This window comes from Lepidochelys kempii, chromosome 6 (genome assembly GCF_965140265.1).
Source record: "Lepidochelys kempii isolate rLepKem1 chromosome 6, rLepKem1.hap2, whole genome shotgun sequence".
Classification (NCBI taxonomy): domain Eukaryota; kingdom Metazoa; phylum Chordata; order Testudines; family Cheloniidae; genus Lepidochelys; species Lepidochelys kempii.
The window spans coordinates 65598073-65665011 of record NC_133261.1 but is presented as its reverse complement, the minus strand read 5'-3'; the positions used below and the strand labels follow the sequence as shown (position 1 = coordinate 65665011).

General features: G+C 47.0%; 1 protein-coding gene across 6 annotated transcripts; it reads right to left on the bottom strand.

Moving 5' to 3' along the window:
- Nucleotides 1–43269: 43269 nt before the first annotated feature.
- Nucleotides 43270–66361, bottom strand: EXD2 (exonuclease 3'-5' domain containing 2). Of its 6 annotated transcripts, XM_073348455.1 has the most exons (10): nt 66277–66293; nt 65507–65704; nt 64500–64895; nt 62409–62665; nt 60383–60509; nt 58675–59000; nt 56363–56469; nt 55981–56116; nt 46257–46613; nt 43270–45662 (listed from the first exon to the last, which is right to left on the bottom strand). In XM_073348455.1, exons 3-10 carry the CDS (start codon nt 64836–64838, stop codon nt 45446–45448), a joined length of 1866 nt encoding a protein of 621 aa, XP_073204556.1. In that variant the 5' UTR covers nt 64839–64895; nt 65507–65704; nt 66277–66293; the 3' UTR covers nt 43270–45445. The 6 variants fall into 6 exon arrangements, with proteins under 6 accessions (XP_073204556.1, XP_073204553.1, XP_073204557.1 ...); XM_073348452.1 differs by lacking the exon at nt 65507–65704 and having other exon boundaries at nt 66281–66361; XM_073348456.1 differs by lacking the exons at nt 65507–65704; nt 66277–66293 and adding an exon at nt 66335–66358.
- Between the last annotated feature and the right edge of the window lie 578 nt (nt 66362–66939).

The window sequence follows — 66939 nt, the reverse complement described above, 5'->3', positions numbered from 1 at the left end:
CCAAGTTCCATTTCCCCCTCACCCAGACGCCCAAGAACGCAGGGGTTGGGGGGAGGCTCCAGGCACCCAGCCACTCCACTCCAGAGGATGGCCCAAGCAACAGAAGGCTGTCATTCAAACAGCTTTGATTTGTAGTGTGGCTACAATAAGCAATGTGGCCTCGTCCTTCCCTCCTCCCCCACCCCACCCGGGCTACCTTGTCAGTTATCTCACTTTTTTTTTAAATTAATAAAGAAAGAATGCATGGTTTCAAAACAATAGTGACTTTATTTCTTTTGCCAGCTGTGATCGAAGCAGGGAGGGTGGCTGGCTTACAGGGAATTAAAATCAACGAAGGGGGCAGGTTTGCGTCAAGGAGAAACACACACAACTGTCACACCGCAGTCTGGCCAGTCATGAAACTGGTTTTCAAAGCCTCTCTGATGCACAGGGTGCCCGGCTGTGCTCTTCTAATCGCCCTGGTGTCTGGTTGCTCAAAATCAGCTGCCAGGTGATTTGCCTCAACCTCCCACCCCGGCATAAACGTCTCCCCCTTACTCTCATAGATATTGTGGAGCACTCAGCAAGCAGCAATAACAATGGGAATATTGGTTGTGCTGAGGTCTAACCTAGTCAGCAAACAGCACCAGTGAGCTTTTAAACATCCAAAGGCACATTCTACCACCATTCTGCACTTGCTTAGCCTATAGTCAAACTGCTCCTTACTACTGTCCAGGCTGCCTGTGTATGGCTTCCTGAGGCATGGGATTAAGGGGTAGGCTGGGTCCCCAAGGATAACTATTGGCATTTCAACATCCCCAGTGGTAATTTTCTGGTCTGGGAAGTAAGTCTCTTCTTGCAGCTGTTTGAACAGCCCTGAGTTCCTAAAGATGGAAGCGTCATGCACCTTTCCCAGCCATCCCACTTTGATGTCGGTGAAATATTCCTTGTGATCCACCAGTGCTTGCAGCACCATTGAGAAGTACCCCTTGCAGTTTATGTACTGGTTGGCAAGGTGGTCCGGTGCCAAGATAGGGATATACATTCTGTCTATCGCCCCACCACAGTTAGGGAACCCCATTGCAGCAAAGCCATCCACTATGACCTGCACATTTCCCAGAGTCACTGCCCTTGATAACAGAATGTTAGGGATTGCATTGGCTACTTAGATCACAGCAGCCCCCACAGTTGATTTGCCCACTCCAAATTGATTCCCGACTGACCGGTAGCAGTCAGGCATTGCAAGCTTCCACAGGGCTTTCACCACTCACTTCTCAACTGTCAGGGCAGCTCGCATCTTGGTATTCCTGCGCTTCAGGGCAGGGGAAAGCAACTAACAAAGTTCAAGGAAAGTGGCCTTATGCATGTGAAAGTTTCGCAGCCACTGGGAATCATCCCATACCTGCAACACTGTGCGGTCCCACCAGTCTGTGCTTCTTTGCCAGGCCCAGAATCGGCGTTCCACTGTATCAACTTGCCCCAATGCTGCCATGATGTCCCAATTGTCACAGCCCGTGCTTTCAGGAATGTCTGTGTCCATGTCCTCCTCACAATCGTCCTCGTGCTGGCAACTCCTAGCTAGGTTCTACACATACTGCAGGATAATGTGCGAGGTGTTTACAATGCTCACAACAGTAGCGGTGAGCTGAGCGGGCTCCATGCTTGCCGTGCTATGGTGTCTGCAAGGGTAACCCAGTAAAAAAGGCGCAAAACAATTGGCTGCCGTTGCTTTCATGGAGGGAAGGAGGGGAGACTGAAGACATGTACCCAAAACCACCGTGACAATGTTTTTGCCTCATCAGGCATTGGGAGCTTAACCCAGAATTCCAGTGGGCAGCAGAGACTGTGGGAACTGTGGGATAGCTACCCACAGTGCACCGCTCCGTGAGTCGATGCTAGCCATGGTATTGAGGATGCACTCCGCCGACTTAATGCGCTTAGTGGGGACATACACAATCAACTGTATAAAATCGCTTTCTAAAGATCAACTTCTATAAAATCGACCTAATTTCATAGTGTAGACATACCCTAAGGTAACCATTCAGTAAACAATCTAGTCACAGCGAGAGAATGGATGGCTATGACCAGCTGTATGGAGGAAAATGTGTAGGAGCTTTTTAAAGCACCATCTTCTTGATTGTCACTGGGGTCTCAAGCAGCATCACCACTAATGGTGACAGATTTCCTAGAATGGTTAACTACAGGACAGTGCACTTTGGGGGCCAGTTGTGTCTTGTTGGCTGGCAGTGGCAGTACAACATAGGCACTGGTGTGGCTGGAAGTGCAAATCAGATGTCCAGAGCTGTCCATGTGGCATTAAGGAGAGCAAGAAAGGAATGGCATCCTGTGCCTTTGCTTTCTCCATGACAAAAGATTGGGCCTCACCGCCTTTAGTCATGGACAGACAGTTTAAGTGTTGTTGCCGTATTCTGGAATAAAATGGCTGAGTCTCTGACTGTCAAACATTTGGAGGGATCCAGGAGTTTTTTCCTAACACTCTTCTGATGTGAAAAATCAGGGCCAGCAGTATTCATGGCTTCTGGGGATGGAAGTACCATCCACACTAGCGGAGGAGGATCTGTCTAGAGCTCTGGAAACAGTTTGAACTAAGTCCTGCAGAGTTTACTCAAAAAATTTTAAAGCACTATTATCCTTAAGACAAAGGGGCTGGAGCTGTCCTAATCTTGACAGGCAGGGCTGGCAGTGGCTTAACGGGCCTCTTTCTTGTTCCCATTCAGCTGGGGTGGGGTTTTTTATTATGTTATTATTATTAATTATTATTATTTTAGCTGGCAGGAGTGACTTGTTAGACTCCACAGGGGTGCATGACTCAGTGAGCACCTTGTCAATGAGGGAGCACAGAAGGAGGACAAGGACAGTGGAATGATTGAGAGATTGAAACAGAAGACAGTGACATGTCAATCTACCTGGGCCAGAGATATATGCACCACTGGGACTGCTCCATTTGTGTTCAGCAGACTGATATAGCTGCAAACATGGTTTGAAGCCCTGTGACCAAGGAACAGAGCTGGGGTGCCAAGACTACCATAAAAGGAGGAACTTGCAGAATCTATTCTTCTGCTTCTCTGATTTACTTTTCTTGTATTGAAAAGAAACATAAAACAAAATGAGCTGCCTGAGAACTAGCTGGGTAAATAGAGAGAACCCTCAGAGGGGAAGAGGTGGCAAGGGAACTCCTGCTGGTATTCTCCCTGGGACAGCTGAGGAGCACGGCTTCAATTTGTGTCAGAGACCTTTGCAGTGATAGTGATGTGCCTGCCTGTTCACTATGTGCAACAAAGACTAACGCCCGGTCCATATATGTGGTCTGAGCAGACTCCAGGTTTGTTTTGACTAGGAAAAATGGTTGAGTTTCGATCAGGTTTATCTAATACGTGTTAGCTAAGCCCAGCCTAGACTCAACCCCTTTTCCTAGTCAAGGCAAAGTCTCAAAAAAAGGTCCACACTGCCCCCCATGATGCTGGAATCACACACAGTGCCACTGCAGTGTGAACTGTACTACAGGGATAAATAGAGATCTTAGTTGGTAATGATGGGATGCTTTCCTCTGAGGATGCTGCCACCATGTGGTTCCTTCCTTCTCCTCCACTTATGCTCAGTAATTGACATGCTCCTTCTGATAAGTGAAATTCTTGATCGCTTCCTGAACTGTGGCTTGTTTCCAGGCATGCTTATAAGATTAAGGAGAGGATCAAGGTGCTGCTGAGGGAGAATTACAAATGTCACAGGGAGAAGATTCTGTGCATGATTCTGATCTCGTATCAGTGAGACTCCAGTGAAATCAGTGAGGTACACTAGCGTAAAAGGGATCAGCCCCCCGAATTCATTCCAATGAGTAACAAGGCTAATGGGCAAAAAGAAAAGGAGTACTTGTGGCACCTTAGAGACTAACCAATTAGCTCAAATAAATTGGTTAGTCTCTAAGGTGCCACAAGTACTCCTTTTCTTTTTGCGAATACAGACTAACACGGCTGTTACTCTGAAGACTAATGGGAGTCCTCTGCTTTCTTAAAAAGAAAAGGAATACAGACTAACACGGCTGTTACTCTGAAACTCTGCTTTCTTGACACTAACATCAACTGCATTTCCCTCTCTCTCCTCCCCCTCAAACAGTCAGTCCTTGACCTGTTTCTGCACCCCACAACATACACTATCAGTGTCCCGAAGGATGTGCTGGAAACAGAGAGAGGAGTCAGCTATCATGAACAGCATCTGCTCTGGTGGCAGTGACCAAAAGAGCTTGCCTTCCTTCCATGCTGGGTTCTTTAATCAGTTCTAAACTACACAAGTGGAAATGTTCCTAAACATTGGTTACTACATTATAATATTGGTTTGGCAAGATATATATAATTTCCCCCTGAGTGTGTCTTAGTTGCTTCATAAGGAAAAATAGGGGATTTTTTAAAAAAATCACGCAGATTCTACACTGGCTTCAACACCTTCATTAGCTAAAAGCACCCTCTCACACTGTTCTCGTGTGTGTGTGCATACATGTGTTCTTTTCATATGCCATTATGTATGAGCCTGTGCAAGCATCTGTATGGAAGTTACTCCAACCAATACCAGGGTTTGGGGTGTTTTTTAAATTCCGTCTTGTAAATTGCTTGTGTAAGCTCCCTGCTGGTGAAAATGTCAGGTGGATATCCACGGCCATGAAGTCCTTTATTTATTCACAGAACAGGTGCTACACCCAATGCAGTGGCAGATTAGCCAACGGCCAACAGGGCCCATGCCCAGGAGCCCCGGCCAGTGGGGCAGGCCCCGGAAAAATGGGCACCCCCAAGCCCTGACCCATTCCGCTTGTCCAGTGCTCCTTTTGTGGAGCATGGGACGCCCCCATGCCCTGCACCCCAACCCCGCTCCATGGCAGGAGCGCCGGGTGGGCGGAGCAGGGCAAGCCCCTGTGCCCTGACCCTGCTCCCTGGCAGAAGCGCCAGGGGGTGAGGCAGGGGGACTGCAGGCAGAAGGGGTAGGGAGGGGCCCCCACTTGCTCTGGCCAAGGGCCCCACAAAACCATAGTCCGCTTCTGATTGATGTGCCTCAACCCTAACCCGGAGGAACCCAACTGTAGGATTGAGAGGCCAGATTAGTCTTCATGGATGAGATTTTCAAAAGCACCTTGTTTTGACCTAACTCTGCTCCCATTGAAGTCAATATTCCCGTCTAAGGAGTTCACACTCTTCTGGTTTATCACAGATTTAATCAAAAATTCATCTTTACTTCATTCACTGCATGAAGTGACACCAAACGTCTTCAGCCAAGTGGATGGGTGCTCTAATTCAGCCCACGGCATAATCTAGGCTCAAGTGTCCTGTCTCCTTATAATAGACAGACTATGTGTGTGAGTGTGTGTGTGTGTGTGTGTGTGTGTGTGTGTGTGTGTGAGAGAGAGCGAGAGAATATGAGAGCGGTTAGGCACTCACCTAGGAGGTGGGAGGGTGAGTCAGGTTCCCTGCTCTAATGATGATTTAAGTATTTCATACAGCTTCAACAGAACCCCCATGAGAAAGACTAGTCCATGTCCCAGTGGTTAGGGGCACTCACCTGGGAGCTGAGAAACTGGGGTTTAAATCCCCAATCTGCCTGAGGTGGGGCAGGGATTTGAATGTACACAAGTAGTTTACAAGATGGAATTTAAAAAACACACCAAGCTCTGGGGTTGGTTAGTATAACTTCCATAAAGGTGTTTGCAGAGACTCCTACAAAATGGCATGTTAAAGGAACAGCTGCATGCCCACACACTTGTGTCTCCCACCTCCTGGGTGAGTGCTCCAACCAATGGGTAACAGGGGCACCCCTCGTCTGCTTTTCTTGAAACAGGGTTGACCTGGCTTAGGTCCTTAGAGAGCGTTCACAGCTGTGAATCCCAAGTGGAGGGCAGAATCCTTCTCTGGCATGGATTTAGGGACCTAACTCCCTTTGAGGGGCAGTTCAGGACACAACCTTCTCCTCAGCACTTCCTATTGGCTAGCTTAGGCACTCACTGGTGCAACGGCCTCTGGCATAGTATGTCCAGTTCTGGTGCCTACAACTCAAGAAGGATGTTGATAAATTGGAGAGGGTTCAGAGAAAAGCCACAAAAATTATAAAAGGATTAGAAAACCTACCTTATAGTGATAAGCTAATCAGAGTGAGCTCTTTGAGTCTAACAAAGAAAAGGTTACAGGATGACTTCATTACATTCCATAAGTATCTATGTGGGGAACAAATATTTAATAATGGGCTCTTCAATTTAGTAGAGAAAGGTATAACACGATACAATGGCTGTGTCAAGGTTCCTCCCCCACTCTGAACTCTAGGGTACAGATGTGGGGACCTGCATGAAAAACCTCCTAAGCTTATCTTTACCAGCTTAGGTCAAAACTTCCCCAAGGTACAAAATATTCCACCCGATGTCCTTGGACAGGCCGCTACCACCACCAAACTAATACTGGTTACTGGGGAAGAGCTGTTTGGACGCATCCTTCCCCCCAAAATACTTCCCAAAACCTTGCACCCCACTTCCTGGACAAGGTTTGGTAAAAAGCCTCACCAATTTGCCTAGGTGACTACAGACCCAGACCCTTGGATCTTAAGAACAATGAACAATCCTCCCAACACTTGCACCCCCCCTTTCCTGGGAAATGTTGGATAAAAAGCCTCACCAATTTGCATAGGTGACCACAGACCCAAACCCTTGGATCTGAGAACAATGAAAAAGCATTCAGTTTTTTACAAGAAGACTTTTAATAAAAATAGAGGTAAATAGAAATAAAGAAATCCCCCCTGTAAAATCAGGATGGTAGATATCTTACAGGGTAATTAGATTCAAAAACATAGAGAACCCCTCTAGGCAAAACCTTAAGTTACAAAAAAGATACACAGACAGAAATAGTTATTCTATTCAGCACAATTCTTTTCTCAGCCATTTAAAGAAATCATAATCTAACACATACCTAGCTAGATTACTTACTAAAAGTTCTAAGACTCCATTCCTGGTCTATCCCCGGCAAAGACCCAGCATACAGACAGACACAGACCCTTTGTTTCTCTCCCTCCTCCCAGCTTTTGAAAGTATCTTGTCTCCTCATTGGTCATTTTGGTCAGGTGCCAGCGAGGTTACCTTTAGCTTCTTAACCCTTTACAGGTGAGAGGAGCTTTCCCCTGGCCAGGAGGGATTTCAAAGGGGTTTACCCTTCCCTTTATATTTATGACAGGCTGGAAGTTGAAGCTAGACAAATTCAGACTGGAAATAAAATGTACATTTTTAACAGTCAGAGTAATTCACCATTGGCCAGGTAGATTCTCCATCCCTGGCAATTTTTAAATCAAGATTGGATGTTTCTCTAAAAGCTATGCTCTAGGGCAGCATTTCTCGCCCCTGAGGCCCATGGGCGTGGAGGTGCAGGGGGTCTCCGGGCGCTGCCCCCATCCCAAGCACTGACTCCGCTGCTCCCATTGGCCAGGAACTGCAGCCAATGGGAAGTGTGGGGATGATGCCTGCAGACAGGGGCAGTGCGCAGAGACCTCCTGTCCCCCACTGCCTGGGAGTCGCTGCCAGAATAACGTGCCAGTCACTTACGGGAGCCGCCCGAGGTAAGTGTCACCTGGCCAGAGCCCTCACTCCCTCCCGTACCCCAACCCCCTGCCCCAGCCCAGAGCCCACACCAAAACTCCCTCCCAGAGACTGCACCCCTCACTCACTTTGGATCCGGCCCGTGGATTTGCCACCCCCTGTGGCCCCTGGGGGAGGGGGAGCAGAGAGCTCTGTATACTGCTCTTGCCTGTGGGTACCTCCCCCGCAGCTCCCATTGGCCGGGAACAGGGAACCGCAGCCAATGGGAGCTTTGGGGGAGGTACCCACAGGCACGTGGAGCCCTCTGCGCCCCCTCCCCCAGGGGCCACAGGGACGTGGTGCTGGCCGCTTCTCGGAGCGGTGCGGCGCCGGGGCCGGGGCCAGGGCCAGGGCAGGGCAGGGCAGGGCAGGGCAGGCAGGGGGCCTGCCCTGGCCTCGGTGCGCACTGCTGCCACCCCGGAGCTGCTCCAGGTAAGTGCCGCCAGGCCGGAACCCACACCCCGAACTCCTACTGCCCCCTGCTGCACCGCAACCCCCTGCCCTGAGCCCCCTGCTGCACCCTGCACCCCTACTGCACCCCACCCCCCTGCCCTAAGCCCCCTGCTGCACCCCGCACCCCTCCTGCACCCCAACCCCCTGCCCTGAGCTCCCTCCCGCACTCTGCACCCCTTCCTGCACCACTGCCCTGAGCCCCCTCCTGCACTGTGCACCCCCTCCTGCACTCCAAACCCCTTCCCTGAGCCCCCTTGTATACCCCGAATCCCTCCTGTGCCCCAACCCCTTGCCCTGAGCCCCTTCCTGCACATCGCACCCCCTCCCACACCCCGCACTCCCTCCCACACCCCCACCCCCTGCCCCAGCCCTACATTCATGGCCCTGCAAGCAATCTCCCCACCCCGATGTGGCCCTCGGGCCAAAAAGTTTGCGCACCCCTGGCCTAGATGATCACAATGGTCCCTCCTGGCCTTGGAATCTGTGAATTTCAATGTGCGGGCTTCTGCAACTCCCTTTTTAGGTGCCTCTCTCTTCTTTGTATAGGGAGCCTTGGTGCCTAACTTGGTTGTGAATTCCAGTTGGCAGCACAGCTCCTAAAAGTTGGGTGCTGCAACATGCACTCTAAGTTTCGCCCTGTGAATCCCACCTCTAGTGCCTATCTTGCTCCTCCTGCTACCTTAGTCTGGGTCTGCATGCTGTACTGGCAGCAATCTGCTGAGACCCACCTACTGCCAGAGCTCAGATACTAGTCATGGACATTTTAAAAATGCCAATAGACAGAAAAATTCGGGGGCCTCCCCACACTGGATCCTTGCTGTCTGCATGTAATCCAGCTGGACACCCTCCAGATGCATGATGGAGTCACTTTGTAAGGGATGTCAGTTAGGAGGGAGGATGCTGGTTATATCCACATGCAATGGGAGATAAGCTATCGTAGTAAAAAGAAAAGGAGGACTTGTGGCACCTTAGAGACTAACCAATTTATTTGAGCATAAGCTTTCGTGAGCTACAGCTCACAGTAGTGTGGTGTGTATGTACTCAACAGGCTGGACATACCATAAGCTTTGTGTGGCAACTGGTTTAGGTCTCTAGCCTGTTTGTGGACAGTGACTGAGGACAGAGGAGAGAGTTAAGGTGAGTGTTGGATTCTTAACTGTGGAATTCCTGGCTTTTCAAAGGTTAAGATTACTTTTTTCATTAAAGTATAGTGTTCTATTGATAATTTTAGGGCTAAAAATATAAATTTTCATGAACATTTTTCTCTGGAAATTATTCAAAAGGAAAGAACATTGCCCAAATAAACAATAATTAACAGTTCCACACTATGCTTCTGATCTCAAAGTATGAAAAGAAAACCAGCTGCTGAAAAGCTAAAAGTGGCAAGATGCTCCTCCTTTAACAGTCTGTAGGAGCCAGAAGAGGGTTACCAGAAATAATTAGCAGTGATTCAGAATAATTCCCTCCATAAGGCAGTACCATTAATCTCTGCGAGCCGTACACTCAATCCAACATTACTCCATTGTACTGAGCCTGAAATGGATGCAGTGTTAACTAAGATAACGTTGTTACATATCTATTGTCAATCTTTTCTGAATTTCTTCTCTCGTCCCTTGGTGAATTATCTTTTCAGTTCCCCCTTTGAAAGCTGTAGTTTTCATGCTATTTCTTGACATGAATCTTTTCTGATTGTTTGGCTGGTAGTGTCATGTGTACATGAACAACAGAAATGAACAAAGAGATACAGAGATTGGACAGCCCAGGGGACTGGGCTATAGAGCCTTTCACTTCTGAGTAACGTTGCCAACTTTGGTTGGATGAATTCCTGGAGATGTCATCACATGACATGATCTTTAATTAAAGATTAATCTTTAATTCCTGGAGACTCCAGGGCAGTCCTGGATTAGAAATTCTAAGATGCTAGTTCAAATCAAGAACAGGCCAGCAGCAACCAGAAGTAGCAGGGGATTAACTAGCTGAGTCCCCTGCAGATTTAGGATTTGGGGAGAACAACTGCCTCCCTCCCACCCAGGAGCTGCACTGTAGCAGCTCCCAGGGGAGTGACTCTGTAAAACAGCCCTTATTTCTTCTCAGAGGAGAGACCTCAGTAGTTGTAACTGCCAGGAGCAGCAAGGGAGGGGATTAGTCTAGTCCCTACACTCAGAACTTTGTGATCAATTCCTTTATACAGGAGAAGGACTGCACTTTTGGACCTGAGAGCTGTTGTGGGAGAAGGCATTAGCTAATGGGTTGCATTTAGCAAGGGCTGAAGCAGTGAGTGAATGGTTGAGAAATGGAAGGAAAACATGAGATAGAACCTGGAGTGGGAAAAGTTGGAGGTGAAAGAGCAGCAGTATAAAAAAAACCCACTCTAACAATGGTGGTCCCAACATGACAGATGATTTTTTAAAATGGAAATAGAACAGGGATTTATTTTTTTTTAATTGTGTGAATATAAATGGTTAAACTTCCAAGACTTCTTCACAACCAACCCAAGTAATCACACGATCCGTACTGTAACTTTCAGCTTCCTTTCTTCCCTACTTGGGGTCCTAGACTGCCAGTCCACCACAGCTCTTACAGTTGCAAGAATCCCATTTTATTCTTCACAGAAGTTATAAGCTTCTGGGGAGCATAGCTACAGTTTTGCGCTTACCAGAGTTCTCATCCACACAGCAGTTACAGCTTGAAAGTTTCATCAGGCAATCTGATGGAGCTCCTTCCAATAAGGAAGTCCACCCCGAAAATCCTAAAATCTGGAAGCTAATTTGCTTTGAAACTTATCCTATTCATGTCTTCATTCATACTGTAAGATTGGCATACTGACTCTGTAGTTGAGTGCATTTCAAAAAGGTTGGTTTAACTTTTCTAAAAGTAAAAGCAATTTTTTTGAAATTCTGTAGCTCAAAGCAGCATATACAACTAACTGCAAACTTTTCAAAAACATCCCTTCTCTGGGCTGGCATGAAGCAGGAGAAGTCCCAGGGTGAAACGAGGCCAAAACTAGGACTTGCATACGGAACCGTCAACTTTAACTATAGAGTCTTTGCTGTGACTTCATAATAAGATTAATCACATAACCTTTTGCTTGCTGGGATCTAGATCCATCTGTGGGTGACAGCTGCAGAATTAAAAACCATCTGAAAAAGAAAACAGACAAAACCTGTAACACCTGGTACCAAAACACAAACCAAGTTAAACTAGTGAGAATATGGAGAAAGCTACAGAGAGCTGGGCTTTAGAGATTCTGGGGGGTTTCCTGGTGCAGTAGAGTGGGAAAAAAAACTTCTCGCAAAAATCCCAAAGACCCTTATCAAGGACAGAACAGTCTCCATTACTGCAGAGTGCTGCATCAGTGGAATTGAAAGCTTCCTTCCAAGTGTCATAATATTCAATTACTGTATTTGTTCAGGTTTCAGAATAACAGCCGTGTTAGTCTGTATTCACAAAAAGAAAAGGAGTACTTGTGGCACCTTAGAGACTAACCAATTTATTTGAGCATGAGCTTTCGTGAGCTACAGCTCACTTCATCAGATGCATACCGTGGAAACTGCAGAAGACATTATATACACACAGAGACCATGAAACAATACCTCCTCATACCCCACTCTCCTGATGGTAATAGTTTATCAAAAGTGATCATCAAGTTGGGCCATTTCCAGCACAAATCCAGGTTTTCTCACCCTCCGCCCCCCCCCCCCCCCCAAACTCACTCTCCTGCTGGTAATAGCCCATCCAAAGTGACCACTCTCTTCACAATGTGTATGATAATCAAGGTGGGCCATTTCCTGCACAAATCCAGGTTTTCTCACCCCCCCACCCCCATACACACACAAACTCAGTCTCCTGCTGCTAATAGCTCATCCAAAGTGACCACTCTCCCTACAGTGTGCATGGTAATCAAGGTGGGCCATTTCTAGCACAAATCCAGGTTTTCTCACCCCCCACCCCCATACACACACAAACTCAGTCTCCTGCTGGTAATAGCTCATCCAAAGTGACCACTCTCCCTACAGTGTGCATGGTAATCAAGGTGGGCCATTTCCAGCACAAATCCAGGCTTTCTCACCCCCCCCCCTTTCCGGGGACACACACACACACAAACTCACTCTCCTGCTGGCAATAGCTCATCCAAACTGACCACTCTCCAAGTTTAAATCCAAGTTTAACCAGAACGTCTGGGGGGGGGGGGGGGAGAAAAAACAAGAGGGGAAATAGGCTACCTTGCATAATGACTTAGCCACTCCCAGTCTCTATTTAAGCCTAAATTAATACTATCCAATTTGCAAATGAATTCCAATTCAGCAGTTTCTCGCTGGAGTCTGGATTTGAAGTTTTTTTGTTTTAAGATAGCAACCTTCATGTCTGTGATTGCGTGACCAGAGAGATTGAAGTGTTCTCCAACTGGTTTATGAATGTTACAATTCTTGACATCTGATTTGTGTCCATTTATTCTTTTACGTAGAGACTGTCCAGTTTGACCAATGTAAATGGCAGAGGCGCATTGCTGGCACATGATGGCATATATCACATTGGTGGATGTGCAGGTGAACGAGCCTCTGATAGTGTGGCTGATGTTATTAGGCCCTGTGATGGTGTCCCCTGAATAGATATGTGGGCACAGTTGGCAACGGGCTTTGTTGCAAGAATAAGTTCCTGGGTTAGTGGTTCTATTGTGTGGTATGTGGTTGTTGGTGAGTATTTGCTTCAGGTTGCGGGGCTGTCTGTAGGCAAGGACTGTCCTGTCTCCCAAGATTTGTGAGAGTGTTGGGTCATCCTTCAGGATAGGTTGTAGATCCTTAATAATGCTTTAGAGGGGTTTTAGTTGGGGGCTGAAGGTGATGGCTAGTGGCGTTCTGTTATTTTCTTTGTTAGGCCTGTCCTGTAGTAGGTGTGTGTGTGTGTGGGGGGAGAAAACCTGGATTTGTGCTGGAAATGGCCCACCTTGATTATCATGCACATTGTAGGGAGGGTGGTCACTTTGGATAAGCTATTACCAGCAGGAGAGTGAGTTTGTGTGTGTGGTTTTTGGAGGGGGGTGAGGGAGTGAGAGAACCTGGATTTGTGCAGGAAATGGCCCACCTTGATTATCATACACACTGTGAAGAGAGTTATCACTTTGGATGGGCTATTACCAGCAGGAGAGTGAGTTTGGGGGGGGGGGCGAGGGTGAGAAAACCTGAATTTGTGCTGGAAATGGCCCAACTTGATGATCACTTTAGATAAGCTATTACCATCAGGAGAGTGGCGTGGGAGGAGGTATTGTTTCATGGTCTCTGTGTGTATATAATGTCTTCTGCAGTTTCCACGGTATGCATCCGATGAAGTGAGCTGTAGCTCACGAAAGCTCATGCTCAGATAAATTGGTTAGTCTCTAAGGTGCCACAAGTACTCCTTTTCTTTTTGTATTTGTTCACCTACATTTGCCTAACAATAGTGTAAGGGTTGCATTTAAAATTGTCTTCATGGTGTTTATAGTTTATGAGACCTCTGCTCTTTCCTGTTTACAGCAACCAATCCCTGGTCATATCCTGACTAGATCTACTTGGTATTAACAATGTATTAGTCTCTCTCTCTCTCCCCTTTGAGTTATGTATCAACAGCTTTTCTCCCAGTGAGGTGCTGGAGGGGCTTACTAGGGGCTTACAAGAACCCTTGTTAAAGTTATAAACTCAGCGGGGCTAGGCCCAACAAAAATACTTTTTATGATCAGGACAGTTGAAAATGCCTCAGCACAGGGACCGTAAAGGGCCATCAATCTGTATGTTTGTCTGTAAAATCCCTGAACAGCTATGGGGCTATGTACAAACAATATGTAGTCAGTAAACACCTTTTTTATTTAACAAAATCTAAACATGGGGCCTAAACTGGTGTCCCTTTTAATTTTGGTAGGCCCAATTTTAAAGAAAGATTCAAAGGTCCCTAACCATCACCAAGTTGTGTTTCTAACATTCATTGGGAGTAAGGGGTGAGGGTGGGGAATGGGATACACAGAAAGCCATGCTGATGTCCACTCACCACTGTCCTTTGTGAAACACATTTAAAGTAGGAAACTTGCATCCATGTCACACTTGCTCTGTCACTTTATGTGCGAAAAATCTAAATAACTAAAGCTCTCAGCCTATGAGATCTCACAATAAATTCCAGACTGAGTTTTATGTCTCCTGGTCCTGAGCCACTGCAATGGCCCCTGCCAACACCTCATGCATCAAAGGGACACAAGGCTGAGCAGTTTAGGCCTAACATTGAAGACTGTGTGGAGAACGGTGCAGAAACACACACTCTGTCATGCACAGAAATGGTTTCATTAGGTTTTTTAATTGGATTTAAACGTTCCTCTGCTGAGTTGTGAATTCATCCCAAATCTTACAGCACTGGGCTAGTGCATGGGAACAAGAAAGCGAGATTGACCTGTCTAGAGCCACTGTCTCAGATAAGGAGCAAAATGGAACCCAACAGCCTCATGTCTGGTCTACACTAGGACTTTAGGTCGAATTTAGCAGCGTTAAATCGATGTAAACCTGCACCCGTCCACACAATGAAGCCTTTTATTTCGACTTAAAGGGCTCTTAAAATCGATTTCCTTACTCCACCCCTGACAAGTGGATTAGCGCTTAAATCGACCTTGCCGGCTCGAATTTGGGGTACTGTGGACACAATTCGATGGTATTAGCCTCCGGGAGCTATCCCAGAGTGCTCCATTGTGACCGCTCTGGACAGCACTCTCAACTCAGATGCACTGGCCAGGTAGACAGGAAAAGAACCGCGAACTTTTAAATCTCATTTCCTGTTTGGCCAGCGGGGCAAGCTGCAGGTGACCATGCAGAGCTCGTCAGCACAGGTGAGCATGATGGAGTCCCAGAATCGCAAAAGAGCTCCAGCATGGACCGAACGGGAGGTACGGGATCTGATCGCTGTTTGGGGAGAGGAATCTGTGCTATCAGAACTCCGTTCCAGTTTTCGAAATGCCAAAACCTTTGTCAAAATCTCCCAGGGCATGAAGGACAGAGGCCATAACAGGGACCCGAAGCAGTGCCGCGTGAAACTGAAGGAGCTGAGGCAAGCCTACCAGAAAACCAGAGAGGCGAACGGCCGCTCCGGGTCAGAGCCCCAAACATGCCGCTTCTATGATGAGCTGCATGCCATTTTAGGGGGTTCAGCCACCATTACCCCAGCCATGTTGTTTGACTTCTTCAATGGAGATGGAGGCAATATGGAAGCAGGTTTTGGGGACGAAGAAGATGATGATGAGGAGGAGGAGGTTGTAGATAGCTCACAGCAAGCAAGCGGAGAAACCAACAGCCAGGAACTGTTTCTCACCTTGGACCTGGAGCCAGTACCCCCCGAACCCACCCAAGGCTGCCTCGTGGACCCAGCAGGCGGAGAAGGGACCTCTGGTGAGTGTACCTTTTAAAATACTATACATGGTTTAAAAGCAAGCATGTGAAAGGATTACTTTGCCCTGGCATTCGCGGTTCTCCTAGATGTACTCCTAAAGCCTTTGCAAAAGGTTTCTGGGGAGGGCAGCCTTATTGCGTCCTTCATGGTAGGACACTTTACCACTCCAGGCCAGTAACACGTACTCGGGAATCATTGTAGAACAAAGCATTGCAGTGTATGTTTGCTGGCATTCAAACAGCATCCGTTCTTTATCTCTCTGTGTTATCCTCAGGAGAGTGAGATATAATTCATGGTCACCTGGTTGAAAATAGAGTGCTTTCCTTCAGGGGACACTCAGAGGAGCCCATTCCTGCTGGGCTGTTTGCCTGTGGCTAAACAGAAATGTTCCCCGCTGTTAGCCACAGGGAGGGGGGAAGGTTGAGGGGCTAGCCACGCGGTGGGGGGAGGCAAAATGCGATCTTGTAACGAAAGCACATGTGCAATGTATGTAATGTTAACAGCAAGGTTTACCCTGAAAGAGTGTGGCCACTGTTTTATAAAATGTGTCTTTTTAAATACCGCTGTCCCTTTTTTTTTTCTCCACCAGCTGCATGTGTTTCAATGATCACAGGATCTTCTCCTTCCCAGAGGCTAGTGAAGCTTAGAAAGAAAAAAAAAATGCACTCGCGATGAAATGTTCTCCGAGCTCATGCTGTCCTCCCACACTGACAGAGCACAGACGAATGCGTGGAGGCAAATAATGTCAGAGTGCAGGAAAGCACAAAATGACCGGGAGGAGAGGTGGCGGGCTGAAGAGAGGGCTGAAGCTCAAATGTGGCGGCAGCGTGATGAGAGGAGGCAGGATTCAATGCTGAGGCTGCTGGAAGACCAAACCAGTATGCTCCAGTGTATGGTTGAACTGCAGCAAAGGCAGCTGGAGCACAGACTGCCACTGCAGCCCCTCTGTAACCAACCGCCCTCCTCCCCAAGTTCCATAGCCTCCACACCGAGACGCCCAAGAACGCGGTGGGGGGGCCTCCGGCCAACCAGCCACTCCACCACAGAGGATTGCCCAAAAAAAAGAAGGCTGTCATTCAATAAATTTTAAAGTTGTAAACTTTTAAAGTGCTGTGCTTAAAGTGCTGTGTGGCATTTTCCTTCCCTCTTCCTCCACCCCTCCTGGGCTACCTTGGTAGTCATCCCCCTATTTGTGTGATGAACGAATAAAGAATGCATGAATGTGAAGCAACAATGACATTATTGCCTCTGCAAGCGGTGATTGAAGGGAGGAGGGGCGGGTGGTTAGCTTACAGGGAAGTAGAGTGAACCAAGGGGCGGGGGGTTTCATCAAGGAGAAACAAACAGAACTTTCACACCGTAGCCTGGCCAGTCATGAAACTGGTTTTCAAAGCTTCTCTGATGCGTACCGTGCCCTCCTGTGCTCTTCTAACCGCCCTGATGTCTGGCTGCGCATAACCAGCAGCCAGACGATTTGCCTCAACCTCTCACCGCCCCATAAACATCTCCCCCTTACTCTCACAGATATTGTGGAGCACACAGCAAGCAGTAATAACAGTGGGAATATTGGTTTCGCTGAGGTCTAAGCGAGTCAGTAAACTGCGCCAGCGCGCCTTTAAACATCCAAATGCACATTCTACCACCATTCTGCACTTGCTCAGCCTGTAGTTGAACAGCTCCTGACTACTGTCCAGGCTGCCTGTGTACGGCTTCATGAGCTATGGCATTAAGGGGTAGGCTGGGTCCCCAAGGATAACTTCAATGTTATGGATGTCCCATTTCAACATCCCCAACAGTTATTTTCTGGTCTGGGAATAAAGTCCCTTCTTGCAGCTTTTGAAACAGACCAGAGTTCCTGAAGATGCGAGCGTCATGTACCTTTCCCGGCCATCCCACGTTGATGTTGGTGAAACGTCCCTTGTGATCCACCAGAGCTTGCAGCACTATCGAAAAGTACCCCTTGCGGTTTATGTACTCGGCGGCTTGGTGCTCCGGTGCCAAGATAGGGATATGGGTTCCGTCTATGGCCCCACCACAGTTAGGGAATCCCATTGCAGCAAAGCCATTCACTATGACCTGCACATTTCCCAGGGTCACTACCCTTGATATCAGCAGATCTTTGATTGCGTGGGCTACTTGCATCACAGCAGCCCCCACAGTAGATTTGCCCACTCCAAATTGATTCCCAACTGACCGGTAGCTGTCTGGCGTTGCAAGCTTCCACAGGGCTATCGCCACTCGCTTCTCAACTGTGAGGGCTGCTCTCATCTTGGTGTTCATGCATCTCAGGGCAGGGGAAAGCAAGTCACAAAGTTCCATGAAAGTGCCCTTACGCATGCGAAAGTTTCGCAGCCACTGGGAATCGTCCCAGACCTGCAACACTATGCGGTCCCACCAGTCTGTGCTTGTTTCCCGAGCCCAGAATCGGCGTTCCACAGCATGAACCTGCCCCATTAGCACCATGATGCATGCATTGGCAGGGCCCATGCTTTCAGAGAAATCTGTGTCCATGTCCTGATCACTCACGTGACCACGCTGACGTTGCCTCCTCGCCCGGTATCGCTTTGCCAGGTTCCAGTGCTGCATATACTGCTGGATAATGCGTGTGGTGTTTAATGTGCTCCTAATTGCCAAAGTGAGCTGAGCAGCCTCCATGCTTGCCTTGGTATGGCGTCCGCACAGAAAATAGGCGCGGAACGATTGTCTGCCGTTGCTCTGACGGAGGAAGGCGCGACTGATGACACGGCTTAAAGGGTTGGCTTCAGGGAGCTAAAATCAACAAAGGGGGTGTCTTTACATCAAGGAGTATTTCAGGCAGGACTTCATGGAGGGGTCCAATAAGAAATGGTGCACCTAAGTTATTGTTCTTATTGGAACAATTAGGTTAGCCTGGCCTCTGATTGATACATGGCTAGATTTACCTCGCTGCACCTTCTCTGTGAGTGACTGCAGTGTGACCTAGAGGAATGAGTCCCCTAGACAGGGGAGGAGGCAAATGAGTACAAAACAAATCTGGTCTATTTCTTGTTTTGATCCGCTCCATCTATCTTTTACATCTTTGGCTGGCAGCAGACGGTGCAGAAGGACTGCATGCCATCCACATCTCATGACTGCTCGGCAGAAGATGGTACAATACGACTGCTAGCAATCCTCATCTCTTGCCTGCCCGGCAGAAGATGGTACAGTACGACTGCTAGCAATCCGTATCGCCTGCCTGCTCACCATAAGACGGTTCAATAGGACTGACTGCAGGACTAAAGAGAATGACCTGGTCAAGTCACTCTAAATTAGAATTAGTGGGGGAAGCAAAAGTGGATGGGAATCTGGGAGGCAGTGACCATGAGTTGGTTGAGTTCAGGATCCTGACGCAGGGAACAAAGGTAAGCAGCAGGATACGGACCCTGGACTTCAGGAAAGCAGACTTCGACTCCCTCAGGGAACGGATGGCCAGGATCCCCTGGGGGACTAACTTGAAGGGGAAAGGAGTCCAGGAGAGCTGGCTGTATTTCAAGGAATCCCTGTTGAGGTTACAGGGACAAACCATCCCGATGAGTCGAAAGAATAGTAAATATGGCAGGCGACCAACTTGGCTTAATGGTGAAATCCTAGCGGATCTTAAACATAAAAAAGAAGCTTACAAGAAGTGGAAGGTTGGACATATGACCAGGGAAGAGTAGAAAAATATTGCTCGGGCATGTAGGAATGTTATCAGGAGGGCCAAATCGCACCTGGAGCTGCAGCTAGCCAGAGATGTCAAGAGTAACAAGAAGGGTTTCTTCAGGTATGTTGGCAACAAGAAGAAAGCCAAGGAATGTGTGGGCCCCTTACTGAATGAGGGAGGCAACCTAGTGACAGAGGATGTGGAAAAAGCTAATGTACTCAATGCTTTTTTTGCCTCTGTTTTCACTAACAAGGTCAGCTCCCAGACTGCTGCGCTGGGCATCACAAAATGCGGAAGAGATGGCCAGCCCTCTGTGGAGATAGAGGCGGTTAGGGACTATTTAGAAAAGCTGGACATGCACAAGTCCATGGGGCCGGACGAGTTGCATCCGAGAGTGCTGAAGGAATTGGCGGCTGTGATTGCAGAGCCACTGGCCATTATCTTTGAAAACTCGTGGCGAACCGGGGAAGTCCCGGATGACTGGAAAAAGGCTAATGTAGTGCCAATCTTTAAAAAAGGGAAGAAGGAAGATCCTGGGAACTACAGGCCAGTCAGCCTCACCTCAGTTCCTGGAAAAATCATGGAGCAGGTCCTCAAAGAATCAATCCTGAAGCACTTGCATGAGAGGAAAGTGATCAGGAACAGCCAGCATGGATTCACCAAGGGAAGGTCATGCCTGACTAATCTAATCACCTTTTATGATGAGAGTACTGGTTCTGTGGATGAAGGGAAAGCAGTGGATGTATTGTTTCTTGACTTTAGCAAAGCTTTTGACACGGTCTCCCATAGTATTCTTGTCACCAAGTTAAGGAAGTATGGGCTGGATGAATGCACTATAAGATGGGTAGAAAGCTGGCTAGATTGTCGGGCTCAACGGGTAGTGATCAATGGCTCCATGTCTAGTTGGCAGCCGGTATCAAGTGGAGTGCCCCAAGGGTCGGTCCTGGGGCCGGTTTTATTCAATATCTTCATAAATGATCTGGAGGATGGTGTGGATTGCACTCTCAGCAAATTTGCAGATGATACTAAACTGGGAGGAGTGGTAGATACGCTGGAGGGGAGGGATAGGATACAGAAGGACCTAGACCAATTGGAGGATTGGGCCAAAAGAAATCTGATGAGGTTCAATAAGGATAAGTGCAGGGTCCTGCACTTAGGACGGAAGAACCCAATGCACAGCTACAGACTAGGGACCGAATGGCTAGGCAGCAGTTCTGCGGAAAAGGACCTAGGGGTGACAGTGGACGAGAAGCTGGATATGAGTCAGCAGTGTGCCCTTGTTGCCAAGAAGGCCAATGGCATTTTGGGATGTATAAGTAGGGGCATAGCGAGCAGATCGAGGGACGTGATCGTTCCCCTCTATTCGACATTGGTGAGGCCTCATCTGGAGTACTGTGTCCAGTTTTGGGCCCCACACTTCAAGAAGGATGTGGATAAATTGGAGAGAGTCCAGCGAAGGGCAACAAAAATGATTAGGGGACTGGAACACATGAGTTATGAGGAGAGGCTGAGGGAGCTGGGATTGTTTAGCCTGCAGAAGAGAAGAATGAGGGGGGATTTGATAGCTGCTTTCAACTACCTGAAAGGGGGTTCCAAAGAGGATGGCTCTAGACTGTTCTCAATGGTAGCAGATGACAGAACGAGGAGTAATGGTCTCAAGTTGCAGTGGGGGAGGTTTAGATTGGATATTAGGAAAAACTTTTTCACTAAGAGGGTGGTGAAACACTGGAATGCGTTACCTAGGGAGGTGGTAGAATCTCCTTCCTTAGAGGTTTTTAAGGTCAGGCTTGACAAAGCCCTGGCTGGGATGATTTAACTGGGAATTGGTCCTGCTTTGAGCAGGGGGTTGGACTAGATGACCTTCTGGGGTCCCTTCCAACCCTGATATTCTATGATTCTAAATTAAGTCCCTGCGCCCATGTCTGTCCAGGCACTCGCAGCCGACGTGGCCAGGAGCACCTCGGACATGACAATGACGGCTACCAGTCGTATTGCACTGTCTGCTGCCACAAGGCAATGGGTTGCTGCTACTGTGTAGCAAAGCCATACCCCGTCTGCGAGCACCCAGGAGACATAGGGTGACGGTTATCTGAGCGGGCTCCATGCTTGCCGTGGTATGTCGTCTGCACAGGTAACTCAGGAAAAAAGGCACGAAACGATTGTCTGCCCTTGCTTTCACGGAGGGAGGGAGGGAACGGGGGCCTGACGATATGTACCCAGAACCACCCGCGACAATGTTTTAGCCCCATCAGGCATTGGGATCTCAACCCAGAATTCCAATGGGCAGCGGAGACTGCGGGAACTGTGGGATAGCTATCCACAATGCAACGCTCCGGAAGTCGACTCTAGCCTCGGTACTGTGGAAGCACTCCGCCGAGTTAATGCACTTAATGCACTTAGAGCATTTTCTGTGGGGACACACACACTCGAATATATAAAACCGATTTCTAAAAAACCGACTTCTATAAATTTGACCTTATTCCGTAGTGTAGACATACCCTCAGTGGTGAACAGCATTTACTAACTGACGGTAGCGTTCTCCTTTGAGACAGCTGGGATTGGAACACATGCCCAACTAGGCAAAGCCACTTCTGTCTTCAAAGGGCCTAATCCTGTGAAGTGCTGAGAGCCCTCAGCTCCATTTGAAAGCCAGGGGAGTAGAGGATAGTCAGCACCTTGCAGGACTGGGCCCTTAAAGGGCAAAGGGAAGGCAGCAGGATCTGACAGCCAGGCATCAGTACAAACACTATGCAAGGCTGGTGTAGAGCAGTTTAAAATTGAAGTGAAAGGAGCGTTGCCGGCACCCAGTGCCGAGAGGCTAAACAACAGCTGAAGTTGGTTTGCTATCCGGTATGCTATACCCAATAATCACAACGGGGTGGAGAAGCAGAAAAGTTTATTTGCAGCTGCAAAAAGGTACAGGGAGAATAAGATCTCAAATCCTGCACACAGAGCAGGAAGTTACACAGGCTTTTATACATCCTTTTTCCCAGCATACTTATCCAATAGCAAGCTGCCCTAAGTATTCAGATAGTCAGCCAATCCAGTTCCCAGCTAGTGCCCTTGTTCTCTGTATCATTTCTTAAACCATACATAAAGCTGCTTTATTCAGCATTGTTCTTCCATATCTGCCCTATTTGGCCTTGCTTAGTTTCAGGCAGTCTGACTCTGCAACGTATTGTTGCAGATTCTCAGCATAACTGCTGTGAGTGCCTCCAGACCGAGGGGCCAAGGACACTTGGGCCTAGTACGCAGAGCTGCTGCGAGTGCCTCCAGGCGGGAGGGGGGGCCAAGGACACTTGGGCCTAGTGCGAGGGGGCTTCATCAACACTCGTGGTCTTCCATCCCCTCGAGTTACCTAGTGGCCATGCCTCAGTGTCCCCAACAGGAGGAATGGTGGGAATTCAGAAAGCTAGTTAACTGCTGATGAACCAAAAGGGAACTGGGACCCACAATGTCTCCTTTGTGTATATTATCTACAGGGCCGGCTCCAGGCACCAGCGAAGGAAGCAGGTGCCTGGGGCGGCCAATAGAAAAGGGTGGCACTCCGTCAGTTATTGGGGCGGCATGTCTGGGTCTTCAGCGGCACTTTGGCGGCAGCTTCATCGGGTTTGTCTTTTTTTTTTTCTTCTTCGCTGCTTGGGGCAGCAAAAAAGCTGGAGCCGGCCCTGATTATCTACATGCTGACAACAGGCTGAGCTTTCAGGGCAAAATTCTGCACTCGGATACACAGCTCAATTCTCATTGAGGTAAGTGGAATCTGTGGCTGTGCATCTGAGGGCAACATTTCCCTCTGGGTCTTCCCAGTGCTAGGGATCAGGGCAGCCCCACCATCACAAAATGTCTGAGCTCTGGGGATATTTTTTCCAGTCTGTCCCAAATCCTACAGTCCTTCCTCAGAAAAACACCAATTGGCTTAAATGGGAGGTTTGCGTATGAAACGACAAACAACTACTTCAGGATCTAAGCTTTCATTTTATAGCAGAAGTTCACAAAATTTGGCATAGTGTGGGCTACAGTTTAACAGAGTGTCCCATGGACACCTCCCCTACCATTAGCAATCTTATAACATCCTTGTTGCAACTATGGCCATTGCTCATGTAGAAAAAGCAACGCTCAAAAAATACGTGGGCACTTTTAGTTTCTTTGAATACAGTGTAGTAGCTGGAAGTGAGAAGCCAGTAAGTGCTTTAAAGTGCACCAGTGGTCTGTGGACCATCGTTTGGGAACCTGTAACATTCGTTTAGCAGTGATTATAATAGCAACAGCCACAAAACTGGTTCATCTATAAACCATATTCACATACTCAATTGTCTGAACTATTCACATTTTTAGATGAACATTTTCCCAAAAGGTGAATGTTTTGGAAAAGCTGAACAAAATCAACTCAGCCATTTGAGTGGCAGGGGGAAGGGAGGTTTGAAGGAATTAATTTTTCCACTCTAAAATCTTGAGTAATTCTTTTCCCCATAGATATCTCAAAAACATCTCAATGTAGATTTGGCAGGTAAAGAGCTTTCAGTGAGGAGTATGATATCCACAACTAATAGTCTGAAATTGGGGAAACTGCCTGATACTTCAGCATGACCATCTAAGTGGCATAGGGGAGTAGTAGATCATGTCACACTGGCTGAGAATTTGCATTTCTACCAACCTGGTCTGCACACCATGCAGTGTTTTCAGAAGCACAGACACTTCAGTATATATAATATAAGCAGGCTTCAGTGAGCCTAAGGCTTAATTTGGCTCCAGGAGACAGAGCTTTCTTGGGGTGGCCCAAGACTGTAGATTGAACTCCCCTAGGAACGAAGGACCATCACAAACCTCACCACCTTCTGCTCTAAGTCCAAGAAGCATTTCTTTGAGCTGGCCTTCTCTAACACAGACATAACTGTATGTGGATATACAATAGAAAATTCCAAAACACTCCACTGTACACACTTCTCCCCCTGGGGAAAGGATGAGAGAACATGTGACAGAGGTGGAGTCATGTTACTTAATACACTACTGGAAGGTGTTCAAATACTACAGTTATGAGCATGGTATAAAAACTTACACAGAATAGCCTCCTAGTCATGTCCATAGCTGTGCTTGGCCCAGGTTTTATAACCCTAGCTAGTCCCAGTTCCAGCCATTGGAGTGTTATATCTGCTAGCTGAGGGGCAAAGGGCTGGAATGAGGTCCTCCTAAAGGTAGAGGCTGCTGTGCTGAGTAGGTGTGGGGCTGGCAAGTACCTGTTTTCCCTCTATTTGTCTCAGCTACTTCTTGGTTCTGCTCTCCCTGGAGTTCAGTGCAGAGTGGGTGGAGTGGTACTTCTCCTTAGCAGTTTTCAGAGTAACAGCCGTGTTAGTCTGTATTCGCAAAAAGAAAAGGAGTACTTGTGGCACCTTAGAGACTAACCAATTTATTTGAGCATGAGCTTTCGTGAGCTACAGCTCACTTCATCGGATGCACACTGAAGTGAAGTGAAGTGAGCTGTAGCTCACGAAAGCTTATGCTCAAATAAATTGGTTAGTCTCTAAGGTGCCACAAGTCCTCCTGTTCTTTTTCTCCTTAGCAGTGTCTCAGTCATTCACCCAGCCACTCCTGAATTCAGAGGTGAGGGACAGAGAGGGAGATTTCTTTCCTCAACCCTTCCAGGATTGGAGGAGTAATGGGGAAAGTATGGAATCAGCTGGGGCTAGAGAAGAGAGATAAGCAACACCCAGCTGGGAAAGAAAGTAATGGAGGGGCTCTGGAATTACTAGAGGGAGTGAAAACAGGCTTGATGTTTTCTGTGCACAGTGGGGGTGGGGGGGAAGGACAGCAGGTCAACCATTCCATGTAAAGGGGACCATAGTTGGGGAGAACAGCTGTGTCCAGAGGAGGTGGTAGTGCCTGGCCCATCCTTTGTTGGTTCCTGTCAGTATCAAACTCTGGATGCTTATCTACCATTGGCCTCTCTTTGAGGGTTTCCATCACTAGTATTCAGGTATTCTTGCAGTACCACAAGGCCAGTTAGTAGTTGGCATTTGTTTTGATCCCTATGCTACCAGCACTCCCAGCTACCTTCGAGACACCACTGACTTCCTGAGGAAACTACAATCCATCGGTGATCTTCCTGATAACACCATCCTGGCCACTATGGATGTAGAAGCCCTCTACACCAACATTCCACACAAAGATGGACTACAAGCCGTCAAGAACACTATCCCCGATAATGTCACGGCTAACCTGGTGGCTGAACTTTGTGACTTTGTCCTTACCCATAACTACTTCACATTTGGGGACAATGTATACCTTCAGATCAGCGGCACTCCTATGGGTACCCGCATGGCCCCACAGTATGCCAACATTTTTATGGCTGATTTAGAACAACGCTTCCTCAGCTCTCGTCCCCTAAAGCCCCTACTCTACTTGCGCTATATTGATGACATCTTCATCATCTGGACCCATGGAAAAGAAGCCCTTGAGGAATTCCACCATGATTTCAACAATTTCCATCCCACCACCAACCTCAGCCTGGTCCAGTCCACACAAGAGATCCACTTCCTGGACACTACAGTGCTAATAAACAATGGTCACATAAACACCACCCTATACCGGAAACCTACTGACCGCTATTCCTACCTGCATGCCTCCAGCTTTCACCCTGACCACACCACACGATCCATCGTCTACAGCCAAGCTCTGCGATACAACCGCATTTGCTCCAACCCCTCAGACAGAGACAAACACCTACAAGATCTCTGTCAAGCTTTCTTACAACTACAATACCCACCTGCAGAAGTAAAGAAACAGATTGATAGAGCCAGAAGAGTTCCCAGAAGTTACCTACTACAGGACAGGCCTAACAAAGAAAATAACAGAACGCCACTAGCCGTCACCTTCAGCCCCCAACTAAAACCCCTCCAACGCATTATTAAGGATCTACAACCTATCCTAAAGGATGACCCAACACTCTCACAAATCTTGGGAGACAGGCCAGTCCTTGCCTACAGACAGCCCCGCAACCTGAAGCAAATACTCACCAACAACCACATACCACACAACAGAACCACTAACCCAGGAACTTATCCTTGCAACAAAGCCCGTTGCCAACTGTGCCCACATATCTATTCAGGGGACACCATCACAGGGCCTAATAACATCAGCCACACTATCAGAGGCTCATTCACCTGCACATCCACCAATGTGATATATGCCATCATGTGCCAGCAATGCCCCTCTGCCATGTACATTGGTCAAACTGGACAGTCTCTACGTAAAAGAATAAATGGACACAAATCAGATGTCAAGAATTGTAACATTCATAAACCAGTCGGAGAACACTTCAATCTCTCTGGTCACGCGATCACAGACATGAAGGTCGCTATCTTAAAACAAAAAAACTTCAAATCCAGACTCCAGCGAGAAACTGCTGAATTGGAATTCATTTGCAAATTGGATACTATTAATTTAGGCTTAAATAGAGACTTGGAGTGGCTAAGTCATTATGCAAGGTAGCCTGTTTCCTCTTGTTTTTTCCTCCCCCCCCCCCCCAGATGTTCTGGTTTAACTTGGATTTTAACTTGAAGAGTGGTCAGTTTGGATGAGCTATTACCAGCAGGAGAGTGAGTTTGTGTGTGTATGGGGGTGGGGGGGATGTGAGAACCTGGATTTATGCAGGAAATAGCCCAGCTTGATTGTCATGCACATTGTGTAAAGAGTTGTCACTTTGGATGGGCTATCACCAGCAGGAGAGTGAATTTGTGTGGGGGGGTGGAGGGTGAGAAAACCTGGATTTGTGCTGGAAATCACTTTAGATAAGCTATTACCAGCAGGACAGTGGGGTGGGAATAGGTATTGTTTCATATTCTCTGTGTATATATAAAGCCTGCTGCAGTTTCCACGATATGCATCTGAGGAAGTGAGCTGTAGCTCACGAAAGCTTATGCTCTAATAAATTGGTTAGTCTCTAAGGTGCCACAAGTCCTCCTTTTCTTTTTGCGAATACAGACTAACACGGCTGCTACTCTGAAACCTGTCATTATGCAAGGCACTGCATTTAGCCGTATGGAGTGGAAATCTATCAACTGCATGAAAAAACTTGTACAGATACAGACAGACATCATCTTCCTTTCCAAATGCAAACAGATGGACATCGTACCAAAAGGACTGAAGGTAAAAAATCCATTACAATCTACATACCACACAGACTATGCTGACAGCTTGTGCCACACGCTCTCAAAGAAACTGCGGAATCACCTGATCAACATCCTCTACAGCAAACAGGGAAAGATTAAGAATGAGCTCTCAAAAATGGATACTCTCATAAAAAACCAACCTTCCACACAAACTTCCTCGTGGCTGGATTTTACTAAAACTAGTCAAGCCATTTACAACGCACACTTTGCTTCTCTACAAAGGAAAAAGGACACTAAACTTTCTAAACTACTACATGCTACAAGGGGCCACAGCAATGGTTCCCTCAACCCACCTAGCAATATTGTTAACCTATCCAACTATACTCTCAGCCCAGCAGAAGCAGCTGTTCTATCTCGGGGCCTCTCCTTCTGCCCCTCCACCCCCACGAACATGATACAGTTCTGTGGTGACCTAGAATCCTATTTTCGACGTCTCCGACTCAAGGAATATTTCCAAAATACCTCTGAACAGCATACTAATCCACAGAGGTCTCCCTACCAACACTACAGAAAGAGGGATTCTAGGTGGACTCCTCCTGAAGGTCGAAACAGCAGACTGGACTTCTACATAGAGTGCTTCCGCCGACGTGCACGGGCTGAAATTGTGGAAAAGCAGCATCACTTGCCCCATAACCTCAGCCATGCGGAACGCAATGCCATCCACAGCCTCAGAAACAACTCTGACATCATAATCAAAAAGGCTGACAAAGGAGGTGCTGTTGTCGTCATGAATAGGTCGGAATATGAACAAGAGGCTGCTCGGCAGCTCTCCAACACGAGTTTCTACAAGCCATTACCCTCTGATCCCACTGAGAGTTACCAAAAGCAACTACAGCATTTGCTCAAGAAACTTCCTGAAAAAGCACAAGATCAAATCCGCACAGACACACCCCTGGAACCCCGACCTGGGATATTCTATCTACTACCCAAGATCCATAAACCTGGAAATCCTGGGCGCCCCATCATCTCAGGCATTGGCACCCTGACAGCAGGATTGTCTGGCTATGTAGACTCCCTCCTCAGGCCCTATGCTACCAGCACTCCCAGCTACCTTCGAGACACCACTGACTTCCTGAGGAAACTACAATCCATCGGTGATCTTCCTGATAACACCATCCTGGCCACTATGGATGTAGAAGCCCTCTACACCAACATTCCACACAAAGATGGACTACAAGCCGTCAAGAACACTATCCCCGATAATGTCACGGCTAACCTGGTGGCTGAACTTTGTGACTTTGTCCTTACCCATAACTACTTCACATTTGGGGACAATGTATACCTTCAGATCAGCGGCACTGCTATGGGTACCCGCATGGCCCCACAGTATGCCAACATTTTTATGGCTGATTTAGAACAACGCTTCCTCAGCTCTCGTCCCCTAAAGCCCCTACTCTACTTGCGCTATATTGATGACATCTTCATCATCTGGACCCATGGAAAAGAAGCCCTTGAGGAATTCCACCATGATTTCAACAATTTCCATCCCACCACGAACCTCAGCCTGGTCCAGTCCACACAAGAGATCCACTTCCTGGACACTACAGTGCTAATAAACAATGGTCACATAAACACCACCCTATACCGGAAACCTACTGACCGCTATTCCTACCTGCATGCCTCCAGCTTTCACCCTGACCACACCACACGATCCATCGTCTACAGCCAAGCTCTGCGATACAACCGCATTTGCTCCAACCCCTCAGACAGAGACAAACACCTACAAGATCTCTGTCAAGCTTTCTTACAACTACAATACCCACCTGCAGAAGTAAAGAAACAGATTGATAGAGCCAGAGGAGTTCCCAGAAGTTACCTACTACAGGACAGGCCTAACAAAGAAAATAACAGAACGCCACTAGCCGTCACCTTCAGCCCCCAACTAAAACCCCTCCAACGCATTATTAAGGATCTACAACCTATCCTAAAGGATGACCCAACACTCTCACAAATCTTGGGAGACAGGCCAGTCCTTGCCTACAGACAGCCCCGCAACCTGAAGCAAATACTCACCAACAACCACATACCACACAACAGAACCACTAACCCAGGAACTTATCCTTGCAACAAAGCCCGTTGCCAACTGTGCCCACATATCTATTCAGGGGACACCATCACAGGGCCTAATAACATCAGCCACACTATCAGAGGCTCATTCACCTGCACATCCACCAATGTGATATATGCCATCATGTGCCAGCAATGCCCCTCTGCCATGTACATTGGTCAAACTGGACAGTCTCTACGTAAAAGAATAAATGGACACAAATCAGATGTCAAGAATTGTAACATTCATAAACCAGTCGGAGAACACTTCAATCTCTCTGGTCACGCGATCACAGACATGAAGGTCGCTATCTTAAAACAAAAAAACTTCAAATCCAGACTCCAGCGAGAAACTGCTGAATTGGAATTCATTTGCAAATTGGATACTATTAATTTAGGCTTAAATAGAGACTTGGAGTGGCTAAGTCATTATGCAAGGTAGCCTGTTTCCTCTTGTTTTTTCCTACCCCCCCCCCCCCAGATGTTCTGGTTTAACTTGGATTTTAACTTGAAGAGTGGTCAGTTTGGATGAGCTATTACCAGCAGGAGAGTGAGTTTGTGTGTGTATGGGGGTGGGGGGGATGTGAGAACCTGGATTTATGCAGGAAATAGCCCAGCTTGATTGTCATGCACATTGTGTAAAGAGTTGTCACTTTGGATGGGCTATCACCAGCAGGAGAGTGAATTTGTGTGGGGGGGTGGAGGGTGAGAAAACCTGGATTTGTGCTGGAAATCACTTTAGATAAGCTATTACCAGCAGGACAGTGGGGTGGGAATAGGTATTGTTTCATATTCTCTGTGTATATATAAAGCCTGCTGCAGTTTCCACGATATGCATCTGAGGAAGTGAGCTGTAGCTCACGAAAGCTTATGCTCTAATAAATTGGTTAGTCTCTAAGGTGCCACAAGTCCTCCTTTTCTTTTTGCGAATACAGACTAACACGGCTGCTACTCTGAAACCAACAATTATTTCAGAATCTGAAACCCACCAGAATTCATGCACAACACTCCAAGGGCTGGGGTTCTGGCTTATTAAATTCCCCCCCAACATTGGCAGCCATGCCAGATCTCCAGTCCCTTTTAAGTCAATGGGAATTCAGGCATCTAAATATGGATTTTGGAGCCAGTTTTAGCCATCAGTTGTTTTTTTTAAGATCTTGGTCTATCTCTCTGCTATCAGCAGGGCAGTTGCTATCTCTGCCTGGAGCCAGAGGGGGATTAAGAGAGAAATTCAACCGTGTTTAAAAAAAAAAATCCCCATGAGGGTCTAGTGGTAGCACTTACCTCTGCTTCTCTGAAGAGTGCTATTGGCATAAGAGCAACACTTCACACCTCACTCAGCTGTAGTAGAAGATGTTGCTGCTGCTAATTATCTCCAAATGATAGTAGGAGATTAAGCCCTACTTACACTTCCAGGTGACAGAGCAGCAGCCGTGTTAGTCTGTATCCACAAAAAGAAAAGGAGGACTTGTGGCACCTTAGAGACTAACCAATTTAATAGAGCATGTATGCATCCAATGAAGTGAGCTGTAGCTCACGAAAGCTTATGCTCTATTAAATTGGTTAGTCTCTAAGGTGCCGCAAGTACTCCTTTTCTACTTACAGGTGACAGGCTGCTTTTAATCTGCACAGTAGTATAAATACAAGAGCTGGTCAAAAAGGAAAATTGGAGGGAATTGTGAATGTTTGTATTGACATTTCTGATTTTTCAAGAACATCTAACCAGCTACAAACTGGTTGTCAAATGGGGACTGAGTCATTAAAAATTGCATCAGAATTATTTCTAAACACTCAAAAAATTTTAAGTCAGCTCTAGAAAATCAGGCAGACTGGTGCTGTAGCTGGATACCCTTCCCTTGCTAGCTCTGCTTCCTCTTGCAAGGTAACAGCTAATATTCAAAAGCTGAGCTTCTTGCTGCTTTAATGGATGAGTGTGTATGTGAGCTGCAGCATTCACATCTGAACTTCCCCAGAGTTTGTGGGGGGTGGATCTGGGGCTCTGTTTTTTCCTTCTAGGGAGATCGGGATCTCACATAGGCAGGATCCAGATTTCAAAAGCTGAACAGCCCTGAGCCCAGGAAGGTGAGTGGGTAGAACTGGCTGGAGTTTTGATTCAGTCCATTTGTCTGGTTAATTTCCACAAACCTGCACTCTGCAGCTGAAACTAGCCCTGTGTATGGAGATGTGGGCTGATTCTGGGGTTTCACTACAGCCCCTCCCCCTCAATGGATACATGCGTGTAACTCCAGTTGTGATGTGCTTCTGATCCATTGCTATGGGATGTTAATTTTTCTCCTTTTTAATATTGTGATTAGTTGTATTTGCTCTAGGAGACACTTCTCCCTCACATGCTATCACATCCCTACTGCGTAACTCTGCTCATCAGATCCTCTTTAAGATTATATTGTAACCACTGAGGAGCACAGATCGTGTCTTTATTAGTACTTTAATTACTTTTAAAAGGTGTCAGGGTGCTGCATGCTTTAATGATATTCTGTCGAGAGACTATAGGTACATTTCTGAAACAGACAACCCTAATCCACATTTTCTTGTGGGATCAGCCCTCAACTGATTACCTCCCCATCCTTTTTAAAAATCATGAGGAAGCAGAGGACAGAATACACCTCAGACTGATATACTAGATTAAGATGATCTTGGTAGAAAACAAAAGCGTTTTGACAGCAGCCTGTAGCACTTACATCACTGTCAGAGTGGATTATCCCTTATTGGTGTGGAAAGGTTACATGACAATCTCTCTCTGGGAGGAGCAGGGAGAATTGGGCATGGCAATTGATGTTTCTTATGCTATTCAGAAAAGAGTCACCATGAGCCAGTTCCATCTATCTTTGGTACAGGCAGAGCACAAGGCCCCAGCTGTTGTCCACAGCTCTAGGTTACTGCTGCTCAGCTGATTAAGCCTCTGAACATTTTAATACTGTATTTGACACAACAGTAAGAGCAGCTGCCTATTCACTACCCAAAATGGGGGAAGGTTGGTTTGTTCTTTTGATCCAACTTCTGTCTAAATACAGACACTGCAGAAATAGTGCTCAAGGGAGTGCTCTGGCTCTTTATGTGGCAAGTGGGAATTCATGGGGGGAATTCCATCGGGATAAGAAATGGAGGCAGTAGTTGGTTGGATTTTTGAGGAGGGAAAGGTGAAAACTCTTTCCTACCCCAATACCATTGGGGGTGGGGAGTGGGGGAACTGCAGGCAAAGGGTGACCTTGCCTTACTCACTTAAGAGCCACGAATACCTTTGAAAGATACAAGAGAACCAAGATATTGCCCCAGGTGCCATTCCCATGTCCTCCCCATTTTTCTCAATGCTGCCTTTCATATTCCCCTCAACTCTGAGGAAGCGTTTGTGGAGACTTAGGTTTAATGACTAGTAACTTACTTGTGGCACAACCCTGACACTTCCCCTTTCTGATTTGTTTTCCTCCTGAGCACGGGGGGAGTGAGTAGTGTCTGAATTCTCTTTTTATTGCAGATTATGGGACAGAGTGCAAAGAAGAATGCAAAGAAGCAGCCTCAGATGGGAAGTCTAGAGAGAATGAAGCTACATGCAATCAGATCAAGGATATATTTTCTATATTCCTTGTGAAGTAAAGAAACCAGTGTTTTACAGGAGGTCAGATTAGATGATCACAATGGTCCCTTCTGGCCTTTAAATCTGTGAATCAATCTGGCAAACCCTACATTCTCAGTCCATCCTTGTGGGTTACATGTGGTATGGGAAAATCTTTTCAGATCTCCTCTGTACATAAAAATGAACCCAAAAAGAGTACAAACCCATTTCTTTTGAGGTCAGCTTTAACTCTGAGATTCCTGAGCTTCCCCAACCCCTCTGCCTCCTCCTGTGGTGGGAAAACAACAGTGTTCTTGGATGGGGGTTTTTACTCACATTCCTAATATTTACTTCCAGTCTCACCTCCAGTGTCATCAGGTTCTGTGGCTGGCAATTCGTTTAACTTCATAGCAAAAGCCACATGAGGAGTAAAGTTCTGAGATGTAAAAAACAAGAGGGGTTGTTCAAGGTTAGCGTTTATTTTTGAGTGCATTTCTTATGGAAGGGCAGGTTTTTGGAAAGTTAGTAGGTCACCTTTTGAAAAACTCCATCCACAGGCTTTTAAGGAAGTGTTTAATTTGTGAAACAAAGTTTTGCACGGAAACACAGTGAAATTGTGGAGAGTAAATGAAGGGACACATGCCCAGGGCAGTCACCCACTGATGGTATTGGTCAACTGCACAGCAGTTACATACGACCTTCCAGTGAAATAAGATACCCCTCGTGGCTACTTTTTAGAGCAATAAAACCCAGGCCCAGTATATGTAATTAAAGCAGCGCTTGGAGGAGAGCTGCGTGTCAGATGTTCTTGGAAGTAAGTGAAGGGTGCAGTAGCAAGACATGCACCTACCAAGTCAAAATCTGGAGAAGAGAGAAAAATCTGATTTTCCCATCACATTGCTCCTTTAGGGGTTTACTTTCCCACCCACCCCAGCAAAGCAGGCTGGAGGTCCAATCTGTGCACCCTACAGATCGCAGGGGCTCTGGAGGAACAGCTCCACTCCTCCTGCTCCTTCGGTGGCTGCCCCCGCACTGGCCATCAGATGGGGATATCTAGGGGTGCGGGGAGGGGGGGAGGGAAGTGACACTGGAAGACCCTTTGCAGAGGCAGGGGACAATGCACATCCCCACTGGCCCCTTACTGCCCATCCTCTCCCTCCCTGCAGAGAACCCAGAGATCTCAAGGAGAGAGGAATGCTACTCTGGAGATGGTTACCAGCCTTATCATGAAGGAAGGGCTGTAATTCCCATATGATGCACATTTTATTGCATGCTGTGTGGTATCTTCACATCACCTGTATGCAGAGCTAAGAGAATAATTGATTTTTCAGTTGGGTGACTGACCTGGAAAAAAGATTTTTGTTTCCAGTTTAAATGATTTTTGTTTTGATTTGGGGAGGGGGTTACCTTTAAAAATAATTTTAAAAAAATCTAGCTAAATTTCAAAACAAAATGTCAAAACATTTTATATTGACAATTATCAAAACAAAACATTTTCATAATTTCTGCTTCATATTTTTCAGCCAAAACTATTCATTCACTTCAACCGGAATTTGCAAATAGTCATGGTCAATCCAAAATAGCATATTTTTGGCAAATAAACTATTCGTCCAGAAATAAGGTCACCTAGTTCTACTTGCATATGGCCTCTACTGCCAGTCTTCTCTCATGATGCCATCTAGTGGCACGGTAAGGAAACAATTTACTATGCTTATCAGTACTTAGGGTCAAGTAAGGGAGTTGCTGGAGTCAAGATACCGGCTTCCCTTTTCCATGAATGTTTTGCCACTGATGCCACATGTATTATTTTGCACTTCTCTCAGCTGGTATAATGACACTGTCACTTTCTGTTTACAATCACTATTCCTTGTGCTAATCGATGAGCAGCAGGAATGTTGCATTTGGGAAGGAAAAGGGTTAAATCCCCCAAACCATAATTTCTTTAAAAACCCCTCCGTTTTAAGAAATGATTTCTAGCTATGTACATTTCTGTAAAATCCCAGTGGGGACATGTTGTCATATTAATGTCCTGTTAGTCCACCTAAAACCTTTATACGCATCTTTATTTAAACTGAATTGCTAATAAATAACTCAAAATAGAAGTTAAACGTTGGGCGTAAGCTATTCTGCAGCATGTCTGGAAGGCACGTTAGAACATTGTTCCTCATTCCTTTGTAAAACTGAGCTTGTGTTGGGCCTCATCCCCTGGAAATCAGGGGGCTCCCAGCCACAGACTTTGCAGTGCCCTAAAACTGGCCCAGGAAATCAGACTTTGTCCAGGAAATGAGCATAAAGGATCCGTAGCCTCTAAAGAGTAAGAGGCAGCAGCATCTCTTCCTCCTCTTCTACTCCTTTCACCCCTCTGAACTACAGTGCATTAAGTCAGTGCCAAGGAGGAAGGAAAGCAGTGTAATACTCTTGCTAAATTCAGCTAGTGCAAAGCAGAACCAAATAGGAGTGCAGTAATACGGGACAGAGGCAGATGGGGATTAGCTACCTACTACTTCCTGTGAAGCATGAGCCAATGGCCACCATCAGAGACAGGGCCCCCAACTGGGTAGGCCCATAGTTCCAGGCTGGCAGATCCTAGGAGAAAAGGATAGTGTCTGAGTCAGTACACTGATGAGGAAGGGAGGGAAAAACTGGCTGCGTACTTATATATGCTTCCCTCAGCCTCTTGCCCTCCACTGTATAGGAGTGAAGAGGACTAAGAAAAAAGATTGAAGTTTTATTAGAACCCTAGCCCACTAACTGTCAATCAGTAATTTCCATCTATCTTCCCAACATGCAAAATGAGATTTCCCTCACAGACCATCAGACTATCCACAGCTGAAAGTCAAATGAGAATCCTGCATGGGGAAGAGTTTTTAATTTTTAAATTGGAGGTGATTACAATCAGCTGAATTTAAAAAAAACAAAGATGAGTTAAGAGCAAAACTCCTTTGTTGGAGACTTAAAGTCCATGTCCTGTTGTATTTAGCACCCCCATACTGCCCGTGTAGCCTCTTCCCTGTCCTCTCACTGGTGCTTGCTATTGCTAATATTTGGAGCAACTTTGCCCCCCTCATGCATGGGCTGATCCTGGATTCTTTCCCTGGTGCGACCATTCAAAGTGACTCCTCACTGTGCCACACACAGGCATGCTGTCTTGTAAGAAAAATCAATAATACTGCAGCTAGCAAGCCCAGTACCCGGGGGACAACAAAGTAAATAAAACAAAGCTCAGTAAAGGACTGAAATACCCAAAATAACAGCATAACAAAGGAGGGGCAGGGGCTTTATGGAACAGAAGGTAGGATCTGGGGAAGGAAAGTAGGGTTGCCAACTTTCTAATTCCAGAAAATGGAACTCCCTTGCCCTGCCCCTTCCTGAGGCCCCGCCCCTGCTCACTGCATTCCCCCGCCCTCCGTCACTTGGGGTCATCCTAGCTGCAGGAGCCTTCCAGTGCCCGTGGCCCCTCGCCCAGGGGGCTGCAGCTCTGCTGTGCCTGGCATGAAGGTTGGGCCCCAGAGTGAAGGGCCAGAGGCTGGCCACCTGGCACTGACGGGGCTCTGCTCTGCCTGGGTCCCGGGCTGCTGGCTGAGTTTTATTGTCTGGTTTTATTTTCTCTTTCTGATTATGATGGTGCCCGGGAGGATCCACACTTCCAGGGGCTGCCTAAATCACCCAGCTGGGAAGGGAGGAGGGTGGGCTGGTGGGGAAAAGATGGTAGGGGTGGAGGAGAGAGGATGGGGAGGGAAAGAGGTCAAGGATGAGACAGGGTGGGGGTGAGAGTGGGCAGTGAAGGAGAGGAGGTATGGGGGGTGGATGGGGATACAGAGGGACGCAGAAGGCTACAGGTGCATGAGGATGTGGGGGGCACAAGTGTCTATAGGGACATAATGGGAGTGCAGCAGTGTATAGAGGTGAATGGGGTGCGGTGGGGTGGGGGGTTAGAGACATGGGGTGGTGGCTCTGGGAGGTGGAGAGGATGGGTGGGAGAGCGCTGTAAGGGGTACAGGGCTGGGATGGGTAGGTGTGGTGGGCAGGGCAGGATGGGACGGTGGTGGGATGCAGTGAGGGGGACAGGTGCAGGGGGTTGGGAGGGTGGAGGGATGCATTGAGGGGGGATGGAGGTGCAGGGGGTTGGGATGGTAGAGGGATGCAGTGAGGTGGGTGCAGGGCTGGTGGGAGGAATTGCCCAGAGTCCGGGGCTGCTGGGGCCAGCGGCAGACTCAGGAGGACTGTCCCAGGCCGGGGCGGGGGGGGCAGTGCTGCCGGGGAGGAGGTGGTGCTAGGGTGCTGCTGCCTGGCACCTTCCCAAAGCAGATGGTTGGTTGAGTGTCCTGAGATGGTGTGCTGCAATGCTGTGGAGGTAGCCAGCTTAACCAGAAGTCCCGTTACATTTTCTTCAATGCTGGCTGGGGGTAGGGTCCTCTCCTCTCCCAGCTGCAGCTGGACTTGCTGCCTGTCCTGGTCTGGAATCCTCCGGGGGTTTTGGCTGGCTCTCAGTTGGCAGCCAGTGTAGGGTCGGAGCTCTCACTTTACATGCTGGTCACTGCAGTGCCTTGATCCGTGCGGCTAATCTCAGAGCAGTACAAGAACTCCCTATGAGGAGAGTGGAAGTTTAGCAGAGACTCCCATGTGCATGCTATCTCTGCCAGTGTCCAAATTCTCTTTCTCCTTTATGTAAAGTCAGGCTGTCCATTGCTGGGTGCTGTGCAGGCCTGGCTTGTCACTGGTCCAACAAGACTGCTCACCCAGATCACCCCCAGCCAAAACCTCCTTATTGGCCCCAAAAGTTCTAGTTCCTCTGTGCTCACTGTAACTCCAAGCAGGCTGGGAATAGGGTGAGAGGACTTCAGTAGCCATCTTAGTTGTAGGCCTTCATGTAGCACCCCCTAGAGGCTCAGTCTACAGCACCAAGAATGGGAAAAGCCTTAGGGTTACTTTTCAATGCTGCAGCAAGGTTTTACATGGGATTTTGTGCCACTGATTACTGTATTAGCTTTACAAGTGTTGCAGGAAACGCAGACCTCAGCTTCTCTCGCGCGCGTTCCCAAAGGAAGGGGAAGTAACACCAAGACTTGGGGTGGGTTGAAAGGGGGAAGGTGAGTTAAGGGTGGGAGGGATAGCTCAGTGGTTTGAGCATTGGCCTGCTAAACCCAGGGTTGTAAGTTCAATCCTTAAGGGGGCCATTAGGGATCTAGGGCAAAATTTGGGAATTGGTCCTGCTTTGAAGTAGGGGGTTAGACTAGATTGACCTTCTGAGGTCCCTTCCAACCCTGATATTCTATGAAATAGGGAGGGTGCAATTGTGGGGAAACTAGGTCAAAGAAGTGGAGTTTACTTTTTATTCTGAAGGCCTTGAGGTTCATGGTCCTGTCAGATCCAGGAGATTGTTTCACAGCTGTGGGCCAGATGCTGAGAACGGCCTCTCCTTGGCTCACTAGTCTCCTAGCGCTGGCTGTCAACTAGAGCCACATTAGACAAAACCCTTAGTTAGGTTTATTTTAAAGCTTATGGATATAGGACTAGTTGCTTTCTTATGACCCCCTCTGCATAGCTAGTTTGAGGAGAGAGATGCAGTCTACTTACTTTTGCAGTATTGAGAACCCCAAGAGATCAACAATAAAAAATCATGTTGTTTGCACCAGGAGACGATAGTGTGTTTTTGGCCTGCCTTTTAATTTTCAAATCCCCCCTGTACCCCCAGAGTGCAACCACTCTCCCAAATGTAAAGAGAAAGGTGATCTTGGCCGCCATTGTAGGAGTTCTCGCCCCTCACATCTGCCCATCACCTGCCCCATAAACAATCCTGTCCACCCAGTCCTCCCATCAGTTCCATCCCCACCCAGCCTTCTCTCAGCTCAGCCCATCCACCCTCCATTAATTCAACCTCCCCCCACCTCACCTCTGTTCCACCTGGGGTTCTTTAGCCCCAAGCCTGCAGAGGCCACAGCAGGATCCCCTTTCCCCCTTCCCAAGGAAGATGGGCAGCTCCAGGGGCTGATCACACCCCTTTGCCTCTTCCCAGGCCAAGTGCTGCAGCAGGGAGGAACAGAGCCACCATCCTGTGTTTCTAAGGGTATGGAGAGAGTCCAGCGAAGGGCAACAAAAATGATTAGGGGACTGGAACACATGAGTTATGAGGAGAGGCTGAGGGAGCTGGGATTGTTTAGCCTGCAGAAGAGAAGAATGAGGGGGGATTTGATAGCTGCTTTCAACTACCTGAAAGGGGGTTCCAAAGAGGATGGCTCTAGACTGTTCTCAATGGTAGCAGATGACAGAACGAGGAGTAATGGTCTCAAGTTGCAGTGGGGGAGGTTTAGATTGGATATTAGGAAAAACTTTTTCACTAAGAGGGTGGTGAAACACTGGAATGCGTTACCTAGGGAGGTGGTAGAATCTCCTTCCTTAGAGGTTTTTAAGGTCAGGCTTGACAAAGCCCTGGCTGGGATGATTTAACTGGGAATTGGTCCTGCTTTGAGCAGGGGGTTGGACTAGATGACCTTCTGGGGTCCCTTCCAACCCTGATATTCTATGATTCTATGTCTACACTATCCTCCGGATCGGTGGGCAGTGATCAATCCAGCAGGGGTCAATTTATGGCGTCTAGTCTAGACGCGATAAATCGACCCCCGAGCACTCTCCCGTCGACTCCTGTACTCCACCGCCACGAGAGGCGCAGGTGGAGTCAACGGGGGAGCGGCAGCAGTTGACTCACCGCGATGGAGACACCACGGTGAGTAGATCTAAGTACGTTGACTTCAGCTATGTTATTCATGTAGCCTAAGTTGCATAACTTAGATCAACCCCCCCCTCCCCCCCACAGTGTAGACCAGGGCTAAGCTGCTGGACTCTTTGCTCCCTCATCCCGTCCTGTGAGAACAGCAAGCGCAAGGGAGAGACTTGGCCAGCTTCCTGCAGGGCGAGACTTTGGGAGGGAGCTGCGGCTTCTTGTATGATCCCGGGACAAGGTCCAGCAACCTCTGAAATCCCAGTCACTTGCGAAAGTTTTGAGAGGATTAAAATGAGCACCACCACCCCACCCATCCTTCACTGCTGGCTCTGGTCTGACTGCATGGGAAACTGTCCTGTGCATAGTTATTTGTCTTTTTCTTTGGTGAATAAACTTTGGTCGTTAATGCATTTTACCTACACTTTCCCTGACTCAGCATTTAGCAAGCCTGCCTCTCTGCCTGGCCAAGAAGAGGGTAGCTGAAGAACAATATAGCTTCCTCAAAGTTCAAAAAGGAACATGGACATTTTAGCTTAACCACTCTCCCTTTCCTGAGGGCTGTAGTTCCACAAAGGTGTTCTAGAAATATACAAAATGAGAGTGAGTCCTTTAAAGACACTCCACAACTGACCCCCAAAGAAAGACATTCAGATGATGACAATTTAAACCAGACTCTGGGAATGGGGAATTAAAATAAGGCAAGAATCTTGACTCTGACTTGTGTGAAAGCATCTAATTTCCATGTATGGGGTTCTATGAGGCTGCTGAAGGAGGTTGGGAGTTCATATAGATAAACTCCATGAATGGGCCTTTACTAATCCTGCCTTTGCCTCTCCCACACAGAGAAGGGGCTAAAATCACAGACTGGAGACAGATGAATTTAGGATTTGCTATACCAGCTCATAGGAGGGGGTCCATCTATACTAGTAGAGAGGACAGATGGTCCTGTGGGTATGTTGCTTGCCTAAGAGTCGGGAGACCTTGGTTCAATTCCCTGCTCTACCACAGATTTACTAGCCGTTTTTCTCTGTGCCTCAGTTCCCCTCTGTAAAAGGGGGATAACAGCATTTCCCTAACTCACAGGGTTATTGTGATAATGAATAAATTAAAGATTATAAAATGCTCAAATACTGGTGATGGGGCGATATAAATAGCCAAGATAGATAGTATCCCATCACTGACAGTAGTTAATACTAGTTGCTTAAGAAGAATGTGCTGGAAACTTGCAGTAGATATGAAATAATTAGTTAACACAGGTGGGAGGGGCACATGAAGTCCAGAATTTATAGCCTGGTTCACACACCATAATTAAACATGGAATCACATCCTCTCCTCCAAAATGAGTTTGACACTGCTAATGCAATGTAACTGCATGTGTTCTCATTATCCACTAAATTAAAAGGCAACACATTTAAAACCAATAAAAGGTAATACTTTTTTAAAAACACACCATGAATAATTACACTGAAAGAGGCAAAAGCAAGGTGGTAAAACAATTCAGGTGAGTTAAAGATCCAATATCTCATATCACAGGACAGAACATTTTGGCAGCTGCAATGCTTACAAGACAAGTACAATTTTCAAAGTCCTGTTTCTGGACCAGTGATCTGAAAGGAAATAAAAATTCCTTGGTTATATAAATTTCTCCAAGGGTAAGAAATTCAGATTGGGCTCATTCTTGTCTCAGATCATTCCACAAGATCCTGATACACAGGCAGAAAACACAGCACCCTGAGGTCAGCTGAGTGGTTACAAGCCAGGACTGGCCAGAATAGTATTCTGATATAGACAGCAGCTCAAATGCTAGATTAGTGGGGAGAAAAAAGCGAGGCTGGCCAGGTTGTACTGTTGACTGCGGGGAAGCTTTTGTGCTCTGTGAGACGTACTAAAGAACCTGACTGTATCACAATCCAGGGCACGCTACAACAGATTATATTGCCTAATCTGAACAAATCCTCAAAACGCTATGGACAGTGAGAGACTTTTCAGGATTACCCAAAGTGTCCAGGATGAATCATTACCACCTGCTTACAGTGTGAATGCCTTGTCTGAGCTCACCAAGGGAAACCCTCCCCAACTACCGACTGCAAGCAATACAAGCACTCTGCCCTGGACAGGGGTCCTGGGACAATCTTTATAGCGGGGGCGCTGAGAGCCATTGAACCAAACTGCAACCCTATATATGATGGAAACCACTTCAAGCCAGGGGGTGCGGCAGCATCCCTCGTTCCAGCACCTATGGCTCTGAGCTCTGTGAGCCCTTCTTTCTCTCTGAGGGCTAGCAATTTACTCACCCCCCCTTTGTTACCCTCAGGTGCCAGTCCTTTATCTTCTGGTCACCCACAATGTACGCTGATCCACTACCTCCATAGAAACAGTGCACCCAAGTTCATTGGTTTCACTTCAGTTCAACACCTTAACGTGAAGCTCTTAGACAGATTTATAGTAAAACCAAATTGACATTTAGTTAACAGCTTGAGATAAAGATTTAAATCAAAGCAAGTATTAGGGTTTGGAAACAGTTACAGGTAAAAGAAAACTTAAAAGGCAAAGTATCACGTATACTTATTAACAAGTTACTTTCTTGTCCTCTCACCCAAAGGTCAGTCCTTGCAGTAGTGGTCTTCTAGTTCCAAGAGCTGGGATCCACCTTTCATGAGACATCCCTGCTGGCAGAGTTCCTCCTCCATAATGAATAAAACCTTGTGCCCTTTCCTCTTCTCTTACACAGTTGCAGACTATTGTTTCTTACCTCAGAGGGGCCCCTATTCAGACACTTTTCTTGGGTTTTTTTTTTTTTCTTCTTTTTTTGGTAAATCCTCAAGCCTTCACCTGGCTCAGACAGTAAACACAGACTGTCTCCTCAGATGTCCATTGTTCTCAGCGTTGACTGAGAGAGCCCGCAGACGCCACCAGGGCCTTGCCTCAGGTGACAAGACTGACTTTCAACAACTTTGAAATCCAATAGTCTACATATTTCTTAAACTACTTCCTGTACAAACAACTTGCAATAACCCTAACAGTCAGATAGTTCTTAGCTTTCAGCAGAGACCACATATGACCCCCTTTCGCAAAATACTGAGAAGATGGCTGGACACAGGGGTACTAATATAGATGCCTGGGAACATCTATGTCACAGAAGGCCAAGGCCATATCCTGGGCTGTCACTATGGACAGGAGGTTGGTTATTGCAATGAGATCTATGAAAGGGGATGGACACTGTCAAGGTTCCTTCCCCACTCTGAACTCTAGGGTACAGATGTGGGGACCTGCATGAAAAACCCCCTCAGCTTATTTTTACCAACTTAGGTTAAAACTTCCCTAAGGTACAAACTATTTTACCTTTTGCCCTTAGACTTTATTGCTGCCACCACCAAATGTCTAACAAATATATAACAGGGAAAGAGCCCGCTTGGAAACGTCTTTCCCCCCAAAATCTTACCTTGGGCAAAAACTTACCTTGGGCAAGTTTTAACCTAAGCTGGTAAAAGTAAGCTTAGAAGGTTTTCATGCAGGTCCCCACATCTGTACCCTAGAGTTCAGAGTGGGGAAGGAACCCTGACACATGGTCATCACAAACTCATGCTGACATAACCTCTCTCTGGCAGAATCTGCCCTGTTCATCTCTCACCAAAGATAGCAGAGGAGTCAGAACAGTTAAGAAAAAGGGTTTTTTATTTAAAAGAAGTTAAATACAACTAAAATCTAGCACCAGGCAGAAACATGAATGCTGAACATTTAAAAATCAACAGTAATAATTAATCCTCACCTAATGGCTTACATTTTCAAAGCATTTTACAAAACATTAATGAATTAAGCCTCAACATCCCTGTGAGGTAGGTAAGTATTATTAGCCCCATTTTACAGATGGGGAAACTGAGGCACAGATCAGTTATGTGACTTGTTCAAAGCCATCCAGCAAGTTAGCGTCTGAGTCCGGATTAGCACTCTAGGGCTCCTGGCTTCCAATTATGTGTACAGATGCCTAGAAAATACTACTTCTCTGAAAAAGCCTTTTCTTCCCGCCACATCCTCTGTAAGACAGATGACCCCATTTCAGAGTGATGTGAAAGGGTGCTTGCCAAAAGCTATTCATCAGAGTATCCACACAGGAAGATTGTATTGGGAAGTAACATTTTTATAGACACACATTGTGCGTCTGAAAGGTGTTTTGTTTTGTTTTTAAATAGATTTCTGACTGTTCGTGCTCCCAAACTGACAGAATCACAAATGATGTCACTTTTCCTCAAGATGCAGCAGCAGCCATCAGAAGGCTGAGAGACCTGTCTGCAATTCTGACACAGTTCTCAATGAGACAAAAGTGCTGTTTCTTCACATTGGGACCCCCTCCATGAAACAGGAATGTCTCTTTAGGGAAGGTATCATAAATATAAAGGGAAGGGTAAGCACCTTTCTGTATACAGTGCTAAAAAATTCCTCCTGGCCAGAGGCAAAATCCTTTCACCTGTAAAGGGCTAAGAAGCTACGGTAACCTCGCCGGCACCTGACCCAAAATGACCAATGAGGGGACAAGATACTTTCAAAGCTGGAGGGGGGGAAAAAAGGTTTTTGTCTGTCTGTGTGAAATCTTTGCCGGGAACAGATCAAGGATGCAAGCCCTTCAACTCCTGTGAAGTTAGTAAGAAATCTAGCTAGAAAATGCGTTAGATTTTCTTTGTTTTGGCTTGTAAATTCACTGTGCTGGAGGAAATGTATATTCCTGTTTGTGTGTCTTTTTGTAACTTAAGGTTTTGCTTGGAGGGATTCTCTATGTTTTGAATCTGACTGCCTGTAAGATTCTCTTATCTTTTCTTTGTTCTTCTAATAAAGTTCTGATTTTAAGAATCAGATTGGGTTTTTTGGGTCTTAAAAATCCAAGGGGTTTGTGCTCACCTTGTTTATTCTCAAGCCTCCCCAGGAAAGGGGGTGTAAGGGCTTGGGAGGATATTCTGGGGAAATAGGAACTCCAAGTGGTCTTTTCCCTGTTCTTTGTCTAAAACACTTGGTGGTGGCAGCATTATACCTAATCCAAGGACAAAGACTTTGTGCTTTGGGGAAGTTTTAACCTAAGCTGGTAGAAATAAGCTTAAGGGGTCTTTCATGCAGGTCCCCACATTTGTACCCTAGAGTTCAGAGTGGGGAAGAAACCTTGACAGAAGGTTTCTTCCAAGAAAAGCTAACCCGGGTGCAGCTGGCCTGCACCAAAAGTAAAGAGTGGGGCTGGAATTGTGAATTAGTTTGAGGTGCAGCCATGGGATGAGGGGGAATCGGTCCACACTAGAACTTGGAAACAACACGAAGGTTCATATCCCATGTGAAGAAGCCATCCAAGATGATTAGGGGGACAAACTGGATGCAACACACCTCTCAAGGGACGGCTGGTCATCACAAATTCACGCAGCTATAACCTCTATGGCTGAATCTGCCCTGTTCATCACTCACCAAAGATGGCAGAGGGATCAGAACAGTTAGGAAAGTGCCAATTTTTGAATGGTCACTTTGAGCAGAGGAGAAGTCTCCTTAGCACACCCCCTGTGGATTGAAACAAACAGTCTAATAAAAAAGGAGGGGCTCATGTCTGCATACACGAGGGCCCCCTCTCTGTAGAACAAGAGGGTGAGGAACAAAGCAGCTCTATTCAGACTATGGTTAAAAATTCCCAACCACCTTTTAACATTGAAGTCACGTGATTTAACCATTGGTAGGGTTGTCGAGTCCCAGCAGAGCCACTGCTGACAATGGGAGTCTCCGTGGGCCATCCCGCACCCAGGAGCTTGCGGTTCCAACGGGGAGATGAGAGTCAAACAGTCCTTCCAGTCGCTGTCTGGAGTCGCTCTCACGACAGCTGGATCCGAAGGTCCTCCCCATATTTTCGAATCAGCTTCCCATGATTGTGGTTGACCGACCACCGCCTTGGGAGGTGCTTCGGTTGCATGGTGTCCAGGAAGTGCTGCCGCCAGCGCCCCTCCAGCTCCATGAGCGAGCGCAGCCCCCCTTTGGCGAAGCTCTGCACCACCTTCAGCCCATGCGGCACATAGTGCTCATTCCAAATCCTGCCAAGACACAAGGGGGGTTGGTTTCACGCAAGCCCGGTATGGGACTCTCGGCCTCCCAAAACTCCCACTGCCGTGATGTGCTGGGCGCCATCGCACCCAGGGCACTTGACAAACACAAAGCTCAATTAGGCAGGCTGGGCCAACAGAGTTGTCCACCCGACTACTCCCCCCACCCTTAGCAGAGTAATAACCTGAGTGAGAGACTGTAAGCATCTCACTGCAGGAAACACATTGTAATCTACAGCCCCAATCTCACAAGTGTATCGGTGCTGGGGTTCCCTGTGCCTGCACGGAGCTCTGCAGCACTGTGTTTGTAACGCACTGTGTAAAGACCCAGTTTGTTAAACTCTGGCCCTGGTTTTAGGAGATTAAAACAACAGGAGGTGTTTTTAAAGGAGCTCGGGAAAAAAAGTAGGCCGATTACTAGCTCTACCAATGCTGCTGGGATTTTTGTTGCTGCTGTACTATTTATGTATCAGGGCACCTAGGGCCCTGGCTAGGAGTCTTTATCTGTAACTCAAGTCTAAATACATAACTATACACATACAGATGGCTGAAACGTTAAACCTAGTCACTGGGCTCTTGTAATACCTGGTTTCCAGGCCTGCTGCTTCCTGGAGCATCTCTGATGTAACGGTCTCTGTGTTAAAGAAGTCCTTGATTCCTTGCAACAGCTCCTCCCTCCTGGTGTCAGGCAGGCTGTCTGCATTCAGCAAAGCCCTGGCCCCTGACCGGACCTGCCTTCGCAGGGGGTCCTCTAGCAGGCGTACCCCTTCCTCACAGCCAATGGGGGCACTGAACTCCTCGGCCAGCTGCTGCTTGAGATGATTGTCGTAGTAATTGGAAATGGCATGGCAGGAAGTGCAAAGCAGCAGTACGTCATGGGAGTTGTGGTCCTTCATCTGGATGGGAAAGTGTCTCCTGTACTCGTGAGGTACAATGTTCTTCCTGGGAAGGAAATAGCAACAGTCTTCACTAAGATTTCAGACGGCTGCTGCCATCAGCTACTACTTACCCGCCTGATGGAAGACTGATATTGAAAAGGAACCATCCCAGAAGCTGGAGCTTTCCACCTTTGGTCATAGCTCAGGAGTGTATTGTTCTTTTGTAAAGACTGAGGATAATCTTGGTTATTTTTGAGTTGGGGGGCAAATCCACTCTTTTAAAGTTATTTTTTTTAAAAAAGTCAGAAAAGCGCCTGTGAAGATAGCATTGGATCAGTTCTGTGTGTGTACTCTATGGCTAATCTGATGACCTTAGTGACAGAAATGTATTTTTGCTTTCCACTTCTGTTAGCCCTGCAGAGACATCACTAGATTCTGTCCTGGCCAGTGCATCAAAAGAATTCCTAACAAAAGCCCCAATCCTGCATGTACATATGCATGTATGTACCGATACTCATAGGAGTAGTCCCATTAACCTCAAAGGGACTACTCGTGTGTGAAGTAAGGCAGATGCATCAGTGCTTGCAGGACTGGGCCCAATTCCAAATGCAGGACCAAATTCTACTCTCAGCTACACTGTGCATCCCCAGAGGGCACAAAAGAATTGCATAGTTGTAACTAACTGCAAAATATGGCCTACAGAATCTTTATTACTCATGACAATGAACAGTAAGTAGCAGCTCAGCTGGACCTTCTGATCTCAGTATGAGTCTTGCAGGGAGGGCAATTAGAAAAAACTCCTTTGTAACCTAGGTAAGTTCTCTCTAGAAGCTACTGAGAGAATCAACAGGAAACCCTTCATAAGAATTCAAAGAAATTTGGGCCCTGCTTTTAGCTACATTTGGATAAAAAACATTGAGACTATTCAAAGAAAGCCAAACCTCCATTCCACCTAAACGCTCCTTTTCCTAGTCCCTGTCTTCCCTCCCTTTCCTGGTTACATGTCTTCTCCTATTTTACTTTTCTAACTCCCACCCTAACGTGTTAGGTCGATGTCTTTTAGATCTGACGAGTAATAAGATTGCAGAATTCTATGGGCAATCCCATAAAGAATGCAGTATATTGAAACATATACAAGCTATAAGTCAATTATCTTTCTGTTTATTTTCTTCATATAAAAATCAATGAAAATTAATCACAACCCACCCCACAACCCAAAATGACCCCACAGTGCCATTGTAGAGGTATTTTTCAGAGCTGGTTCATAGTTAAAGACAAAAATGAGTACGTTCATAGGAACATAAGAATGGCCACACTGGTCATTTTAGTATCACAAAAGTGTCTAATCAAAACCTTCATCTGTGGCATGTTACCCTCAATGAAGGCTTCAGGGGTGGAAACAAATTGTATAAAGTTATGAGCAACTGCAAAATCACTACTGAGCACACTTAGGGGACGTCTACATGGCCGCGGCAGCGCTGTGACATAGGCAGCGTAGTCACGCTTTATCGCTCTGGGAGAGCTCTCCCGGTGCTAAAAAATAACCGCCTCGAATGAGGGTTGGTAGCTTTAGCGCCGGGAGTGCAGCTCCCGGTGATAAAGCACTGTCCATACTGGTGCTACAGAAATCCTCCAGGGACATCTCCATAAAGTTCTCCTGGATGTACTCCCAAAAAAACTTTTTTTACTCAGGGGTGTGTTTTTTCACACCCCTGAACACCTAAAGTTTTAGCGCTGAAAGTGGCAGCGTAGACACTGCCTTAGGCCTGGTCTACACTAGGAGTTGAGGTCGAATTTAGCGGGGTTCTCTCGATTTAACCCTGCACCTGTCCACACGATGAAGCCATTTTTGTCGACTTAAAGGGCTCTTAAAAATAGATTTCTTTACTCCACTCCTGACGAGGGGATTAGCGCTGAAATTGGCCTTGCCTGGTCGAATTTGGGGTAGTGTGGACACAATTCAACGGTATTGGCCTCCGGGAGCTATCCCAGAGTGCTCAGTTGTGACCGCTCTGGACAGCGCTCTCAACTCAGATGCACTGGCCAGGTACACAGGAAAAGGCCCGCGAACTTTTGAATCTCATTTCCTGTTTGGCCAGCGTGGCAAGCTCACCTGCACAGGTGACAATGCAGAGCCCATCAGCACAGGTGACCATGCAGTCCCAGAATCGCCAAAGAGCTCCAGCATAGACCGAATGGGAGGTACAGGATCTGATCGCTGTGTGGGGAAACGAATCCGTGCTAGCAGAACTCCGTTCAAAAACACAAAATGCCAAAATATTTGAAAAAAATCTCCAATGGCATGAAGGACAGAGGCTATAACGGGGACGTGCAGCAGTGCCGTGCGAAAATTAAGGAGCTCAGACAAACCTACCAAAAAACCAGAGAGGCAAACGGCCGCTCCAGTTCAGAGCCCCAGACATGCCGCTTCTATGATGAGCTGCATGCCATTCTAGGGGGTGCAGCCACCACTACCCCAACCCTGTGCTTTGACTCCGTCCAAGGAGTGGGAGGCAACACGGAAGCAGCATTTGGGGGACAGGAAGATGATGATGTTGTAGATAGCTCACACCAAGGAAGCAGAGAAACCGGTTTCCCAACAGCCAGGATCTGTTTATCACCCTGGACCTGGAACCAGTACCCCCCGAATCCACCCAAGGCGGGCTCCTGGACCCTGAAGGTGGAGAAGGGACTTCTGGTGAGTGTACCTTTGTAGATATTATACATGGTTTAAAAGCAAGCGTGTTTAATGATTAATTTGCCCTGGCATTTGCGGCCAGTACAGCTACTGGAAAAGTCTGTTAACATGTCTGGGGATGGAGCAGAAATCCTCCAGGGACATCTCCATAAAGTTCTCCTGGATGTACTCCCAAAGCCTTTGAAAAAGGTTTCTGGGGAGGGCAGCCTTATCCCGTCCTCCATGGTAGGACACTTCACCATGCCAGGCCAGTAGCACATAGTCGGGAATCATTGCAGAACAAAGCACTGTAGTGTATGGTCCCGGTGTTTGCTGGCATTCAAACAACATCCATTCTTTATCTCTTTGTGTTACCCTCAGGAGAGTGAAATCATTCATGATCACCTGGTTGAAATAGGGTGCTTTTAGTAAGCAGACATTCAGAGGTGCCCGTTCCTGCTGGGCTGTTTGCCTGCGGCTGAACAGAAATCTTCCCCGCTGTTAGCAACCTGGTGGGGGGAGGGGTGAAGCCATCATCCCAGAGAATTGGGGGTGTGTGTGTGGGGGGGCAGTTAGTTGGGTTTCTGCTGCACGTTAACCTGGAAACCGCAGCCCCTCCTTTTAAATTGCCAACCCATTTTAAAATGGCCAACCCAACAGCTATTTCGTATGGGAAATGAGGGCGCTGCTGTTTGAAACCATTCCCACATGTTATGAAGGTTAAAGAAGCCAAAAGACTGGCTTATTATGGCTGCCTGCAAGCCAAATTCTGTTGCCCGGCCCTGCGTGAATGATCTCTCACACCAAACCAGCATACCCTCAATAAGAGGCAAAATGCGACCTTGTAATGAAAGCACATGTGCTATGTAATGTTAACAGCAAGGTTTACCGTGAAAGAGTCTACCCATTGTTCTATAAAATGTGTCTTTTTAACTACCACTCTCCCTTTTTTTTTTCCCTCCACCAGCTGCATATGTTTCTCCTTCCCAGAAGCTTGCCAAGATTAGAAGGCAAAAACACACACTTGCAATGAAATGTTCTCTGACCTCATGCTGTCTTCCCACACTGACAGAGCACAGCAAAATACATGGAGGCAGACAATCTCAGAGTGCAGGAAAGCACAATATGACCGCGAGGAGAGGTGGCGGGCTGAAGATGGTAGGTGGCATCAGCTTGCTGAAAGAAGGCAGGAGTCAATGCTCAGGCTGCTGGAGGATCAAACTGATATGCTCCATCATATGGCTGAGCTTAGGAAATACAGCAGGACCACAGACCGCTGCTACAGCCCCAGTGTAACCAACCGCCCTCTTCCCCAGGTTCCATAGCCTCCTCACCCAGACGCCCAAGAAGGTGTGGGGGGGGGCCTCTGGCCACCCAGCCACTCCACCCCAGAAGATTGCCCAAGCAACAGAAGGCTGGCATTCAATAAGTTTTAAAGTGCTGTGTGGCCTTGTTCTTCCCTCCTCCACCACCCCACCCAGTGCTTCCCTCCTGCACCACCCCTCCTGGGCTACCTTGGCAGTTATCCCCCTATTCGTGTGATGAATAAATAAAGAATGCATGAATGTGAAGCAACAATGACTTTATTGCCTCTGCAAGCGGTGATCGAAGGGGGAAGGGGAGGGGAGGGTGCTTAGCTTACAGAAAAGCAGACTGGACCAGGGGGATGGGGGTAGGGGTGGTGTTCCATCAAGGAGAAACAAACAGAACTGTCACACCATAGCCTGGCCAGTCCTGAAACTGGTTTTCAAAGCTTCCCTGATGCGCACCGCGCCCTCCTGTACTCTAACGGCCCTGATGTCTGGCTGTGCGTAATCAGCGGCCAGGCGATTTGCCTCAACCTCCCACCCCGCCATAAACGTCTCCCCCTTACTCTCACAGATATTGTGGAGCACACAGCAAGCAGTAACAATGGGAACATTGGTTTCGCTGAGGTCTAAATGACTCAGTAAACTGTGCCAGCATGCTTTTAAACGCCCAAATGAACATTCTACCACCATTCTGCACTTGCTCAGCCTATAGTTGAGCAGCTCCTTACTACTGTCCAGGCTGCCTGTGTATGGTTTCATGAGTCATGGCATTAAGGGGTAGGCTGGGTCCCCAAGGATAACTATAGGCATTTCAACATCCCCAATGGTTATTTTCTGGTCTGGAAAGCAAGTCCCTTGCTGCAGTTGTTGAAACAAACCAGAGTTCCTGAAGATGCGTCATCCCACATTGATGTTGCTGAAACGTCCTTTGTGATCCACCAGAGCTTGCAGCACTATTGAAAAGTACCCCTTGCGGTTTATGTACTTGCCGGCTTGGTGCTCCGGTGCCAAGATAGGGATATGGGTTCCGTCTATGGCCCCACCACAGTTAGGGAATCCCATTGCAGCAAAGCCATCCACTATGACCTGCACATTTCCCAGGGTCACTACCCTTGATATCAGCAGATCTTTGATTGCGTTGGCTACTTGCATCACAGCAGCCCCCACAGTAGATTTGCCCACTCCAAATTGATTCCCAACAGACCGGTAGCTGTCTGGCATTGCAAGCTTCCACAGGGCTATCGCCACTCGCTTCTCAACTGTGAAGGCTGCTCTTATCTTGGTATTCTTGCGCTTCAGGGCGGGGAAAGCAAGTCAAAGTTCCATGAAAGTGCCTTTATGCATGCAAAAGTTTCGCAGCCACTGGGAATCATCCCAGACCTGTAACACTATGCGGTCCCACCAGTCTGTGCTTGTTTCCCGGGCCCAGAATCGGCGTTCCACAGCATGAACCTGCCCAACTGACACCATGATGTGCACATTGCAGGGGCCCGTGCTTTGAGAGAAGTCTGTGTCCATGTCCTCTTCACTCTCGTCACTGTGCTGCAGTTGCCTCCTCCTCTCCTGGTTTTGCTTTTCTTGCAGGTTATGGTTCTGCATATCCTGCTGGAAAATGTGTGCGGTGTTTATAGTGCTCGTAATTGCCACGGTGATGTGAGCAGGCTCCATGTTCCCAGTGCTATGGCGCCTGCGCTGAAAAAAGGTGCGAAACGATTGTCTGCCGCTGCTCTGACGGAGGGAGGGGCGACTGACGACACGGCTTACAGGGAATTAAAATCAACAAAGGGGGTGGCTTTGCATCAAGAAGAAACAGAATGGCCCCCTCAAGGAAAGAGCTCAAAATCGTGGGTTTAGCAGGCCGTTGATTTCACGGAGGGAGGGAGGAAGGGAGGAGAAAATGAATACAAAACAACTCTGGTCCATTTCTTGTTTTGATCCACTTCATCTATCTTTATAGATCTTAGGCTGGCAGCAGATGGTGCGGTATGACTGCTGGCCATCGTTGTCTCCTGGCTGCTCACCAGAAGACAGGGCAGTACGACTGCCGGCAGGACTGACTCTCCATGAGACGAAACCTAAAAAGGGAAATGACCTGGCTGAGTCACTCCCATGTCTGCCCAGGCACCCCTGACCAACCTCACTGAGGTTGGCTAAAAGAGCACCCAGGAGTACGACGATGACAGCTACCAGTCATACTGCACCATCTGCTCCCAAAAGGCAATGAGCTGCTACTATGTAGCAATGCAGTACCGCGTCTGCCAGCACCCAGGAGACATACGATGACGATGAGCTAAGTGGGCTCCATGCTTGCCATGGTATGGCGTCTGCACGGGTAACCCAGGAAAAAAAAGGCACAAAACGATTGTCTGCTGTTGCTTTCACAGAGGGAGGGAGGAAAGGAAGGAAGGGGGGCCTGACAATATGTACCCAGAACCACCCGCGACAATGTTTTTGCCCCATCAGGCATTGGGATTTCAACCCAGAATTCAAATGGGCGGTGGAGACTGCGGGATAGCTACCCACAGTGCAACGCTCCGGAAGTCAATCATTGCCTCAGTACTGTGGACGCACTCCGCCGACTAAATGCACTTAGAGCATTTGTGTGGGGACACACACACAATCGACTGTATAAAAACGCTTTCTAAAAAACCGAATTCTATAAATTCGACCTAATTTCGTAGTGTAGACATACCCTTAGTAGACATATGGAGATTTTCATCAAGCTGATGAAGCCCTGAGCTCTCATATGACATCTGAAGGGATGAAAAGAACTGCACGTGTGCTCTGCTTGGCCTAGGCTCAAGGGGCTGCAAGGGACAAGGAAAGCCACTGGGAAAGTTTGCAACAAGATTGTACAGGCCTCCGTAAAAACATTCCAACATCCTTTCCCAGAAAAATCGATGAAGAAAACACCCTTTACCCAGAAGAAATCTGCAGTCAGACAGCCCAATGATCACACAAAGGGTTTCAGATTCTCTCCAGTTTCTGATGCATCTGGATGAATTTTTCAAAAATTGGAAGCTTTCATTTAAAAATAAACATCTGTCTTTTTCTGCTATAAAGGCACAACTGTCAAACTCTAAAGCGACCACGTTGCTAATCAGTTCAGGTAGCCTTGCAGGACACTTTACAGCTGCTATTGTTTAGCTGGGAGCAGAGTGGAACTCACTCCCCTCCACACCAATTAGCTTTAAGGATATGTAGTTGTCACAGCTCACCTGGGCCATTTAAATGCCAACAACAGCATTAAATACAGTGTGACAGTCAGGGTCCGGACACCGACCGGGAAAACAGATAGTTTAAGTCCCCAAAATGATCAATTAAATCAAAATGATTGCATACTGTATTATTGTACTATAAAAGTATAACGAATAAGGTCTTTTATGAAAGCTTGTAATGTTCTGAACTTGATGGTCATTACGAGATGTGTGTACAGACTGTGGTTATGGAGCTATGTATTTGTGACTATAGAAAACTGTGTTAATAATCCATGCAACAGCTTCAACTACACCTCCCAGCGGGGGCTAAGCAGTGAAGCAAGGAGGGGCACCGCCAAAACCAGAAGTTTACATGAAATTGGCTTCAAGTACTGATGCATTGTCCAGCCCAGGAAAGACAATGATGGGCCATTAGAGACATTGAGACATCCGGGTTATCAAGTCAAGAGGGAATTTCCCCACTCTGAATAAACATGAGTCACCACAGACAGAGGAAAAAAAAGAAAGAAAGGAAAAAGCCTTTAAGAACAGGCTTGGGACTCAGCTTTTTATCCAGACCTTGAGGGACAGTCTTGTGGCAAGACACTCTCCATGAATGCTGGATCCCACCTCTAGGTAGTGGGTATGCTGAGAAACTGTCTTATGGCAACAGGTAATCTGTATTATAAAAGAGATTTTATCTAATATGGAAATGTAAAAGCCTGAGGTTGTGTTTATTTGCTGTGTAACCTGTATAGGTTTGCTTTCCTTTATTCTTATCTTCAAATCTGTGGTTTTGCTATTAAATAAACCTTTTGTTTATTTTTACCCCAAGCAGGTCTCTGGCATGCAAGCTGTGGGGAACGTGCATGTCAAAGTAGCTGGTATCCACGTGGCTGGTTTTACACCTTCTCAGGTGACAAACCGAAAAGTCAGAGTATCTGATAGTTAAGAACTCGGGAAGTACAGATTTGGGGAGACTTGGAACTGGAAGGGCTGTTGGTGTCACACCCCAAGGAGTAACTAGACTGGTGAGAGCATACACTTGTGGGCTGGCTACTGGTGTCAGGGATCTGAACCACAGCTGCTCAGCACAAAGGCCTCTAAAGTTAAAGGGCAGGCAGTGACAGAACCCCTTACTGGTCTTGGTTGTTCCTAAAACATCACAGAGGGTTTGTTATTCTCTTTCATTGAAAAAAAAAAAGAGTTAAACTGGGGAGGTATGTGTACCACTAGCCTGTACAGGCTGGACTGCAGTCTGCACTCTGTTTGAACACAGCTTGTTCTCTAGTGAGAGTAAACACAACTGCTCTCTACTGCAAGGAGTGCCAACCTCTCTCCCATGCCAAACTTGTCCAGAGACACACGATTAAGGCTCTGAGTCTGACATGGATTCCGTGACTTCTGCAGAGGCCAATGTGGCTCATTCCGGGCCTTCCCGTGCAGCTCGAGCAGTTCCTGGGCCAGCCGCACCAGCCACTGCTGGGACAGCCTCGGGCCACCACGCCCCCATTCCCTCCCACCTCAGCAGCATCAGTAGTTTGGGTGTGAGAGGGGGCTCAGGGCAGGGGGTTAGGAAGCGGGGCGATACTACCTTGGGGGGGCTCCCCGGAAGTAGCTGGCATGTCTCTGCACCTCCTAGGTGAAGGGACCAGGGGGCTCCACGTGCTGCCCCTGCCTGCACGCTCCCAGCCAATGGAAGCTGCGGAGCCAGCACTTGTGGTGGGGGCAGCGCACGGAGCCCCCCTGGCTTTCCCTCACCCTAGGAGCTGCAGGGACATGCTGGCTGGTTCCGGGGAGCTGCGCAGAGCTCCCGGGTAGGGAAGCCTGCCAGCCCCCCTCCTCCTTCTCTCCCCCCCAGCCCCGAGGAGCAGCCACGGCTTGCCCTCTCTCTTTCTCTCTCACACACACACACCTTGGAGCACCCACAGTTTTAGTTAGGGGTATATAGTACAAGTCATGGACAGGTCCACAGGCCATGAATTTTTGTTTACTGATCTGTCCATGACTTTCACTAAAAATACCTGTGACTAAAACATAGTCCTTACATATGATCATGTGGTCCTTGAACGGCTTCAGCCTACCCGAGATATATACACTGAATTCTACACAAGCATGACTGTGTCCCAGTTTACCTCCCACTGGTAAATAACATGAAGTTCCTTATGGTAGAGACTGAACTTGATCAGGGTCTGGGTCTTACTCTACCAGATGTATTTTTCTTCCCTGCACTGTGTAAAAACTCACCGGATGTAGGACTCTCTCTTGCCACACACCACACACAAGTTCTCCTTGACTGTCAGATAGTAATCGACTTGGGACTCAGGACGTCCTGAGGGCTCGAACTGCAGCTTCACAACAAATGGATCTGTGCTCACCAACTCTGGAAAGGTGGACGCAGAGAGGGAGGCCTTTAACAGTTGCAGAAGTGCAGGTGAAAAGCTAAATGAATTATGAACAAAGTCAAGGGACACATCCTGTTTATTCCTTCCCCCAACATCTCCAATAATTGGATCTCTGTTCAGACCTGGGCCCCTTCTCAAAAGTATCATTTCTCACCCAACACTATCATGGCAAAGAAAAAATCTCTTTCCTAGACACAGACTAATATGAGGACTGGCATACGTACCTCCAATGCCCTTGTCCAGGTACCACTGGGCCTTTTTGCGATCACAAGTACACAGAGGCTGTCCATCTGGTGCATGCAGGAAGCAGTTATCATACAGGGGAGATTTTCTGTGAAACGGGGTGAACATCATGACAATTATAATAAACAGGACCCCAGAAACTGAGCTCTATGTATCTACATATTTCATGCTGCATACACCTGGCATCCTTTAAGTCAGACGACTGCCCCCAAGAGTACACACACTTCTAGCCCTCAGCAACATGTACTTATGGGTCAGGTACCATACTGGCAGAACAGGCTGTCACCGAGGGCAGCAACATCCTTAGTGACTGACTGTTCTGGCTACAACTACTGACTGTGAAGGATCCGTTTCCCAGATCAGTAGCCAATACCCATGAAGCTAGGAACTTTGAACCCTCTGTTGAAGCTATCATTGACAACAGGCTTACATTTCAGAATTAAATGTGAGCAACTCTCAATGGTGAAAAGTAACTTATTTGTTTAAAATCTGGTTTGGATGCTCTCCAGTGTTTTCAGCAATACAGGGAAGGAATTTTTTTTTCTCCAAAATGACATCTTTACTTTGACAGCACCCCTTTAACAAAACTAAATGCCTGAGGAGGAAGATGTGCTGCATCTTCCAACCAGGAGGCCCTGAGCAGAACTGTGGCAACAAAGCTAGATAATTGTCAGGAGCAGAGATGGACAGCTACTGTTGTAGTGTAAAGTGCTCCTTCCCCTACAATCCTTACTCCATTCACCAGCACCAGTGTGATCACAGCTGTACGAATTCCCTGAGTTGAACTGCTACCACAAGAGGCATTAGGCCAAGAACTCTTGCACAAATTTAAATTATTCAGTAATTCATACGGTCTCTACAGTAGGGAATTTGACAAAAATATTTCCACTAGTACATGGTGATAAAAACAAACAAATGAAGATGCTGGGATTTGTCTATTCTAAGGCTCCTATCAGCAGTTCAGGTGAACTGGTAGTAAGCACTGGTGGGAATTTTTTGTGGTAAAGGTGACATTGTTTAGCCTGGCCAGCCAAGATAGAGGATACAGAAAATAAATGGAGAAGCAGGTGTAATAGCTCCATCAAAGGTGTCATCTGAGTGATTTAGGGATTAAAAATACAATTTCAAATTAAAACAAACATTCTCCTAGAAATCAGCAATGGAAAAAACCTTTTGAATCACATCTAATCTAACCCTAGAGACCAGGGAAGGATTATTCCCTACAATATGTTCTCCAGCACTTTGTCTTGACTAGTTTTAAGTGTCTCTAATGAAGGGGCTTCTTGATTTAAAAAATAAATAAATACATACATACATCAGCCTGGATGTAGCTCAGAATTCTGTTATACCAGCTATTTTGTTTTTCCTAGGGGGCTGAGCCCTTCTTGGACTGTTTGATGTTGGCTCAAAATGTTTGCTGAAAATATGAAGTGACCAGAGAAAATTACAAGTAATAACAGAACACTGTTATTTCTATTTTAATTGTTAAAGAATACTAACAAATCAGTTTTTCTGGCTCCATTAAATTATCTCCCCCACAGCTAACCTAAGAATTTTAACAGAGAAAGTTAAACGTTGAAATATCTATTTTTCTTTTTCATTTAGCTATGACTGAAGTTGTTTAATTCCTGATGTTTGTTTATATAAATATCTCGGATATAATCGAATTAAATTTAAAAACAGGCATATGAATTCTGCATCTCCCCTTCCTGGATTCAGATTAAGGAGGTTTATCTAACTTGTTTTAATTTAAAAAGCATTGTAAATAAAATAACTGAAGTTTCAGACAGTCAGATTCCATTGTTACATAAGAATTTAGGATTTACCTGTTCAGATCAGACCATTGGTTGAAGTCTTATATTCTGCCACCAGCAATAGTTAAGCTGGTGCTTGAGAAGAAAACGACCCCCTCGGTCTAACATTATCCATCCTGCCTAGCCAACTGTGAAATGCTCTGCTTAGGCGCAGGCCAGAGATTTTCCTTCTTGAGCTCTGAGGCAGTCAAATTATACCTGATTATATCCCTATTTTAGAAAGCAGAATGACAAATGTCATATTGCTCTGAGGTGCGCTCAGTGGATTAGGATCTCTAAAGCATCAGAATGATCTTGAGCTCTCTTTTATCCTTTGGTAAATGTATCACTTATATCCTACATTTAACTCTCAGGGTTAGCTATTGGACACCAGCAGTAGTGAATGTGCATAACCATAATGAGCAGGGCTGGAAGAATCAAAATCCTGTCCTCGCAAACTTAGTTAAGGTGCATATAGTAAAAAAGGCTCATGCAATTACCTTGCAGAATATCCTACACCCAGAGGTTTTCGCTTCTGTTTGCGGGGATCCTTCACTTGTTGATGTACTGGGGACTGGCCATTAGTTGCAGACTTCCGATTCCTTGGTTTCTGCTGGGCGTCCGCCTCTCCATTTCCATCATCTCCTAGACTGCTGCTGCTTCTTCCTCTGAATGGGACATCTGTCAAGCCCTGGCACTTGCCCAGTACTTTTTCCCAAACAACAGCAGCATTTTCACCTCCACTTGTAGCAGGGATGAAGAAAAATCCCAGCAGATGGAGAAACAGAGCCACTGAGACCTGGGCATCCTTGGCAGCATAAGTGACCTGGGGAAAAGAGCCAGAGCTCTGTGTTACTGTGCAGAAGGAGGGCTAATGCCTTGTGAGGACCTGAGACAAGATCCCCCAACACAGCAAATGTGAAACATCTTTTCTAGGTAAAGAGGGAGCAGCATTTATTTGACTTCCTCACTTCAGCGTAAGTTCCTGTCTGGGAGCCTCTAGTGCTCCCTACCTAGAACCACAGACCCTCCTCTTCATTATGCAATCCAAAGCCCTTCCAGTAATCTGCAATGTAGCCAGTTGACCCCTAGAGGGAGTCAGAAGGTATTATACTGTAGATACAAAAAGAAAAGGAGTACTTGTGGCACCTTAGAGACTAACCAATTTATTTGAGCATGAGCTTTCGTGAGCTACAGCTCACTTCATCGGATGCATACCGTGGAAACTGCAGCAGACATTATATACATACAGAGATCATGAAACAATACCTCCTCCCACCCCACTGTCCTGCTGGTAATAGCTTATCTAAAGTGATTATCAAGTTGGGCCATTTCCAGCACAAATCCAGGTTTTCTCACCCTCCGCCCCCCCCCCCCCAACTCACTCTCCTGCTGGTAATAGCCCATCCAAAGTGACAACTCTCTTCACAATGTGTATGATAATCAAGGTGGGCCATTTCCTAACTAACTAACTAACACGGCTGTTACTCTGAAAACTGTAGATACAAAGTCAATTTAAGACGACTGAAGGACATGCAGAGCTCAAAAGACAATATTTACATATGCTCACCGTAATCCTGTCCATTGTACACCATTCAAAATGATGGCACAGACAGACTGACTTCAAAGGCAGACAATCCTTTATATGGTTACCTCCCTACTCTCAAAAAGCTGAATGATAATCTGCTCATTATACGGTCAATCCTCAAGGGGCTGAGCACACAAGCTCTTGTCAAGCAAAGTCCTAGAGCATCTGCTTAACGTTAAGCATGAGTGGTTCCATTCAAGTCTATGCAACTAGTCATGTGCTTGCAGTTAAGCAGGTGCTCAAGTACTTTGCTGGACCAGGATAAACATGCTCAGCACCTTCAAGGCTCAATCCCCAAATCAGCTACAGATCACTCAGAAAACCCACGCAGATCAGCAATCACCAGTTCCCTGGTGCTTGCCTATGAACAGAAATAATACTTGGCACTTCAATCCCCTTACATCCAAATATGTCAAACAGCTTTCCAAAGTTTAAGCCTTGAATGCCTCCACCCCACCCCAAAACAGGAAAGAATCCCCATTTAAAGAGAGGGAAACTGAGGTAGGGAGAGATGAAGCATCTGGACCAGTCAAACACTGAGCCTGTGGCAGAGCTGGAACAGACCACAGATCTCGACTCCAAATCCTGCCCTTTAGAATAACTACAATCAGAAGACACACCTGGTCTTGAGTCAGCTCTTCTGCCTCCCAGTTGCTGCAGCGCAAGCGAAGAGACTTGTCGAGTGGGCAGTTCAGGACTTTCTCAGCTAGAGATTTGAGGCTGAGTCCATTACAGAGCAGATCCTTCCTTCAGTTTAACAAACAAGAGCAAATAAATGGATACAAGCACCAATCAAATTGAAAAATGTTCGCATCCACCCCAGATCTATTTGAACAAGAGGAACTACTGAAGTGTGTGATTAGATGATGTATGTACTATACTATAGGAACAGGACACCTGCTCATCTGTAAGCTTCACTGGCTAGCATAGTTCTTTCGTCTTTAGGTCACTGGTTGGTTTTGGAACAGAAGATCTCAAGCATGAATGTTACCGATTCCCGCTTGAAGCTGTTTCACATAATACAGACACTAGATCATTACAGAGTCTAAGAAGAATTCTTTTTGAGAGAAAGAGTGGGGATCTTTCCATCAGCTGTCTGCCTCTGAATGAAAATGAGAGATATCCTACAGTGATGGGCAAGTTTGCTGTATGGAATTGAAATGCCACCAGATCAAATGGCCATGAATGGGCTACATTTTGCTGGGAAATGAGAGATCCAGTCATCGCTTTAGAGGAGAAGAATCAGAAGATACACATTTAAACTGTCCAATGAAAGACTCAAGGATTCCGTGTTGTCTGAAACTCATGGTTGCTAAAGAAGTGGCACAAGACCAATAGACCTACACACCAAAGGCCTGTAAAATATTGCAATTGAAGAGTGTTTCTAGGCAAAAGGTTATAACTTTATTTCTTTAACATGAAAGCAATATCAGAAAATATTATTGTATCTTTAATGTTTCACTGGAAACAATTATTAAAGGAGGAAATTAAAAGCTGATCATTGTGTACATTTCTCAAGAAGTCTGATAATCATCTCTTTCCACTCATCTGCTGATTGTTTCTTTAACCTGTATCTGAGGACAGTGTATGCAGGTACCCAGTTACATAGGAAGCACCCTGCCACACACAGATTATTATAGACCACTGAGTTTGGACCTCTGATAAGCCAAATTAATGACACCTAGGACAGGCAACCTGCAAGGAGGCCAATGGACACATCCAGTTTGCATAGCTGGAATTTGTTTGTGGGTCCTCCTTGATCACTGAGCACTATCCAGTATGCATGTCAGTCTGCCCTCTCCTCCTCCTCCCGGGAGCAATGTAGGCCAAATCCAAATATTTAGGTGGGAGGAAGGAAGATAGGGTCTCCAATATTTGAAATTTAACTTTCCTTTCACTGGTCACCATGCAGATAAATGAACAGTTAAGTTGCCGTGTTTATGTTCACGGTGTAAATGGTGACAGGCAACGTTTCAAATCCTGGCTGTTAGATATGGAGTGAGAAGGCTGCTCACCTGGTTATCATATAACCAGTGTTTTCCATGGTATGAGAGCCGATAAGAACTCAGAATGTGTCTGCAAGAACATTTCAGAGAGGACAAAATGAGTTGTACACCCTAGAAGATGGAGAGAAAAAAACAGCCTACTGTATACGGAGACAAGGTGTGTTTCCCTTTCTGCCTCTTTTAGGTCTTTGTCTTAATTATCAAGATTCTCTTACAATTCAATACTAGTTTAGTTTGAAATTGTGAGCCACTGGGTAGAAGTTACAATATATACACACTGCTTGGAAGTATTAGTTGAGTTCTTAATAGATGCCCTTGTTACAAAAGCCCCCACCACAATTGGCACTACTTGGCTTCCATACTCACAGCCTCAGTACAGAGCACAAGGATTGAACGGGCCATGGAGACCCTATCCCCTTGTCCCCAGAACAGTGGTCTGCATGGGTCACAGTTTGAGGCATACTACAAGGGCCGGGGGGGAAGAGGAGGCTTGCATTGCTGCTACCCAGGCCATAACTGTTAGGAGGACAAATCCAGGACTACCAATGTGGCATCCTTCATCAGAACCAAATCCATTTTTTAAGATTTCCAATTAAAATTGTACACTCTAAATACACTGCTGTTGTTTATGGATACGCACCTCTGTCTCATGGCTAGGTACCGGAGATCTATGCTCCCTTTGACTGCAAGGCCATAGTTCTGAAGTAGCTTGCAAGAATCTTCCCAACATCCAACGCCAACTTTTAATATAGTGCTATCTGCCAAGATGTCCAGTAAAGACTTTGGGACAGTCTGTCCACTGCTAACCAACCTGGGCAATCGAACAAGAATGCAAAAGCCACTGGAAGAGGCCATCTGTAAGAGGGATACAGGACTGGCCTTTCCTTCCACTGACACCTAAAACCAAAGAACCAAACAGCACTGGCGTTAGAGTATTAGTATATGGGCACAGAACAAACCACAACAGAATCCTAGGCATTACAGATGGAAAAGACATATTAAGTGATCTAGTCCAGCATTTCTCAAATGCGGCCACTATGGCCGCATGCAGCCACCAGGGCCTTTTCTTGCAGCCACAGCATCCTGGGCTGTGGTTGGGGGGGAAAGGGGGCTCAAAGTAGTGGCCTCTCCTACTCCGTGGTGCTCCTGGATGCACTGACTTGGTGTTGGTTGCTGGGGCTACCAGGAGGGGTTGGGCCCTGCCCACCTCTGGAGACACCTGGGGCACAATGCTGGAGAAGCAGGCAGCCAGTGAGTTCCCCACCTTCCTGGGGTGGTGAGTCTCAGGCCACAGGGCTCCAGGCTCTGCCTGGGGCTCCAGCTGCGTGGTGGCAGGCCCCATCCTCCGGACACCGGGCTTCAGACTCAGCCTGCCCACTGCCTCCCCTGACCCCCATCCAGGGCTTAATTCATCCCCAGGCTTGCCGAGTAAGTCTGCTGTGAAAAGTGATACTTGTATGCTTGTTAGTATCACTCTTCACAAAAGACTTACTAGCTAGTAATAAATAAAATTACAATGATTTGGATGTGTATATTTGTTTGTTTTTCCTAAAGCTAATTAAGTATTTTAGAGAAAAGTGTGAGAACGACCACTAGCAAGAGTTGGTGGCCATGCTCTGAGGCCACCAAATAATTTGTCCTGAGAACCCCAGTCCACTGTAGCATTGTTGCACACAGTATATTCTGTAGTGCATTGTCAAGTCTAATTTTAAGAGAGACAAGCAATGTGGCTTCCCCCATTTTCCTTGGGTGACTATTTCACAGCCTAACGGATTTCACCATTCAGTCCTTTTTTTCCCCTTTAGCCTAGGGTATGTCTATACTATCCACCGGATCGGCGGGCAGCGATTGATCCAGCAGGGGTCGATTTATCGTGTCTAGTCTAGACGTGATAAATCGACCCGAGTGCTCTTCCGTCAACTCCTGTACTCCACTGCCATGAGAGGCGCACGCGGAGTCAACGGGGGAGCGGCAGCAGTCAACTCACCGCAGTGAAGACACCGTGGTAAGTAGATCTAAGTATGTTGACTTCAGCTATGTTAATCACGTAGCTGAAGTTGCGTAACTTAGATCGATCACCCCTAGTGTAGACCACGCCTAAGGTAATGTATGTAGTGTAGGTGAAATTCACCCTTCAGAAGAGGGCCAGCCCAAGGTCTAGACATCACTTAAATCCCACTGAAAGCTGGTTTTGACCACTTAAATAGGTCTTGTGCTGGCCCTCTTCTGGGAATTTCATCTTCTGTTAGGTCCAATATTTTACATATACATTTATAAATAGCTGTGATTTCTCCTCTTTTAGTTTATTTTTAGTTATAATTTTTAAAATATGTAAACGCCTTAAAAATAAGGCTGAATTAATACACTTCTAGTAAGTTATCTTGAAAGAAACATTGTACGAATATATAGTATCTAGCCAATCAAAAGCAGTTATAATTCCACCAATGGAATATGTTAAGAGTTATTCCAAAATTTTAACGAATGATGATCTCAATATACTTCAAATCCATGCTCAGGTAATTTAAGTTTTTACTAAAATCAAAATCAATAGACCCTTATTGCATTCCCTGGTGGTAACTGCACAGGCAATTTCAAGAGTCATTTCTGGTGCGTCCATTCTAACTACTAAAACCAGAAATGGTGTTGGCGCAAGAAATCTTCAAAGCCTCATCAATTCTCTGCCTTTGCCCTAGGAGGCTGGAGGACAGATTTTCCTTGATCAAACACTTACCCACTCACAGTCAATCCCAAGCACTGGCCACCTCTGAAGCTCCTTCTTCAGTAATGGTTCCACTTGATCCCACTCCTCTGCCTCTGAAACTATCACTATTTTTGCACCAAGGATCTCCTCTACCCAGGAAATGGTGGGAGAACCGACATATGAATGCAACTCCTTCTCCTCCACTTCCGTCAGTTCCTCATCGCCTGACCTTCTCAGAGCTCCACCTTGTTTACCACCACCACGGACCCTTTCTTTCCGACGCTGGCTTACTTTCCACAAAACGAGACCCCCTACTGCAACGCTCAACAGGGTTGCCACAGTAACTGTCACTGCTGTTTGTCTGAGCATTTTTCATCCTCCTCTGCTTCACTCACTCAAAATAGCATTGCAGAATTTTCTTATAGACTGCAAAGAAAAAAAGAGGGACAGATAAAGGATAGATATTAAAGAATTTATTCAAAATTTTTAATATAAAATTAAGAAAATCAAACTGCCACTATTCAGACAAAGATCTAAGCACAGATCAGGATCATAAAGCAAAATGCAATTTTTAAAATGTACTGAATTCTATTCAGGAATAAATCAGGGATCAAAGCAAATGACACACTCTGGAGCAGTAGTGTGTTAAAAGCTAATGAGTCTAAATTCAGGTCTTGGTTACACCAGTGTAAATCTAGAGTAAATCCACTCATTTACATCAGTGTAACTAAGAACAGAAATTTGTACCAAAAACCAGTATTTCCCAAAAAATCCACATCCCTCAGCCATGTAGTCATACAATCTAATCTCCAGTGTAGACAGTGCCATGTTGGCAGGAGAGCTTCTCCTGTCAACACAGCTACAACCTGTGGCAGAGGTGGATTAACTAGACCAACAGAAGCAGCTCTCCCATCAGCATAGGAACGTCTTCACTTAAGTGCTACTGCGGTGCAGCATTTTAACAGTAAACCTGTCCTAAGTAATATAGGCCCTGATAGTACAAGATGATCCATTCACCCATGTGTAGCCCCACTCACTTCTTCAATGTCCTCCAGTGTAAACAACTTAATTTTCAGATGAAGTTTGATGAATAGGACCATATGATGATGCCGCCTGCAATGGCAGGGGCTGAACTCAATGACACAAGAGGTCTCTTCCAGTCCTATGTCTCTGACTGTGCAAAGCTAAACCTGGAAAGCCACTCATCTGCAGGATGGGGTTCTAATACTCCAGTCCTGCAAACAGTTTCAAGCACGTGAATACCTGCAGATGAAAGTACCACGGACTTCACTGGAAGGACTCACGTCCTGCATGGTTACACGTGTCTAACTGTTTGCAGGACTGAGGCCTGTGGTGGCCCCGACCCTGCAAGCCGAACCACGTGGGAGGTGCCAGGCAGCACCATACCCACCACCCATCCGCTGGGTCACCCCCACACATCCCAGATCCGGGGAAGAGCTGAACGCACCAGCAAGGAGGGGCCAACACGAGACACCCCGCAGGCTGCTCTGGACTCCACAAGCTCGAGGGGGAAACACCCCCTTGTAAACTCTGCCCTTGGCAGCGCGACGCCACCGCGCACACCTGGCGGGACGCGGGAAGACACCCCCCCCCCGGGGGGGGAAATTCCTGGGGCGGGGCCACATTTGGGGTCCGCAGCGGTGGGGTGCCCGGGGCTGGGCACTCGAGGAGGCGCCATCGGCAGCCGGGCGCGGCAGGGAAGCAGCAGCACCGTGTTCCCGCAGCGACGCCCGCCCCGCACACAGAACCGCGCGCGGGGATCTGCAGCCACCTCCCTGCCCCCCACCTGCCTGCGCCTGGGCCCTCAGCGGAACGCCGGCTTCTCTCCGGCAGCAGGAACCTACCGGGCTGCACCGACGGACACTTCCGGCGGGCACACGCCCAGAGCGCCCCCTTTAACGGACACTTCCGGTCTCCTGTTCCTAGTGGGCGGAGCCTCCCGTGCAGCCCGGCGTCCCCCTGGGCTTGTGGGCGCTGCCATCTTGTACGGCACGCGCTCTCTGGCTGTGCCGGGACTGCATTGAGTCCAGCTGCCCGAGGGGCTCTGGGGTGAATACCTGTTCTGTGGTTAAATCAGTGGTGCAAAGCTCCGTGCACGTCATAAGACACCTAGATAAACTTTCTAGTTCATGTTGGAGTAGGGTGACCAGATGTCTCGATTTTATGGGGAAAGTCCAGATATTTGGGGCTTTTTCTTATGTAGGCATCTATTACCCCCACCCCCTGTCCTGATTTTTCACACTTGCTGTCTATGCTGGAAAGCAGCCTATGGTCATGGGGATGTCGGTACCAGCTCTGTAGGGTGTCAAAGAGAGAAGTCCAGGTTGTGGAAGCTAAATTTAGATTATTAGGTGAAATGCATAAATCCTTGGTCTCCACAGTAACTTTGCCTGAAATACCCTCCAGTTCTATATGTAGGGCTGGCTAGGGCCATGTCTACACTAGTGAG

Excerpts from the sequence above, each read along its gene's own strand:
- EXD2 (XM_073348452.1), bottom strand. The coding sequence starts at position 64,838 with ATGCTCAGACAAACAGCAGTGACAGTTACTGTGGCAACCCTGTTGAGC. Across the intron at positions 62,666-64,499 it reads TTGGGATTGACTGTGAGTGG|GTGTCAGTGGAAGGAAAGGC; the intron begins GTAAGTGTTTGA and ends CTTTGGTTTTAG. Across the intron at positions 56,117-56,362 it reads CCTGGACAAGGGCATTGGAG|AGTTGGTGAGCACAGATCCA; the intron begins GTACGTATGCCA and ends CCACCTTTCCAG.